The following is a 72,089-nucleotide window of genomic DNA, read 5'->3' as shown; positions in this document are numbered from 1 at the left end:
TTTTATTTTATTTTATTTTTTGAAACTGATCAGCAGAGCTGCCTTCCAAAATAAGAACTCAATTTGAAGGAAAACTACCAAGCTTGAAATCACATTTGAGCAAAACAACAGAAACTAAGGATAAAAGAACATCCACAGAAAAGCAGGGAAGGAGAACAGAGCCAGAAAATCTTAGAAATAAGCAGCCAAATGTTTTTGTAGTTTTGTGAACTGAAATTTTTATTGAGATCATTGTAAATGCACATGCAATTATAAGGAATAATACAGAGGAATCTTGTATGTAATTTGCCCAGTTTCCCCTGATGGTAACATTTTGCAAACCTGTAATATAATATCAGAACCAGCAGAGCCAAGATGTTAACATTGATACAATCCACCAATCTTATTTAGATTGTTTTCCAGTTCTACATGTATTCATTTATGTGTGTGCATACTTACTTGGTACAGGTGTATTACCTGTGTATATTTGTGTACTCACTACCACAGCCAGTGACACTGAACAATTCTTACTACAAGGATCTTTCTTGTTGCCTTTTTATAACCTTATCTATCTACACTATTCTTGTCTCCATCTCTATGATGGTAGCCTTTCAAAAATGGCATATAATTGAAATAAAATCATATAATAAGTAAACTTTCATGATTGGATTTTTTTTTTCACTCAGCCTAAATGCCCAAGATTCATCCAGGTTGTGTGCATCAATAATAGCCCATTACTTTATTTCCTTTTTTTCCTTTTTGAGATAGGCTCTCACTCTGTCACCCAAGCTGAAGAGCAGTGGGGTGATCATAGCTCACTGTAGCCGCCAACTCCAAGGCTCAAGCCATCCTCCGCCTCAGCCTCCTGAGTAGCTAGGACTACAAGTATGCTACCGCTCTCAATTAATTTTTAAATTTTTTTGTAGATATGAGGTCTCAATATATTTTGAAGGCTGTCTTGAACTTCTGGCCTCAAGTGGTCCTCCCACCTTGGCCTCTTAAAGTTCAGGCGTTACAGGTGTGAACCACCACAACCTGTTCAGTTGTATGTTCCTTTTTTGTAGCTAAGTCATATTTCATCATATGGATGTGCCATGGTTTGTTTAACCACTTATCTATTGAGAGATAGCTAGGCTGTTTCCAGTTTTTGGCTATTACAAATAAAGCTACTGTAAACATTCCTGTTCTAGTTTTTGTGTGAACCTGTCTTTATATCTCTGGACTACATGCCCTGGAGTGAAATTGCTTGGTTGTATTGTAGTTGTATGTTTAGTCTTATAAGAAACTGACAAATGTTTTCCAGAGTGGCTGTACCATTTGACACTCCCACCAGCAATGTGTCAGTGATGTAGTTTCTCCACATCCTTGGCAGTATTTGATGTTGTCTTTAATGCTTTTAAACTATGCAAACAACAGAAAAAGAAGTTCTGTGAACTTAGCTTCTTTTAAATGTTTTTTTCCCTCAAAAAGAGGAACATTAATTTCATGTAAAACGTAAAATGTAACCTCACATAAAAATGACCAAAAGAAAACCATCGAGGTTAAATTTCTCACAAAGTTGCTCTGAGAATAAAAGAGAATAAGAAACTGAGTAACAGTCCTACAAACAGCAAAAGCATACCAGAAAGTGCCCATAAAACAGATAGAAACTAAAGTTTTTAAAATTAATAATTAAAAAATTTTAAGAATATGATAAAACACAGGAAAGAGAAATATAAATGGGATTAGAATACTCAGAAATAATGTAACAGAATTCAAGGAAGAATTAGAAACACAAAAAAAAATTATGAAAAATAAATAACCTAGGCTGGGTGTTGTGGCTCACACTTGTAATCCCAACACTTTGGGAGGCCAAGGCAAAAGGATTGTTTGAGGCCAGGAGTTTGAGACCAGCCTGGGCAACATGGTAAAACCTTGTCTCTATAAAAAAAAAAGTAAAAGTGAATAAATAAACTAAAGGGAACACATGCTCTGTTCACTGAAAAGGCCTTATGGTATACTGCTGATGGCAGCAGCTGTTCCAGACAGCCTGCCACTGCCATCATGCTGGCTGCAGCAGGGAGGCATGGCCAGGGCTGCACACTGCATGGAGTCAGTGGGAGCCGGTGACAAGCGGGAGCCCCACCCCTCCTGAATTGGGTGGCAGGTCCCTGGGTGCAGCTGCAGCCATCAAAACTGCAGCTGAAGACTCAGGGTTTCCGCTCCACAGAGCAGGTGGGAATGCTGCTACCCCCGCCACTTGGCCCTGGGCATGGCTGCAGCCACCCAAATCACAGCTGCAGACTCAGGCATTCCTGTGCTCTTGGGGGACCAGGAAGGCCCCCATATGCCCTCGCAGGCTCAGAAATAACCTGCTCCCACTGCCTGGAGTCTCCCTGCTGTTGGCACCCACTCTGATTTGGGAGCAAAACTGAGGCTGAGCCCAGGTGCCATGAACAGCAGCAGAAGGCAGACAGATTACTGTGTTGAAGGGGGTCGGTCCCCAGTGAGGCCCCACCTTCAAGCCAGGGAGGGCCTGAAGGCCAGGGGCTTGGCTGCCAGTCCCACCCATTGGAGTGGGAACCTGTAGTGCCTTTTCTGGGCCCATCCATGGCCTCCCATGGACCAGTTGGCACACATTTCCTCCCCCCTGAGGCCCATAAAAGCCCTTGGTTCAGCCAGAGCTGAGCAGACCTTGGGAGGACAAGCTGCAGAGAGAGCTACCCTCTCTAGGGCTTCCTCTCTGCTGAGAGCTGAACAGTCATCAGGATGAGTGTTGTCAAAGAGGAGCCACCCACTTCAGGGCCTCCTCTCTGCTGAGTGCTGAACACTGATGGGACAACCTGGCTACAGAGAGGAGCTACCCACTGTGGGTCTCCTCTGAGCTGTTCTAACACTCAATGAAGCTCCATCTTGCTCACCCTCCACCTGTCTGTGTAGCTCATTCTTCCTGGGCTCAGAACAAGAACTCAAGCAAAGGCATCACTGGCCACAGACGTTTCTGGCCATAAGAGCGACACCCCAAAGATGCCTTGACTCTGTTACTTTGACAGTCTCCAATAAACCACACCTTCCTGCCTTTATGTAGTTCCTACCCACACTGACTCTGGACAGGACAATTTGGACAGACAAAGAGACATGAGGAATTGAGATGCAAGCAGAGGCTTCATAATGACTTTCATACTGAGGCTTGTCTCCCTGTAATGTTGGCTCTTAGGATACTCTCTGTTAGAATCAATCCCAGAGCCATTTTGTGGGAAGCCCTGCTTAGGCATGTGGACAGCCATGCAGTAAGAGATCGAAACCCTCAGGGACCAGCATCAGCTGAGCTTCCTAATGACATCACCAATGTGCCAGCCATGTGGGTGACCTTTCAGCCCTAGTGGAGCTGCCCCAGGTGACAACATGTGGAACAGCCATTCACAGTCTATATAAAATTTGGCCCAAATGGACAAATCACAAAAAAATTACTCACTAAATTTTGAGATAGTTTGGTATGTGGTAATCAATGAAACAAATCTGGAAACATTGACAAGCCAGTAATGAGCATCGCTGGCACGCAGATTATTGTCTTGAAACAGCATTTCCCTCTAAAAGAAATCATGGCTTCTTGGAGAAATGGATGATTCCAGGTCAGGGACATGAACTGTGCAATATGCACATGGGACATCTGAATATACTAGAGAGCAAAGAAGCTTCAAAGAGTAACAGGGTCACATCAAAAGGACAGGGGCCAACTTGCAGAGCTCCTTCCTGGCCAGAGATGAAACAGTTTCAGTTTTAGTAAAGATACAGCTTGGAACACATAAAATATATTTAAACTCAAGTGCTACATTTAAAAAGATAATTAGTCACATTAGAAGAATGGCAGAGTCAATTTATTATCTTGAAAACTGATAAATAAAGGGAAAGAATCAAACATAATTCTTGCCTCTCCTATATGAACTGTAGTAATGAGTCACCGAAGAGTAGATGAGGGAAGCATCTCGTGAGAATGAAATGTTTAGAGCATCACCATTTTACACTCCCAAGAAATTACTACGTCTGGATGATGATCGTCAAGGGTTAATATCTCAAGAGAAGAACACTGACGGACACTGCTTGCCTCCTGATGGAAAGACACATCAAAACTTACGGTCTTGCCCAAGGCTCAAGCCTGAGTCTCGTCAAGCCTCTGTCTCCAGCTGTCAATGTATAGGAAATACCAAAGACGTACTGAAGAGTACCAGGACCAAATTCCTGACCAAGAGAGCCTTCATGGAGAAAATGGGCCAGCTTTTCCAACTGCTAAACTCTAAGGAAAAAAAAAGAATGAAGGAAAAACCTATAGAAGAAAAACAACTAGAAGACATGGAAGAAAAATGGGGAAAATTAAGCTATGATGTTTCCATCTGTACAGTTGGATGATAAAGCCATTAAGAAATGTAAGGAATGATAACTATAAAATCAGGAGAATAATTATAGTTTGGAGGGAGGAAGGTGGTTATGATTGGTACATGGAACAAGGAGGAAGCTCTGGGGTAACTGACAGAGCTCTATTGGGGATTAAAAGGATAAGGTGTATATATGTTTGTGCAGTTTCCTGATTTGTAATTATTTTACAATAAAGAGATTAACACAGTTTATCTTTCAAATTAGTGCATCATTCAAATTTGTATATAGATAATCAGTAATAACATGAATTAGTGATACATGCAACAAAATGGATGGTTCTCAAAATCATGTTGAGCAAAAGAAGCCAACACAAACATAAAAGGGTGCATAATGTGTTTCCAATCATATGGAGAGCAAAAACAGTCAAAGTCCATTTATAGTGGTAGAAATCAAAATAGTGGTTAACTCTTGGTGAGAAAGGATACAGGTTTGACTAGAATGAAGCAGAAGAGAAATTCCTGGAATGTGAAAATGTTCTGTTCTGATTGGGGTGTTAGCTATATGGATGCATACCTTTATCAAAGATCATAAAACTATATATACATATAATATATGTGCATGTGATACGTATATGTATGCATATGTATAATATATGTATACACAAAACTGTATACCCATGTAATACAGGTATACATTACAGAATACACACACACACACACACACACACACACACACACACACGAAAAACAACACGACAGCATTTATCAAAATGACTGATTCCAGGTTTGGGTTAGGAAATGTACAAGATGAGCCAAGAGTATCTTGTCATGAAATGAAAGCAAGGATGCTATCTAAGACTACTAGGGTTTTTGTGAAGTGAACTGTGTCCCCCTAAAATTCCATGTTAAAGACCTAACCCCCAAGGTAACTGTCTTTGGAGATAAGGCCTTTTAGGAGACAATTTAGGTTAAATGAGGTAATAAGGGTAGGCCTTAACCTGATGGGACAGGTGTCCTTGTAAGTAGAGGAAAAGACACCAGAGATCACTTTCTCTCTCCATGCATACACAGAGGAAAGGCTAAATGAGGACAGCCCTTTGCAAGCCAAGAAGAGAGACCTCACAAAAACCAACACTGTTAACACCTTGATCTTGGACTTCCAGCCTCCAGAATTATGGGGAAATACATTTCTGTTTAAGCCACCTCATCTGTGATATCTTATTGTTGGAGCCCCAGCTGACTAACACCAGGATCAGCTAATAAAGACCCAGGAGTCATAGGAGGCTCTCATTGGCCAAAGATAATATATTTTGGATACTGATAAGGATAATAACTACAATTAATTGAAACACTACAAATAGGTTTTAGTCTGTGCATTTATATTTATTCTAAAAAGTATAGGTTAAAAACTCACTGGTCACCTTTGAAGTGTACTAAGGAATCAACTTATTATTTTGAAAATTTGCTAATTTAGGATAAGAATTAATTATTTGCTTGCTTTCCTATACCCCAGAGTAACTAAATAGTTGGTAAATTTTCTCTTTATAGGTATATTCCAGCTAATAAGTGATGAAAAGTGTTAGAATATGAATATCAGCATTTTGTAACTGCCAATGAATTAATGGGTCTATATAATGATCGTCAATAGCTGATAATGTCAGGGACAGACCTCACGACTCTCTGGTGAGAATATGCACAGTGCCAATGAAGTAGTGTTTCCAAAAACATCTAGCTTTAATCTGTTCAAGCCTTTAGATACACCTGCACATTTAGATGAAATATAAGAATCAGAGGAAAATATTAAATGCTATCATTACAAAAAAGTACAAGAAAAAAGAGAGGACAAACCTACATATCAGAAGAGACTTAAGAGATGTATCAGCCAATCAGAATGTATGAACCTTATTTGGGTTCCAGTTCAACTCAACAAATTGTAAAAATGTGAATATTCCTAAGACAATTGGGAAAATGGGGACACTAGATATTTGATGATTTTAACAAATACTTTCTTCCTAAAGCCAGGAATATGCATGAAAAGTAGATTCAGTCTCACCATTTCTATTTAACATTTCAGTGGAAATTCTTGCTCTGTGATAGAACAAGATAAGAGAATAAAAGACATTCCAATTGGAAAGAAAGAAGCAATATTGTCTATATATGTATTTGATGTGATCTTCTATGTAAAATCTACAAAAAAATCTATGGACTCTACAAAAAACTAAAACTAATAAGATTTAGCATGATTGCAGGGTTTGAGAGCAATATACAAAAATTAATTGTATTTTCATATGCTTGCAATGAACCAAGAGAAATTGAATTTTAAAATAGGATCATTTATAATAGCATCATAAATATGAAGTACTTGGCATACATCTCACAACAAATGTGCAAGACCTGTATACTTAAAACTATAAAATGATGACAGAAATTAAAGAAGACCCAAATAAATGAATATATATAGCATGTGCATAGATCAGAAGATTATATTATTGTATAGATGTCAGTTATCTCCACAATAATTTATAGATTCAAATTAATTCTAATAAAAATCCAAGCAGGACTTTTTTAAAAAAGAAATTGACAGGCTTATTTTAATATGTGTATGGAAATGCAAAGGGTGAAAATGGCCAAAACAAATTTGAAAGACAGGAATAAAATTGGGAGCCTTATACTGCCTGACTACAATAATCAAGGTAATGTAACATTAGCATCAAGACAGACAAATAGGTCAGTGGAACAAAAAGTAAATTTAAGAAAGATAGTACACATATGATTAATTAATTTTTAACAAAAGTACAAAAACAATTCAGTATAAAATGTCTAGTTTTTAACAAAAGGTGAAGTAACAATTCAATATCCATATGCAAAAATTTATTTTGACCCAGATTTCATGTAATGTACAAAAATTAACTCAAGTGGAATATAGAAATTCTGTATCTGGTAAAAACTTGGTATCCAGAGTATATTTTAAAACTCGGACAACTCAATAATGAGAAAATAAAAAACAATTTAAAAGAAAATGGGCAAATGATTTAACAGACAATCCTTCAAAGAAGAAATACAGATGGCAGTTAAGTTCATAAGAAGGTGATCAACATTGTTAGTCATTTGGGAATAATGCATGTGTTTGTTATATTGACTATGGAGATGATTTCTCAGATATATAGGCAATACTTAGGAGATTTATAGATTAAATGCTATTTTTGAAGAAAAAAAGTTGCTAATCAATGACCTTTATTTTCTGCCTTCAGAAGCTAGAAAAAAAGAGCAAATTATACTCAAAAATAAGTATTTGTGTTTCAACATAAATATCTATAGTTATCTATCTACTTAAAAATTGTATGCTTTAATCATGTGAAGCTTATTGTTTACCAATTATAACTGGATGGTATGGAAAAGGGAATAATTGTCACATACCGCAGCCTGTAACTTGTTTAGTAGTCACAAAAATCCTTTGAAGCCATTTGCTTTTCATTGTCATATTTTTATTTAAGAGAAAGTAGTTTTTTCTTTTTAACCTGTAGGGAAATATCTCAGCTTGTAGTCTAGTTTTATTCTATGAGCTGAATGGGTCCGAAGCAACTTCATTTACATTTTAATTAAATCACTGGTATTTCTTGAACACCTATAATTTATTATGAAGGAGATTCCCAAGACGTGTCAGACTTCTGTCTCTCTCTAAGCTTTAGTGTCTGAGCGAACAACATAATAAGCAAGTGCTTTGAAACAATGCAAAGCAGTGATGCTCAGGCCAAATGAGTGGTGGAAAACTAACATCTTTTTGAGCTTAGGAAAAGCAAGAATCTGGCCTTGGGCTGAAGCCTGAGGGAGAAGATGTGCCTTCAGTTATGCCTCACATACTGGGTAGAATCTGGTTGGCTGGAGAACATTCAGGTGAAAGGCAGGACGTTCATGGTAAGGGGATGTGGAGAATCTGGAATAGGCTAGTTGGCCGAAAAGAAGATTTCATGTTTGGGAATAATGCTTAAGCTGTCCAACTTAATGGATGCATTATGTTTTCCACACTATTGCCAACACAACACATACACATATATAGAGAGAGTGAGAGTGGGCTGCATGGGATGGCGGGGGTTAGTGGGAGAGAGAGAAAAATGCCATCTTCGTTTCAAGAAATTTAATCTGTTGATTAGTCATATTCTCACCAAACACATACTGTTAAAAGAAGTTACCACATTCATTTGCTCATCTACAAGTTCCTTCCAGTACTTTCTCGAAACCCAGTAACATGAAAAGAAACACATAAGTCAATTTTGCCCCAATTCAGTGCTGCCTCACCTTCAAAAAAAATAAAAATAAAAATACCATTCCCTATGGTGTGTTCCTCCTTTGTGCATAAGTTGAAAGATTCTAAGTTTTAGAAGAAACATAACATGTGTTTTTAACCTCTTTCACTTCACTTTCCATTCATGGCAACTAGTATAGCCTTTGCCAGGCCAGACAGTGCTGTTTTTCAAGTGGAGACAGTTAACCAGGCCATCAGCTTCTAAAGAAAATCAAGCTTGGATTTAAGTGTGCAGGGGCCACCTTGCCAGCAAGAGAAGTCAGACATAGAGTGAAAAGATCCATTTAGGGCAGTAGTATGTTTATTCTCAGGGGGTCTTCAGACTAATAAGCTGTCATGGAGTGACTTGTATGTAAGGTATAGATTGCCCAGAAGAAAGAATACAATCCAAAGTTGATTTGTTGCAGCTCTCTCTACTCTCCTTCCTTATCATCCTCTGTTCCTCCTGGGTTTTCAAGACCATGGGTTTGGGGAAAGATCACTTGCTGTTGGACATTTGTAAGACTATTTAGTAGCTTCCGTTGATCTTTGGATACAGTCTAAATGGAACACAAGCTCTTGCAGGGCTGTGCCCATGCCCTGAGTATCACCATTCTCTTGTGTCTCTGTCCCAGACTACATTTGGCTCCAGAAATGTTGGCCGTCTCTTTGTTCTTATTCTCCAGACAAGCTCCTTTCTGTCTCAAGCCTTTTGTATATGCTGTTCTGACTGTGTAGAATGCTCTCTCTCCCCTTCCTATCCCTGTTCTCTTGCCTGAATAACTCCTATTCATCTTTCAAGTCTCCATTTAAATCAATTTTCCTTGGGAAAATCTTTCCTGATTTCCAAAGGAGGTTTGGCATCTCTGTTACACTCTGTGAGGACACCCTGTACTCTTAATTCTTGGTATATTATCCAATATCATAATTAACTAAATGCCTGTCTCCCCGTTAGACCATCAGTTTCTTGAGAGACAAGGATCAAGTCTGTTTCATTCACAGTGATATGTCCAGCATCTAGCATAGAGCTTGGCTTATAGTAGACATTCAAATGCCTGTTAAATTAATGACTGAGTAAATAATTGAATGAATGAAACTTGAAATACATCTCAAGCAAAAACGTAAGTGGCTGCTTCATGTTCACTAAACTTTCAGAAGGTGCTGATAAAACATTGTTTTCTTAACCATGCTTTTAATTCTTCACTACTTAAAAGTGTCTTTCAGGCTTTTACAAAATAGTTTTAGTAGTCAGGGCCAGGGATAATATATAGTATTGCAAAGTTGAATAAGCAAATTAAGTTCTGGATCCTGGATTTTAGACCTTTCTAAGGGGAATTAAACCACTTTAGCTTCCTATTTCACAAGCACCTATTATGAACAGTAAGCATTGTTTCTGATTTGCTCTGATTCCAACTTCCTATGTGTGTCAGATGGAGAGACTGCGGTGCCATCTTGCCTTTGGGAAAAGTGCAGCTGCTCTAAACTACTCCTTTTTAGATCCATGCTTCCTCTCACCCCATGTCCTCTGGAGTAGCCACAGGCTGAGGCAGTTTCTCTGACAAGTCCAGAAGGAAGTCTAGAAAGAAGAAGCTATGCCAGGTGGTTATACAGTGCTTTGAGATCCTTTTCCTCTAGGGAACAAGTGGCTGCATCAATATTCAGAGATTTCAAGGTCAAAGAAAGCCAGCTTTGGGAATGGAAATGCCTGTCAGCCTTGCCTTGCTTTTTTTGCACTTTGAGACGTGATTTCTTCTCTTCATGAAGATGGTCTTCAAAGGTCATTTTGCCCGCGCTTCTCCTGGCTAAATCATTTATGAAGAAGCATATTGTTGTTTGCCATAGGAATCTAACTTCCAAATAACAGTTCTAGTCCCATAGACCTCAAGGGACAATTGATGTCATCACGTGTTTCTCTTCCACTTTTCTGCTCTTAAGATCCAACATTTTCCTATGAGCCCCTGCCATCCTATGCTCTCTGTTTTCCTTTGTGAGCGGCAAGGACACTTCCTCCAGTTTTCAGGGGCATCAATTATCTGTGCAGGATCCACCTTTCTCATGAGGAGCATGCACTTTTGGCTCTTTCCTGATCTCTTTGGAGTAGGTATGCATTGAGGATGCTCTGCAAGATGCCAAGCCCCTTTCAAACACTATCTGTGTGAGACACAGTATTGAACTATCTTAAGTGAGCCATCCATATACTATTTCATTTTTTACAATCATCTTAAAGGAATGGGTTTTTATTGCCCGAACAAATAATTTGTATGACGGTAGTGATGATGATAATTATATTTATTATTCATTGCTTGAGTGTATGCCATTATGGAAGACAATATCTTGTGCTTGACAGAGAAAAACAATTGATACATTCATTAATTAGGATCCTGCTTAACCTTCTGTTATAAAGGATGATAAATTGTTTTAGGCAGAATGTTGTGTTTTGATAGAAGCATAGTGGGACAATAAAAATATGACTGGATATTTGTGTTTATTTTTATTTTACATTTTTAAATTTGCTTTATGATTAGGTAATCTAGTAAGATAGTTCAAAAATGAAACAACATTGGGAAAACATATTGGAGGCTCACCATTATCCTGAATAATTCAGTTTTTTCACCCTTCCTGTCATGAGTAACCACATTTGTTAGTTTATTCTACACTCTTAGAGAGTCTCTTAATGCCTATGATTTTGTTTCCATTACATCCAGTGTGAATATTACAGGAGAGGCAGACTGAGCCCCGGCTTTCTAAACTAACCTTTATCATAGAAGCAGAAGACTTAACTTAAACTAATGAATGGTTATCCTTCCCAAGACATGTATAATGATAAGTGTTATGTGATATAATTTATTTGTTTCCTTCTCTTATTCTGAATGGAATTGGTATTTCATTCGTAGCTACAAAATAGATATCCATATGAATACACAAAGAGAAATACAGTGCCTTTTTAATTTTATTTATTTATTTGAAACGGAGTTTTGTTCTTGTTGCCCAGGCTAGAGTGCAATGGCATGATCTCGGTTCACTGCAACCTCTGGCTTCCTGGGTTCAAGCGATTCTTCTGCCTTAGCCTCCCAACTAGCTGGGATTAGAGGCATGTGCCACCATGCCCAGCGAATTTTGTATCTTTAGTAGAGACAGGGTTTCAACATGTTGGTCAGGCTGGTCTTGAACCCCTCACCTCAGGTGATCCACCTGCCTTGGCCTCCCAAAGTGCTGGGATTACAGGTGTGAGCCATTGCGCCTGGCCACCTTTTTAAATTGGCATATATTTTGTCACTTGAAGGCATAATGAAAGCCAATCAATGCAGTGACAGAATGATATGTTCTAAAGACATTCAACAAAGATGAAATAACTGACTAATAAGAGCCAGATCTGTGTGAATAAACATGAGTATGTATATTTTTGGCTTTAGATGAAATTTGATGTGGATGTTGTCATGTATATATGTGTGGGTGTGACAGGAAAGCAAATTACAGTAATATCCTTTCAAAAATGTTTCACTGGGAACCAAATGCATGTATATATATCAAGGTGTCTCTCCAGAAACTGAAACCATGGTTGTCAAGATAAAGTGTATGTATTCCCATAACTGTGTGTTATTCAATTTCACTATTCTTCAAGGCTCTGTCAGTTATTTTTATATTTTCTTTGAAATCAGTCTCTTCTCCTTCACTAATGCCCAAATATCTCTTCTATAAAAAAAAAGAATAAAAATCTTGCTTCTTACCTACTACCTCTTAGGTTACCATCTTCTCTCCCTTCTTGAGTTGCCTGCAAACTTCTCTAGAGGCCATTGACCCCCATCTGTGGAAGTCCCATTGATTCTTTGTTCCTTACAATGTGGCTTTTGTTCCTGTCACTCTGTAGAATTTGTATTCTAAGGAGTCATCTATAGTTCTACTGGCAGACCCAGGCACTTCCCTTGTCATTGTCAACTGGCTTCGTTTCCTTGTAGACACTTTCTGTCTCTGACATTGATAACTTCCATATATCCTACGGCTTCTTTGAGGTTTTTTCAGTGGATTTTCCTCTACCGTCTCTTTCCTAAATTTACCTATCCACAAAGGTCAATTTTGTGGCAAGTTTGAAGCAATTTTGTCCCACATTTCTCTCTCACCGTTATTTCTTCCTTGGTTATCTTATTTAATTAGCTGTCACCTCCATGGGACACAGCCCTAAAATCTACATTTGTGATCTCTGACCTCTCTCCAAAACTCCTATTATCTATCATCATGTAGATGTTCCTCTACACCTTTATGGTCAATTTATTGAAAATAAGCCCATCATCTTACATAACACGGAATCTCTTCCAGTATATTCTGGCTCATTAATATTTTTTAATATTTTGTTTTTAGAGATAGAGTCTCACTCTGTTGTTGAGGCTGGAGTGCAGTGGCACAGTCATAGCTCACTCCAACTCTTGGACTCAAGCATTCCTGCTGCCCCAGCCCCCCAAGTTGCTGAGACCACAGGCCTGCACCACCACGTCCAGCTAATTAATTTGTTTTTTTCATAGAGGCAGGGGTCTGCCTTTGGTGCCCAGGCTGGTCTCAAGCTCCTGACCTCAAGTGATTCCCTTGCATTGGCCTCCCAAAGCACTGGGATTTCAGGTTTGAGCTGCCACACCCGGTATATTTTCTGGTTTTATTTATGCAGCATTTTCCTTTCATGTAGGCTTGAAGTTGATTTACAGATGTTTCCTTCTCCTTTGTCCCTTCTTTGCATTAGTAACCTTGTTGAATCACTCATCGTCTCTTATCTGAATTATTGCTGTTTTCCCTCCCTGAAACACTTGCCTCTCCTTCCTGAATTACTGTAGGATTGACTGTTCTCTCAATACCAACCCTGTCATCATTCTAAACTATTTCTATCCAATTATTCCAGAGAAATCTTCTTAAACCTAGCCTCTTGAATCTTAATTTTTTTCTTAATGTTTCTCCAGTGTCTACCAAGTAAAGTCCAAGCTTCTTATCAGAGCTTTTGCTTTTATTCATTCATTCATTCATTGAGCAAACATTTGCTGAGCCCCTATTATTCGGTAGACATTACATGAGGCATTGGCTACAGATACATCATGTAGTTCAAGTTCTCGTAGGAGAAGGAGCAAAAGGAGCATTTCCAAGTTGGTAGGTAGTGTTGTGATGGAGGCATAGGATGCAGGATGAAGGATGCAAGCATACATGGCTCTCTTTCGGTAAGAAGTGGAGGCACCATCTACTGTAGGGGGAGATAGGATCTTGGCAACCACTTTAGATACACAGAGGGGGGCTGGAGAGAGTGGCGCCTTTGAGGACCACCATGAGAGACGCAGGATGCAGATGCAGGATGGACATATAAGGGGGGCCCTAACTCAGGGTCAGGGAGATTTCCTGCAGGAAATTACATCCACAGGGATAGGTAAATTCTATATGGACGGAAGGGGGAAAATGGGTTTCCAGGTAGAAGCAACAGGGTGGCTTTTGAAGGCTTGCTGGGATCTGGCCTTATTCTACTTTTTCAGCTGAATCTTTCATTGGGTCCTTGAAGTCACCCTACACCCCTCCCAAACCAGACAGCTCCAGGTGCTTTCCTGCCTCTGGGTGTTTGCTTCAGCCTTTCTGAATGCACTCTGTTATCTGCCTTTTCAGATCCTCCCCATCCTGTAAGACTCAGCTCAACTACATCTAACCATGAAGTGTTCTCATTTCTTAGGCTGGAAAAAAATATTTTCCTTCTCTGTGCTTTTGTAGCATTTTGTTTGTACATTTCTTATAGCATATATGCCTCATATTATATTATTGTCACATCAGTTTCCTATTTATTTATTTATTTATTTTGAGACAGACTCTCACTCTGTCACCCAGCCTGGAGTGCAATGGCGCGATCTTGGCTCACTGTAGCCTCCACCTCCCAGATACAAGCAATTCTCTTGCCTCAGCCTTCTGAGTAACTGGGACTACAGGCTTGCACCACCATGACTGGCTACATTTTGTATTTTTTGTAGAGATGGGATTTCACTGCCAGGGTAGTCTTGAACTCCTGGCCTTAAGTGATCCACCTGCCTCGGCCTCCCAAAGTTCTGGGATTACAGGTGTGAGCCACCACGCCGGGCCAGTTATCTATTCCTTTTTTTAAGCCTCTACAAGCCCCTTGAGGACAGGGGCCATCTTTTTTGTTTTGTTCACCTCTAGGTCTTAGACAGCATTGCGTATTACACCCCACTCCAGGGTGAGAACTTTAGGGTTTTTCAGGCATTGTAGCCACAAAATCTTCCAGGATTAGGGTGAAGTTGAAATCTTCAAAGAGCAGGGTGGGGCAACCTGAAAGCTGAGACTGGGTCTGATTGAGGAGCAGGGAAAGGATATAGTTGGGAGGTGAGTGTCGGGAATAGACTTTTTTTCAGGCAAACATTACATACCTCACTTAATCTGCACAACTGACTTTAGTGGGGAAGAATTGTTATCCTCATTTTATAGATGTGGTCAGGGAGATACAGAAACTTATGTATGGTCATACAAGCATTAAATGGGAGAGCCAACATTTCAGCTCATTGTCACTTCTAATGATTCCACACTCGGCTCTTTCTCTATGCCTTCCTCATCCTGAGGGTTGGGATGCCATGGAGGCTCTGAAAGGAACTAGGAAATACACGGCAGAAATTCAGAATACACCGAGGTCAGAAGGAGGAATGTAGAGCCTCACACCTCTCAGTGATGTCAGCAGCAGATGCAGAGAGGAGAGAGGAGTGTCTGGGGTTGAGGTCAGTACTTCTCTGCAGGAAATACGGTGAGGCAAGAGGGGACCAGGGCCCAATATTTAAAGAAGCACTTTCAGGAACAGGTGCATGCACTAGCACCCAGCCCAGCACAAACCTAGATGCATAGCAGATGCTCAATAAATGCTTTTCTAGTTAAACTGATTTGGCACCTGGACAGTGTTCCATATTGTCTCTGCTTGACTTCTGTAGATCATACATTTATCAAGTATGGGTGACACTTGCACTTGCAAATTAGCTAAGAAGTAAACTTTTTTAAAACTATATTGAGTCAAGTTATCATTTAATTAATACAATTAATATATGTCAATTATATAATATATATCAACATTATATATAATACCATGTATAATAGCTATAGTAATATAAAGGTGAATCAGCACTTTTTGACAGAGGATAGGTAGAAGAAATGGGCTGGTGCTGTGGGCATATTAGAGTCTCTTGGGAGACCCTTTCATGTTCAATGTGCTTGTCTTCTCTGTCCATCCATGCCAAGGTTATAAAATGCCCCTTTAAGCATACATGGCTCTCTTTGGTAAGAACTGGAGGTACCACGTACTGTAGAGGGTGATGGGAGCTTGGCAACAGCTTTAGATATACAGAGCTGGAACTGGAGAGGGTGCTGCCGTTCATGACCGCCATGGGAGAGAAAGCAGAAGATGATGAGGGAAGGGCTTTACACAAATCTATGGAGCTGAATCTTATAGGGCATGTAGGATTTCCTCAGCCAAGGCGAGAGTTTATGGAAGTACCATTAATAGAAGGCTCTATCCTTTGTCCAGTTGGTTGCCAATAATTAAATCCAGAATACTGTTATTCAAAAAAAGAATTTTTCTGGCTCTGCTATAGGCCAAGTTGTTTTCCAGCCTTCTATTATTATACCAGGTGGCTTATTACTGTTAATGTATTAATAATTATTACAATAAGAATGTTACCACTTCAGCAAATGAGCTAGGCTCTTTGCTAGGTAATTTAATTGCATTATCTCAAACCCTTGTAGTAATTGGATGAGGCAATTAGCATTATATCTCTTTAAATGGCTTACAATTCCCAGATCACTGGCAGCCATACACATTGTTCTCTCTATATTTTTGAACTTGGCTTGTTGACATTCTGCCCACCTGTTCATGTTCACTGTAGCCATAAACAGTGTCCAGGCTGGGTTGATAACATCCATCCTTGACATATGTGCTGTCCACAGAAGCCAGATGGAGACAACATGGAACATGGTCCATGTTGACCAGGTGCCAGATCACTTTAATTCATCAGGTATTTATGAAGCTCCTCATGGGTGAACTTCTAGATCTGTGCTCAGTTAAGTACTAGCAGAAACACAGAAATGAATGAGGCTCAGTGCTGAGCCTCTGGGGCTCACAAGATGGTAGGGTGGAGACACACAACTTAGCACAATGTAAGAAAGGTAGTGATAGATGCTAACAGGGAAATAATTTAAATGCACTGTGAGATATGCCTTAAATACTTTTAAAATCGTCATTCTCGAAGCCAATTAGAGACACCATATTTATAGAGTATTTGGCTGCTGTTTGTTTTGTGCCTTTGAAAACACATACATACTGCACATGTACCCTAAAACTTAAAGTATAATAAATAAATAAAAAATAAAATAAAATAGTGTCAATTCACAGTTAACTCTCAAGATTCACAAAAGCACAGTTCATTAGTTCTAAGATCATTCTATAGGCAAAATCACTTTTAGCAAATATTTCTTAAAACAGATCAAAGGGAGAACCAAATGCCATCCAGTAATGGCGTGCCTGACACAGAGTAGAGAATGTCAGTCTAGACAGTTAGTGGTCCCCGGAAGACTTGGAAAAAGTAAGTGGAATCAAAGCCACCAAGCCAAGTAGAAGGTTGTAGTGCTGTGTTTGGTCTGCCTTACTTTAAGATTCTTTTTGTTCCTGGCCTGGGTCCTAACTCTGTCCCAGCTGTGTGCTTTGACATCCCAGAAGGTCTTCATGCCCAGCCATGACTCCTCCACCCCCATTTCTCTCTATCACTGAGAAAACCCAGCCAGGATGACTCCACTTGTTCAAGAAGTTCAGAAATAGCATTTTGTTGATCTGTATTTATAAGCCAAATCACCCAGAAGGTCAAGGACTTGCAGTGCTTTGACCTCTGGTGTTCTCACCTACCCTCCATAGCAAGGCCAGGCAGCCTCCATGTCCTGCTTTAGCTGAGGCTCTTTGGAATGAGTGTAACTTTTCCTGAAGGAGTCTGTAGGCCAAGAAGCCAACAAAAGCACCCTCACTCGCTGGGACCCTGCAGACATTCCTAAGTCTATAGCCATCTCTTACTTAAAATTACAGTTCCTGGCCAGGTGCGGTGGCTCACGCCTATAATCTCAGCACTTTGGGAGGCCGAGGCAGGCAGATCACCTGAGGTCAGGAGTTCGAGACCAGCCTGGCCAACGTGGCGAAACCCCGTCTGCACTAAAAATACAAAATTAGCCAGGCATGGTGGCATGCACCTGTAATCCCAGCTACTCAGGAAGCTGAGGCAGGAGAATCACTTGAACCTAGGAGGCAGAGGTTGCAGTGAGCCGAGATCGTGCCACTGTACTCCAGCCTGGGTGACAGAGTAAGACTTTGTCTCAAAAAAAAAAAAAAAAAAAAAAAAAAAGCTAGTAACGTACTTGTTTGATTAAGCCACTACTGTTCCAGTTTTCTTTATCTTTTGCTGAATAGCAAAATTTCTTTGAACTTAGTGATGTAAAACAACAGCCATTTTATCATACCTAAAAATTCTGTGGGCCAAGAATTCAGACAGGCCTTGCTGGGCAATTCTCCTGTGTCTTATGGAGTCAACAGAGGACATTTAGACAGATAGGCTGATCTGGAGGGTTCAGGCAATAAGCAACAACCAAATATCCTTCAGAAACCATCATTTCTGTTTTTATATCTTTTGATATAAAGAATCCTTCCCAGTAGTGCTGCTCCAGGCATTACTTTATTGGTCAGAGTAGGATGGGTTTGGGCTGAGTCATCACTTCTCATCTGGTCTTCTTGTCACTGGAGTTCTTGTCAGTGCTGAGGGCAAAAACAATACGGATAATTTTAGAACTGGTTTTTATGGGTTTGTTGTTGGTGGTGGCAGTTTTCTTTTGAGACGGAGCCTCGCTCTGTTGCCCAGGCTGGAGTGCAGTGGCACGATCTTGGCTCACTGGCTCCTGAGTTCAAGTGAACTCCTGAGTTCAAGTTTCTCAGCCTCCCAAGTAGATGGGATTACAGGTGAGCACCACCATGCCTGGCTAATTAGAACTGCGCTGTATGTATGTTAAAGATAGTCTAGTTCAATGCTTTTCTATGGAGAACTAGTGATGTTCTGGAAGCATCTGAGAGACATCAAGGCAAACTCCCTCTTCTCCTCTTTCCCTCATATTCCAAGCAATAATTTTTTTTCTTATACTATTTCTAAATGTATGATTTCATTTGAAGAAAAGTTCTGCAAACTAAAATAATTTGAAAAATACTTACACCTATCTTCCCATTTTACAGATGAGAAAAGTGAGACCGAGTCAATTTAAATGATTTGTTCAAGACCACATGGTCAGTGAAGTAACTAGATGGGAATCTGTGTCTTCTTGGTTTTGGCATCTACTGTGTGGGCTCCCCTATCTGATTTTTATAACCTAAGAAGTAGGTCCTACATCTATTAGATGTGAAAAATGGGATCCAGAGAAGTTAGGTAAGTAGCCCAAACTCTTAGAGATAATAAATGGTGAAGCTGGATTTTGCAATGCCAGGCAGATGCATTATCTGTTATATCAGTGAGTTGTAAATTCTTTGTTAATCATACTCTTTGAGGATCTGATAAGTGCTATGAACCACTTTCCAGAAAAGTAAATTTTATGCCGAGTGTTAGATGTAATTTAATAGACATTCTATAAATCATCCATGAACAAAGACCTCCTAGGAAGGGGCTCGCAGGCCCTAGATTAGGACCAGTGTTGTGCTGGTAAATACAGTCTACTCTCCTTGTGTAATTCTGCCATGAATATTGGTTGATATTTTCATTTACTTTAACAAGTAAGATGAAACTGAAATCATGAAGATGAATGTCAGAATTTCACTTGTTTCTCAAATGACATGAGTGATATTTTTTGCCAAATCAGATAACAGTTTTTAAATATTGAAAGAACATTTCTCAATTCTTAAGATATTTACAAGGTAATGTCAGCATTCACAGATTGCTTTTACGTTTAATCTGCATTACTAACACTTCTCTGTCACATTCTTAAGTCTAGACAATCCACAAAACAATAAATCAAGCCCGGATTTGTAATGTTTGTTGATTTCTTTGGTGCTAATACTCCCATGATGGCGGATTTCCAGCCACCAACATGATGTTGTTGAATACAGAGTTGGGAAGAGATACACAGTAGCACACTCCTGTAGAGAATTTAGATGTAAAAACATAGATATAAATCATAATAATTAGGAATTGAGAAGTTCTGTGTATTTATTACTTTTGTTTTCAATACAATTTATTTAATTTTAAGTTAATATAATTTGATTTTTAGATGGCTATGTAGGGAAGTTCAAACTTTCCCTCCAAAGGTTCGAGTCTAAGTCTGTTGAAATGAATTGACAATAGACAAATTAACAGGAAAAAAAGGTATACAAATTCATTTAACATACATAAACACAGAAGCCACTCACAAAGTATGAGAGTTAAAGAAAGACCAAATGGTTGATGCTTAAATACACTCTTTATAGGGGAGAAGGAAGTAGGGGGCTGTAAGCAATTTTAGAAGGGTAGTAAATGATTTTAGGAGAGATTAATGAACCCAAGAGACAGAAATTAGATTGTAAATGATTCTGTTTATAAACCAAATGGGACCTGAGAAGTAGGTCCCATTTGTAGGTGGATATGGGAACTTCAGAGAATGGTGTCATCTTGTACTTTTGGAGAGACAGAGGATTGAGAGACAATTTTCTCTGGTCCCATTTAGTTTAGAGGGGGAGATCAGGGACCTTGAGATTGCTTCTTTAGTTCAGCATGTCAAAGTGCTATATTTTGGGGTATCATTTTCTGAGCCCCAAGAGTTGCATTTAACAATTGGCTTACAAGATTTCTTTCTTTTTTTTTTTTTTGAGATGGAGTCTCACTCTGTCACCCAGGCTGGAGTGCAGTGGTGCTATCTCGGCTCACTGCAAGCTCCACCTCCCGGGTTCATGCCATTCTCCTGCCTCAGCCTCCCGAGTAGAGTAGGTGGGACTACAGGCACCCACCACCACGCCCGACTAACTTTTTGAATTTTTTTAGTAGAGACGGGGTTTCACTGTGTTAGCCAGGATGGTCTCGATCTCCTGACCTCGTGATCCACCCGCCTCGGCCTCCCAAAGTGCTGAGATTAGAGGCGTGAGCCACCGCGCCCGGCCTGGCTTACAAGATTTCTAAAAATTTAACAACGGGCCTTTTCAAGCCTGGTATAAGCCAGCTCCAGCACACAACTGGTGAGGAGCCACCAGGCTGTCCCACCTTGCCTCCCTATGCACAATCCTCCTTGTGACCCGCTCAGCTTCCCCACGTATCAGAAGCCTTCTGCAATTCTCAAGCCAACTTTCTTCTGTTTCTTCACGAAGTTCATGTGATGGAAAAGAGGGGCAAGATTGCTGAGTCACCTTTTTCTACCTGTGATGCCAAGGGATGCCTTGATTCTGTCCTTTCCCTGCTTCCTTCTGGGTTGCACTCTCACTTTGATCATTATTTGCTCCACTGAGTTTTCAGCAAGTGTAACTCATGCTTCCTCCATAGCCCTGCTTCCCAGGGGGCGGATAGAGAATGCTGCCTCTGGGTATTTGAACTTGATATAATTCAGGGATATATTTTTAAAAGAATATGAAATACAAATGCAGAATGAGATACAGGGCTTTGGAAATGCCTGTGCCTAAAATTTCATTGGTTTCATGGCAAATCTGCCTCTGCAGCTCTCAGATTTTTCTGAAAATGGATGGATAGTTGGGAGAGGGGTGTGTGTGTGTGTGTGTGTGTGTGTGTGTGTGTGTGTGTGTGTGTGTGTATGTACACATGTACATTCATACCAGAATAAAGAGAAGTAGAAATGGGGCATGTGGGAACCAGGGTGCATTTTGGTAGGGCAGGGGCCAGGGTAATTTCACATTCATCTAGAATCCCCTGGTTAATTTACTGTATGGCCCTGAGCAAGTTATTTTACATCTGGAAGCCTCATTTTTCTCATCTATAAAGTGAAGGGAATGTACTGGGGCCTTGTTGATTTTAAATATGATTTTTTTCATTTTGAGACCCTCTGTCGCCCAGGCTGGAGTGCAGTGGCATGGTCTCCACTCACTGCAACCTCTGCCTCCCAGGCTCAAGCGATTCTCTCACCTCAGCCTCTTGAGTAGCTGGAACCACAGGTACATGCCACCACGCCTGGCTAATTTTTTGTACTTTTGGTAGAGATGGTGTTTCACCATGTTGCCCACGCTGATCTTGAGCTCCTGAGCTCAGGTGATCCACCTGCCTCAGCTTCCCAAAGGTGTAAGCCACTGCACCAGGCTGAAACATGATTTTTAGAGATTATTTATTTTAAATTGTTAAGGTTTCTGTGTGTGTCAGTGAGGGGGGATGTAAACATTTCAATATAAATATTTGTAGAATGAATGAGTGTAGAATCCACTTAAGCTGATCACAATCAAGGGAAGTACACAGGTAAGCAAACCCCTGCCTCCTATTTCACTTGTTACTGGAGAGACTGAGGGATATGGAGGGAGAATTTTGTAAGAATGATTGAGACTCATGTGCAATTTATATAATATTTAAATGCAAGGGATGCTCCCCCATTTGTCCTCTGGCAACGGCCCTCCTTGAGCTAAAGAGATTCCTCCACTAATACCTCAGCAGCAGCAGCCTAATTAAGATCCCTGATTTTTCTCCAGCAAAGGAGGTGCATCCTTCCAATGGTAATTCCCTAAACTTGTGTTCTGCCTCCCTTTACTAGGCCTTTCTCTCCAAGGTCAAATAAGCTTCCCCCCACCGCCCCCACTCTCTTTACTAAGTTAAAGAAGGGTTCACAGATTTCCCCACCTTATTTTCCTTGGCTGCTATGTCTCCCCGCCCTCCTGATCTTACTTTGACAAGTTTCTCTAAGGTCTTTCAATTGCTGTCAAATTGCCCAGCCTGCTCCTTCCTTACCTGGACCTGCACCCTCAGCCATGACCCCACTGGCTTCACCCACAGCCTGTCCCTGCTAAGGAGGCCCAAGAGTGAGTCTAGATTCCGCACGTCACCTCGGGCTCATTACTTAACTTTTCTGTGTCTTGATTTCCTAATTGTTCAAATAATGACTATAAGGGGCCTAATTCACAGGTGTGCTGTGAAGATTTTAAAAATTAATGTGCACAAGTTCATGCACATAAAGTTAATTTGCATAAAGTGCTCAGCACAACACCAGCAGACAGTAAACGCTCTGTACATATGAGATATTATTATACGATTCTGTGCAAACCCCAAAGGCAGGGTTTGCAGGCAATGTAATCACCTCTATTCCAACTGCACAGGTGACAAAATTTACAAAGGTTGAAATTTTAGGTAAAATCAATTATTTTGCATTGTATACAAACCCTATCTCTCTTCCAAAATATACATTGTTTGAATTTATATGTATTTTTATAACACTTTGTGATCACGCTCATCTTTGCTTCTCACTAAACATTAAATGTGATATAACCTAACTGAGGAAAGTAAGGATGAAATTTACTTGTTCTGAAGACTCTATCCACCTTACCTATCTGGAGACAGACTAGCTTATTTTAAGATGTAAAATTCATGCAACTGATTGTTTTCTGAAATAATCGGTAGAATTCAGTTGAATCCAGTCAACTACAAACATGTATTTTACAAAGCAATTATTATTATATTTTTAAACAAAGCATCCTTTGGGCTGATTTTGAACTTCAGCAAAAGGCTTGTGTGCCATTCTACAAATTGTCTTTTTCAGAAGAGTGGATGCTAAAGGGCCTACATGGGTCTGTTAGCTCCGCTCTGATTTTCAATAAAGACCAGCGATAATGATAGTGACAAGAATGATAATAGCCACCAGATACTGAGCACTTAGCATGCTAAGAATTTTACCAGGAAATTCCTATTTAATTCTGACAACTGCCCTGAATATTAGATATTATTAGCTTTATTTTATGAAGGCAGAACTAGGGCACAGGGAATTACTTAATTAGGAAGTAGCAGAGCCAGGACCTGCTACTGTACCTGTTTGTCCCCAAGTCTGAGTTGTTAATGACTGTACCATAAAGCCCTCTCAAACTCATGCTTTAAGGGAAAGAAAGACCACCGTATAGTGCTTTATGCTATTAATTTTCACTCACATTATGATTTTCTTAGGAGTAGGAACTCAGTAAGGATTAATGTGGAGTATGGTAGGGAAAGTACCAAACCAAGAAGCAGGAGATCTCAGATATGTGCACTTGGGCAAGTCACCTGATCTCTTCAGATGATAGTATTCTGTCTATAACATGAGCAGTGTTAAAGAAGAATATTCCTGACACTGGTTAAAATGGTAAGGCACACTTTATTCAGGACCATCACCATTGGTATAAGGTGTACTAAATGGAGTTTTGCAGTAATCAGGAGAAATTGGGCTCAACTTCAAAAACAACAAGAACAATTGGGAATTTATAGCCAATTTTTAGCAGCAGAAGGAAAATTACTAAGAGGAAACATCAGAGTTGGAGGAGATTCTGGCTAAATCCAACTAATAGGATTCTTATTGAAGGCAGGCCAGGCGAATCGGATGTCACCTGAGGGATGGTGGAGGATGAGGAACTCAATCACATATCAAAGGTGACATATCGAGGGTCCTGCCTAAACTAACTTAGCAGAATTCTTGCTAAAGTCGGACTCTTGAGAACACATCCAAGGACATGGAATGAATGAAAAAGAGCTCAGAGGAGCCTGTCTAGAGTTTGGTCAAAGAGAGAATCTTTGTCAGGAGGTCAGTGACTCTAAGATGCACACCAGCCTTACCATTCACTTCTCACATGTGTCAGGCATGTTGGTGTGAGAAGATTATGTAAGGGAGTGGTGTTGAGGTGTCTCAGATTTTGTGTCCACTGTGTGGAATGTATCATAATTTGTTTATCCATTCATCAGGTAACAGGCCATCTTCATTTTTTCCAGTTTTAGCAATTTTAAGTAAAGCTACTGTAGTAGTCAGAATAATACCTGCTCCATCCCATTTTTGTTGTTTTTTGTTTTTGAGAGTTTTTTGTTTTGTTTTGTTTCTGTTTTTGTTTCTGTTGGTCAGGCTTTAATGCAATGGCGCGATTTCAGCACACTGCAACCTCCGCTTCCCGGGCTTAAGCAATTCTCCTGCCTCAGCTTCCCAAGTAGCCAGGATTACAGGTGCCCACCACCAGGCCCGGCTAATTTTTGTATTTTCGTAGAGACTGGATTTCATCATGTTGGTCAGGCTGGTCTCGAACTCCCAACCTCAGGTGCTTCCTCCTGCCTCGGCCTCCCAAAGTGCTGGGATTACAGGTGTGAGCCACCACGCCTGGCTCTACCCCTTTGTCTTCTACACACAATGCATCTGAATCATAATCTCCAGAAACTGTGAATATGTTAATGTCAAAAGGGATGTTGTGGGTATGATTAAATTAAAAATTTTGAGATAAAGAAATTATCTTGGTTTATCCAGGTTGGCCCAGTATAATCACAAAGGTTCTTATAAGGGAAGCAGGGAGGTAGGAGAAGCAGAGCCGTGTGTGTGTGTGTGTGTGTGTGTGTGTGTGTGTGTGTGTGTGTGTCTGAGAGACAGACAGATTTGAAGATGCTACATGGCTGGCTTTGAAAATGAAGGAGGCTACAATCCAGGAATGAAGTCAGAATCAGCAAGAAAGTGAATTCTCCCCTAGAGCCTCCAGAATAGACAAAACCCAACATACTTTGATTTAGCCTAAGAGTTATTTTGAACTTGTAACCTCAGAATTGTAAGATAATACATTTGTCTTGCTTTAAACCACGAAGGTTGTGGTAATTTGTCACAGTAGTAATAGGAAGCTAATACAGCTGCTCTAAATATTTACTGTAGGTTTTGCGTCGATATTTTGCATTTCTCTTGGGTAAAATTCCTAAGAGTGAAAATCTGGGTCCTAGATACATGTAAGTTTAACTTTACTAGAATCTGCAGAACTGTTTTACAAAGTGGCTGTACCATCTGGCATCCCCACCAACGATGTCTGGGAGTTCTAGTTGCTCTAAATCTTTGCTAACAATAAAGTTGGTCTTTTTATTTTAACCTATATAATATTACAAATTATGTTGAGCATCTTTTCATATGTTTCTTTCCCAACAACATTTTTTCTTTGGTGAATTGTCAAAATATTTGTTCATTTTTAAACAGTTTCCCATCCCCACTACCATCACCTGCCTTCAGCAACCACTAATCTATTTTCTGTTTCTGTCGGTTTCTCTATTCTGGACTTCCATACAAATGGAATGATAATATGTAGTCTTTGGTGGCTGGTTTCCTTCCCTTAGCATAATATTTTCTAGGTCTATGTGGGATGTGGTAAGTAATAGCATGTATCAGTACTTGGTTACTTTTAATGGCTGAATAGTGTTCCGTGGCATGATTATGTCCCATTTTGTTTATTCATTCGTAGGTTGATGAATATTTGGGTTGTTTCACCTTTTGTGCCTTATAAATAAATGTGCTATAAATGTCTATGTACACATTTTTTGTGGAAATATGTTTTAATTTCTTCTAGTTATGTACCCATAGTGGAATTACTGGGTCTTATGGTAACTGTATATTTAATTGTTTGACCAACTGTCAGACTTCTTTGAAAGCGGCTGAAGCATTTTACTTTTCTGTCAGCAATGTTTGAGGATTCTGATATATACTTAGAAACACTTATAATTATCTGACTTTATTATTGTAGTCATTCTAGTGACTGTGAAGTGTTATTTTCTTGTGGTTTTGATTTACATTTCTCTGATGACTAATAACATCAACTATCTCTTCATATGTTGGCCATTTATACATCTTCTTTGAAGAAATGTATATTCAGATCTTTTGCCCATTTTTAAGTTGGGTTATTTGTCTTTTTATTATTGACTTGTAAGAATGAAGTTGAGCCTTACCTTACATTATATGTAAAAATTAGCTAATAGATAAATTGAACTTCATTCAGTACAATTGGGTTGTCTTTCCCCTTTCTTAATGGCATCTTTGAGCACAAAAGTTTTTAATTTTTATGAAATACAATTTATCTACTTTTTTCTTTCATTTCTGTGCTTTGAAAAAGTTTATGTCTTGGAATCCTTTGCTAAATCCAAAGGTGTATCAATTTACCCTTAAGTTTTCTGCTGATAATTTTATAGTTTTAGTACTTTGAGTTAATTTTTGGATATGTAAGGAAAGGTAAGGAAAGGTTCCACTTTGATTCTTTTGCACGTAGGAAAGTTTCCAACTTCATTCTTTTGCGTGTAGCTATTCAACTGTCTCAGCTCCATGAGTTGAAAAACGATTCTTCCCCTCCTACCCTCACCTCCGCTGCCACCGAATGGTTTTGTAACCCTCATTGAATCAGTTGACCATAGGTGTATTAGTTCATTTGTGGACTTTTAACTCTATTCCATTAATCTATACATTTTTATCCTCATCTCAACACGACACTTTCTGGATTACCATTGCCTTGTAGTAAATTTTGAAATCAGGAGATGTGAGCCCTCCTACTTTGTTCCTCTTTTCCAAGACTGTTTTGGTTATCCTGGGACCCTTGCATATGAATTTTAGGATCAGCTTGTCAGTATCTACAAAGAAGACACCAGGATTCTGATAGGGATTGCACTGTACGTCAATCTGAGGAGTACTGCTATCTAAACACTGTTAAGTTTTCTAATCCATAAATATGAGATGCTATTCTGTTTATTCACAGCTTCTTTAATATCTTTCAACAACATTTTGTAGTTTTCAATGTATAACTTTTGCATTTATTTTGTTAAATTTATTATTAACTATTTTATTGTTTTGATGTGATTGCAAATATTTGTTTGATTTTATTTTCAGATTGTCTATTACAGATTATTCTTTGTGTAGAAATATAACCAGTTTTGTGCTTTGATTTTAATGCATCTTCAAGCACAAAAGTCTTTAATTTTGATGAAATCCAGTTTAGCTAATTTTTAAAATAATTACTAATCTCTTTACTTGTTTCAGGTCTATTCAGATTGTCTATTTCTTCCTGAGTAAGTTTCAGTAGTTTGTGTCTTTCTAGGAATTTGTCCATCTCATCTAAGTTATCTAAATTGTTGATATACAATTATCATCATATTCTTTGTAATTCCTTTTATTTCTGTAGCATTGGTAGTAATGTCCCCTCTTTCATTTCTGGTTCTAATAATCTGAGTCTTTTTTTTTTTTTTTTCTTGGTCGGTCTAACTAATGCTTTGTCAGTTATGTTGATCTTTTAAAAAAACAGCTTTTGGTTTCATCGATTTTCTCTATTGTTTTTCTATTCTCTGTTTCATTAATTGCTGCTGTAATTTTTTATTATTTCTGTCCTTTTGCTAGCTATAGATTTAGTGTGCTCTTCTTTTTCCAGAGTCTTGTGTGTGTGTGTGTGTGTGTGTGTGTGTTTCTTTGGCAGTGGCTTTTCTTTTTTTTTTTTTTATTTTATTAACCTAAAATATTGTTACTAATTTGAGATCTTTCTTCTTACTTAATATAGGAATTTACAACTAGGAATTTTCCTTGAAGAATTGCTTTAGCTGCATCTCATAAATTTGAGTATGTTGTGTCTTCATTTTCATTCATCTCAAATTATTTTCTGATTTCCCTTTTGATTTCTTCTTTGATCCATTGGTTATTTAGGAATATGCTGTTTAATTTCTTCATATTTATGAGTTTCCCTAATTTTTTGCTGCTATTGATTTTTAATTGTATTCCATTGTGGTTGGAGAACATATTTTATATTATTTCTATCCTTTAAATTTATGAAGCATTTTATAGTCTAGCATATGACCTACCCTGGACAATGGTCCATGTGAACTCGAGAAAATTGTGTATTGTGTTGTTACTGGGTGAAGTGTACTATAGATATCTGTTAGATATACTTGGTTTATTCTTCACGGCTTCTGTTACCTTGTTGCTGTCTTGTCTAGTTTTTCCATACATTGTTCAAAATGCGATATTGAGATCTCTTACAATTATTGTTGAATTGTTTTCATTTCTGTCCATTTTTGCTTCATGTATTTGGTGCTTTGTTATTAGTTGCATATAAATTTATAATTATTATATTTTCGTGGCAGATTGACAATCTTATTAGAAAATGTTTCTCTTTGTCTCCAGTAACATTTTCTTTTGCTTTAAAGTCTATTTTGTCTGATATTAGAATAATACATCAGCTTTCTTGTGGTATTTGTTTGCATGATATGTGTTTTTCTATTATTTGCAATCTATTTGTATGCTTACTTGTCCATTTTAATTTTAGTTTAAATTTTGAAATCTTTTAAGGATTGGGTTGTTTAATATTGAGTTTTAAGGGTTCTTTAATAGTTTTGAATATAAGACCTTGATCAGATTTTTTTTTTTTTTTGCAAATATTTTACTCAGTCTGACTTGACCTTTTATCTTCTTAACACTATCTTTGGAAGAGCAAATGTTTTAAATTTTGATTAAGTCTTTGTTATCAGTATTTTCTTTTATGGTTTGTGCCTTTGATATCTCAAGAAGGCTATGATTAACCCAATGTCACAAAGATTTTCTTCTGTTTTCTTTTAGAGGTTTTATAGTTTTAGGTTTTATATTTAGGCTCAGCTCTAGTAATTTTGTATATATGGTGCAAGCTATAAATAGAGGTGGTTGGGTTTTGTTGTTGTTTTTGTTTGTTTTTACATAGAGATATCCAGTTATTCTAGCACCATTTGTTGAAAAGGCTATCAATTGTTCATTACATCCCATGGGCAACTTTGTAGATCATTTTTATTTATTTCATCAGATTGTTTACATAGATGATCATGTATGGAAACAAAGACAGTTATACCTCTTCCTTTCCAATATGGATGCCTTTTATTTTTTTATCTTGTCTTGTTGCACCGAATGGAACCTCCAGTATAGTATTGAATAGGTCTGGTAAGGCAACTATCTTAGCTTTTTTCCTGATCTTAGGAAAATAATTTAATCTTTTACCATTAAATATAGTTTTATATGTAGGTTTTTTGTGGATGGCCTTCATCAGGTTGAGGACATATCCTTCTATTCCTAATTTTCTGAGAGTTTTTTTTATCATGAATAAATATCAAATTTTGACAAATCCATCTTTATCTTCATTTTTTATGGTTGCAAAATAATCATAACTGACATATATGTGTTGTTCACTAATTTGCTATTACAAGCAAAATTGTAATGACTGAGACTATGGTAATATCCTTTTGCAGATGTGTATCTTCAAGGTAAATTCCCAAGAGCAGAACCATTAGAAAAGGATATGTATTTATAATTTTGAAAGGTATTACCAATTGTCTTCTACAAGGATTGCACCAATATACATTACTATCTGCAATGTAAGACTTATTTTCCTTTAGAGTTGCAAACAAGGTGTATTTTTAAACTTTGAGATTTTCTGAATCTAAATTGGTAAAAAGTGGCATTTTCATGTATTATTAAATTCTATCTCTTATTATGCATGACAATGACTACCTTTCATATGTTTAAGGACCACTTTATGTTTAGATTTGTGTTCCATCTTTTGCTCTTTTTTCCTTTGTGTGTGTGTGTGTGTGTGTGTGTGTGATTTTATTGATTTTTAGAAACTCACAATTACTATTTTTTGAGACAGAGTTTTTGCTCCTGTTGCGTAGGCTGGAGTGCAATGGCGTGATCTTGACTCACCACAACCTCCGCCTCCTGGGTTCAAGGGATTCTCTTCCCTCAGCCTCCCGAGTAGCTAGGATTACAGGCATTCACCACCACGCCCAGCTAATTTTGTATTTTTAGTAGAGATGGGGTTTCTTCACATTGGTCAGGCTGGTCTCGAACTCTCGACTTCAGGTGATCTGCCCGCCTCGGCCTCCCAAAGTGCTGGGATTACAGGCGTGAGCTACCGCGTTCAGCCAAAACTTACTTTTTACTTTTTATATATCAATTTTGGGGGGATCAATTTGTTATCTTTTGACTTTGCTTATATTTCAGCTTATCTTAAATGGGTTACATTTTCTTCCATTAATTTTTCTGCTGAGCTTTTAGGCATGTGACTTAGGAGAAAATGTGAGAAACACTATAGTTACGTCAATTATTTTGACAAATCACTTTTTGGAAAGATATTCACACGTGGTGAGCCTTCTAAAAATGGTGTGCTGATTTCTGTTACTTTTTTTCATAGAAATTATACAATATAACTTGAGCATTTCTTCTTTTACTGGTGTGAATAAAATGTACCACCCTCACTTCCTCACACCCTACATCCTACCCTTTAATGAACCAGTAAACATCAAGGAGCAGCGTGATGCTGTTTGTTGTACATGAAGTTAAAATGTGCCCTTGGACTTGAGGTCACCTTGAAATAATGAGTGACCTGGTCTCAGAAGGCTCCATACCTCTGAAGGGACACTTATCATTGTCATCTTAGTCAAATCACATGTGGCGGCAGAGGAATCTTACGGCCTCATTTAACAACCCAGGCTCACCTCTGACCTGGGGACATCTAAAAGCCTAATTTTCTAGCCCTTACATCGTTATCAAAATGCTGAGTTCACAGTGTTACTCAGGCACATCAACGAGCTCTTTATTTAACTAGCACTGTCATTGCCCTCAATGTGTGACACAAACTCACATGATTTTGGCCCATACAATGGAAAAATAAGGTTGGTTTTTACTTTAAAATCAATATTAAGTTATTAAAATGATAGCATATCAAGACATGAGTATCTTCCTACCTTCTTTCTAACTTCTGTTTTCTGTTGCTTTTTTTAAAAAAACCTGACTCAAAATCACCCGCTCTTTCCTAATGATCTATTTTGGTCAATATCTCAGTTCCTTTTTGTCTCCTGGTTGTTTTCTCCTTCTTAGGACATATAGGAAAATCTCTTTCTAGAACAAATTGTGTTCCTTTTCGTTACATCCTTGAGAAACTCAGTTTAATGAATCAAAGAAGGTATTTTTAGAGCATCCTACATGTTCTGTTCCCAGGAAGAATGAGTGTACTGGTCAATTTTGATTACACCCTCTGCTTGTAGAAACCTACAGAAGTGGAGACATGGAGAGAAAAATGAGAAGTTTCATTCATTTATGCTGCTTGTTGGAGTTTAAAAGTACTTATTCATGACAGTCTTTATTCATTTATGTATGCATTTGTTCAACAAATTATTAAATACACTTATTTTTATACTTTGAATTTTTAAAAGAAAAGTAGATGGATAATATAATCGTTATTGCCAAAGGAACTGAGAAGGCAAGACAAACAGTGATGCAAATCAATTTCTGGGCAACAGAATGCTGGGGGAAATGTAGGGCCAAAATAATATTGCAACAGCATTTTTCTAGCTTCTTCGTCCCCCTTCTTTATATCCAGGTATCTTCAGCATCTTTAAATCATTCATAACAAACTTGGGTGAGAAACAGAGCAGTGAGTAAAGTCAGGGTTAGCATGTACAGTATAGTGCCTGTGCATGAATTACCAAAATTTGCCCACTCTGGGCAGATGAATTACAAAAAGACAAGTGTATGAAGACCTTTGTCACTCCTAGCTTTTTTTTTTTTTTTTTTTTTTTTTTTTTTTTGAGACGGAGTTTCGCTCTGTCGCCCAGGCTGGAGTGCAGTGGCGCGATCTCGACTCACTGCAAGCTCCGCCTCCCGGGTTCACGCCATTCTCCTGCCTCAGCCTCCCGTGTAGCTGGGACTACAGGCGCGCGCCACCATGCCCGGCTAATTTTTGTATTTTTAGTAGAGACGGGGTTTCACCGTGTTAGCCAGGATGGTCTCGATCTCCTGACCTCGTGATCCGCCCGTCTCGGCCTCCCAAAGTGCTGGGATTACAGGCGTGAGCCACCGCGCCCGGCCCACTCCTAGCTTTTCTATATACTCCCATAAGTCTGCTCAAATATGCCACAGGCTGCATGACACTAGCACCTTGCAAAATTGCCCGCACATCGTAGGTACTTGATAAAAATTTGCATTGACCTTACATTTTCCTTCCTTTTTCCATCCGGCTGTTACTAATATCACTTGTCACAACCCACCACAAACGAGTTGCCGAAGCACAGGGGGTGTCAAGGTTCCCTGACCTGTGGAGTCCGCACTGAAGTCAGTGCAGCTCACAAAAGCCACCATAGACCCCAGCACATTAGAAGCTTGCTGGGAAAATGTTGGACCACCATGCCCCACACCATGGATGCCAAATCTAGCAATTCACAGATTATCATAGTTGCTTCTCCCTAAACCTCAGGCAACTCCCATAGGCTGGGCTGCCAGACAATAGAAACAGACACATGGTGGAAGTCAAAGTTGCCTCTCCTCTCTGTCTTGGGCCTCCATCCTTGAGTCACTTTTATGTGTTTTGCTTCTCTTTTCTCTTGGGAAAAATTTTTTCTGCCAATGTATTTCTGGTGCACCATCTCCAAGTGCCCCAGATATGTTCAAACAGGCTTAAAACTCAAAGGGGGGAAAAATCAACAACTCCAACTTTGAAGTCACACATTGGTTTAAAAGCCAACTCACCCACTTACTAGCTTTGATTTCTAAATTAATTCATTTCCCTGCATCTCGTTATATTCATCAATAAAGAGAAGATAAAAATACCTATTTCAGGAGGCTATTGTGAGAATGAAACAAATGTTAACCAAGCACTTCACACAGTGCCTGGCACATAGTTGATGCAGAAAAACTGGTAGTAATTATTTTTAGTAACACAACATCGGAGCAAGTACATGCAACACTTGTGCTGACAGGTAGATCGTAGTGGTAACATAGCAATGGAAGAAAAAAAGATTTCAGAAGGGAGCTCAGAAGAGTGAAAGTAGTCATTAAAGGTACTTAGAAAATAGGGTGGTCATTATAGGCAGAGAGGGACATTTGAGCAAAAATATAGAGACTACAGAAAAAAACTTTGTTTAGGGAAAGAGTAAGAGGCCAGGTTGTCCGGCGAAGAGCTTTATGTTAAATGCATGAAGAATAACTGGGATTAGTTGGAGAAGTCTGGGGAGTACAGTGATTTATTGTCTTTACCGACCTACTCTCCTTAACTTGCAACTTGGACCATTTGATCACCATTAAGGGACTTTAGGAATCCAAATTTTGGCCTAGCACAGCATGACTCAGGAAATGGTGTTGGGATTGCATCCTCAGGCTATCCCATTGTGGTGATGTGAGCTTGGACTTTGCACATAACCTCTCCCCATTTGTAATGGGGCAATGGTGCCAACCTCATAGAATTATTATGAGGATTAGAAAAGATGTATTTGAGGGCCTGGATCACATAGTCTTTGGATCTAAGGTGCAGATCTTGTGCCAATTCTTAGCGTCTCATCCATGATGTGATTTCTGCTGCCACACCAGTGCCATCTGGAAACATAAAGATTAAGGGAAATATCATCATCCTCAGCTTATGCTGCCAAATTTTATAAATCTTATTATTGATTCTTATCTCCTTTAGAGCTTTCTCCAGTTGTGTGCTAAGAAGGAATTTCATTTTGATTATGAAACCTTTGTGTTTCACATTTGGCTGAGGAGGCATTGTCTTTGACTTAGCAATCTCTTGATTAAAAGACCCTGGAGTTGTTGGAGCCCTGTCAGCGGAATGGGTGGAGTCGGAGAAGTGCCTTCATTCCAGATACCTTCTCTTAATCTCATGTCAGCAGATTTCCATTGTAGGTCCAGAGCCTGTTACAAGAGGATGAAGGATCTGAGCCCTGATAAAGGAATGAGGTCCCTATGCTGGAACTCTAGCACAGGCTTTCTGAGTGAAGTCTGTTCAAAGCCCACATTTCCTGAAAAATCAGTCATCATGAGGAACTGATCTGTGAGGACCAGAGAACAGAGTTGCCAATGTAATTCGATGGAGAGAGGATATTTTTTTCAACAAATTGCTGGAATAATTTGACTATGTAAAAAAGAAATTATTGCCACAACTACCACAACAAAAACAAAAAACACCTCTAACCACAGATAGTACCATATACAAAAATTAGCTAGAAATGGGCTAAATGTAAAACAGGGTGAATAACAACAGTATGCGTACAAACACACACATGCATATGCAAACAATAATTTATAGTTTTTTTGTTGTTAGGCAGGATGAAAAATACAGAGAGTTGAAGTACTGGGTAGAGGAATGGGATGCTACGATCTACTCTAGAAAGTTCACCTGATTCATTATTAATAGACTAATGAGAAGCAAGAGCAGTAGCAGAGAAACCAGGAGAGACTATTGAAATAATCCAGTGAAACCTGATGGCATAACATTAAAAATGGTAAAATGCAGTCAGATTCTGGATATATTTTTAAGTGAAGCTGATAGAATTTTTTTTTTTTTTTTTTTTTGAGACAGGGTCTTTCTCTGTCACCCAGGCTAGAGTGCTTTTTCGCTAATAAAAGCTCGCTGCAGCCTCAACCTCCTGGGCTCAAGCTATGCTCAAACCTCAGTCTCCTGAAAATACAAGTATGCATCACTATGCCCAGCTAAGTGTTTTTTTTTTTTTTTTTTTTTTTAGTAGAGATGGCGTCTTGCCATGTTGCCTGGGCTGGTCTCAAATTCCTGGGCTCAAGTGACCCTCCTGCCCAGGCCTCCCAAAGTGCTGGGATTACAGGCATGAGCCATGACACCAAGCCAGTTTTTTTGACTGATTGATTATGTATTGCGGAAGAAAGAACTCAAGTATGGATTCCAAGATTTCCTCCTGAGCAACTGGAAGGAAGAAATTCTTTTAACTGGGAGGAGAAAACTGGTGGATAACAATGTTTTATAACATGATAGGTTCCCAAAACCTATTAGAAAGCCAAGTGGAGATATTTGATAGACAAGTGGATATATTAAAAAGTCTGAAATTTAGAAGCGAGGTACAAGATGGAGATGTAAATTTTGGATTCATCAGCAGCTGTGTGGTGTTTAAAGCCAACTGAGTATCACCTTGTGAATAGATATAAATGAAGTTGAGACACTGAAGATTCAGCACTGGAGCACTCAACACGTTAAGGGTTAGGAAGATGAGCAGGAATCAACAAAGAGTGAGAAGGAATAGCTAATGGGAGAAAGAGGGTAGCAAACAGTGGAGTCCTAAGAGACCAGTGAAAAATCGTTTCAAGGGAAAAGCAACCTGGCTCAAATTACACAGGGAAGTCAAGTAAGAAGACAAAGGAGAATCGACCATTGGGTTTACTGCCATGGTATTCATCAGTAAGCTTAGAAACAATAAGTCTGGTAGATTGAAAGTGGCTTGATCAGACTTTGTTCGAGGATTGCGAGGGGAAGTAGAAACCATTAGTAGAGATTAAGCAATTGCTATAAAGAGGAGCATAAGGCCGGGTGTGGTGGCTCACACCTATAATCGCAGCACTTTGGGAAGCCAAGATGGATGGATCACTTGAGGTCAGGAGTTCGAGCCCGGCCTGGCCAACATGGCAAAACCCCATCTCTACTTAAAATACGAAAAAAATTAGCCGGGTGTGGTGGCAACATGCCTGCAATCCCACCTTCTCAGGAGGCTGAGGCAGGAGAATTGCTTGAATCAGGGAGGTAGAGGTTGCAGTGAGCTGAGATCGTGCTACTGCACTCCAGCCTGGGCAAAAGAGTAAGACTCTATCACAAAAAAAAAAAAAGGAAGGTGGAGATGGAAGTGGGTTCAAGCAAGTTTTAATTTGTTTTTAAGTGGGAAGTATACATTTTTGTTTGCTGTTAGAATGATCCAGTAGGAGGTGAAAACTGAGGAGCAGGAGAGAACAGGAACAACTCCAGAGCAATGTCTTTGAGTAGGAGAAAAGGACTTCCTTCTCCTTCAAGATCTTTTTATGCAAGAATTGGTCAGAGGTAGAAAGAGGGAAAACGTCTCTTATATCAGAAGGGAAAACAGAGTGTATGGACACAGGAGCAGGGAGATGGATAGATTTAAGAGTGAAGCACATAGAGCTTTATGATTGCCCCTGTATTCTCAGTAAATAAGGCAATCAGGTGAGTGTAGAGAGAGGTGAGAAGTTATTAGAGGTCTGAGATTAAATCATCATCTTGGAGAGTGAGGCCTGTTTGGACCAGGGAAATGTAGGAGGACTGCTGGGCAGCTGTAAGGGAGCCATGGAGTGAGGCGGTAAAGTGAGGGGCAGCAGGGCTGTGTGTGCATGGGTGTGTTACCTATCACATTCTGCTGCTCAGATGCAGTTATGGAGTTGAGTGGCAATTTGGATATATTCAGGGTTTATGTTTTGCCCTGAAGAGCTCAGTTGAGGGTGAGAGAAGCACAGCTCTTTAGAGTTTTGGCACTGGAGTAATAATAACCTTGGGCCTTGAAATCTAAGCTGAGTACGGATCAAAGTGAGGCTAAGAAAGGAAATGAGGGATGAATAGATCAATGTATTGGAGGTCCTGGGGCAGTTGAGGAGCTGTTGAACTGAGAGCACTAGACTGATTAAAGTAAAAAGATAGCATGTGGTAGTCAAAGAAGGGAGAAGTTGAAATTGAGTTTATGAGTTATTAGTAATGGCATGATATAGTATAGCACGTGACTGAATGTTTCTATGTAAAGGTAGATTTAGAAGACAAGGCCATGGGAGAGAGGAGGTAAAGGCAGTGAGAAGCCAGAATACTGGATGCATCATCCAGATGTTTCAACTATCTATCGTTGCAAAGCAAACTCCTAAAAACTTAGGGAGGGGGGAGGGATAGCATTTGGAGATATACCTAATGTTAAATGACGAGTTACTGGGTGCAGCACACCAACATGGCCCAGGTATACATATGTAACTAACCTGCACGTTGTGCACGTGTATGCTAAAACTTAAAGTTTAATAATAAAAACAACAACAACAACAACAACAACAAGTTATTAGTATCTCTCATAGTACTGTGAGTTGGCTGGGCTTGGCTGGGCAGAGCGTCTCTCATGTGGTTGCATCCAGATGCCAGCTCGAGCTGCAGTCTTCTGAACACTCAACTGGCCGGAGGTCCAAGATGCCTCACTCACATGGCTGACAGTCGAGACTGGTTGTTGGCTGGGAGCTGAGAGAACCACCATATGCTCTTTTCATGTGGCTTCAACTTCCCGCATCATGAATGCTGAGTTCCAAAGGGAAGTTTCCCAAGAGTGAGTGCCCCAAGGAACCAAAAGCAGAAGCTGCCAGGCCAGTTAAGGGCTGCACCCCACACTGGTCCAGGGTCATTTTAGTTCTATTCTACTAGTAGAAGCAATCTTAGGGCCCACACAAGTTCAAAGGAGTGGGGAGACTAGAAAAGCGGGGTGACTAGATTCCAACTCTTAATAGGGATGTCAAGGCAACATTGCAGGGGAACATATAGAATGGGAGGTAGTGTTGTGGCTGCCATTGGAAAATAAAATCTATCACCTCAGAGGTACTGAAATCAGTAATAATAATGACAGAACTAGTGTAGAAGGGAGAGAGAGTGAACCAGGTTCTAAAATAATGATTAGGCAAAAAACTCAGAGCTCCACAGATGTCTGTAACTAGGAAGAATAGATGGCAATAAGCTTGCTGACATGAGCAAGACAAGGGCTTAAGGGAGGAGAACGGGACAATGGTGGGCATGTCTTACGAAAAGGTGCTTTCACCCCCATCCCTGTTTTAGCTAGTCCTCAATTTGGTACAGTGTGTGAGGCCCACCTCCAGAGTTGAGTCCCACCTCCTGCTTCAGCTTGAGAACACCTCTTTCCTTTAGCCCTCGCATATGTGGATATTTTCTTTCCTCCTGTGTTACTTGGCCTGGGAGCGAGGCAGGTAGCCTTTTTGTTCCTCTCTGCAACTTTTACACCATTGTGCCGTTCTCCTCCCCTAAGCCCATGGTTCCATTTTGCATCTGGTTTCTTTCATATGGCTAAACGTTTTCAAGGCTCATCGTGTTGTATCATATATCTGCTGCTTGTTCTTTTTACTTCTGAATAATATTTTATTATGTGAATTTGTCACATTTTGCTTATCTCTTTCACAAGTTCATGGACATTTGGGTTGTCCACTTTGGGACTAATCTGATTAATGCTGCTATGAACCTGTGTGTGCAAATCTTTGTGGATCTGTGTTTTCATTTCTCTTGGGTATATATCTAGGAGTGGAATTGCTGGGTCATATGGGTTAAACTCTATGCTTAACTTTGGAAATACTACCAAATTGTTCTCCATAGTGGCTGTGCCATTTTACATTCCCATCAGCCACTTACACAGGTTCACACTTCTCCACATCCTCAGCAACATTTGCAATTGTCTATCTTGTTGATCATATCAACAGGAATTGATGGGCAGTGGCCAAGTGTGAACTGGGGAGCCCCCTCCTGTCAGGGGAGACCCAAACTCCAGAAGCCCCAATAGCTAACTGACAATAAAAGTTTGGGTCAAGGCTGGACATGGTGGCTCATGCCTGTAATTCCAGCACTTTGGGAGGCCAAGGGGGGCAGACACTTGAGGCCAGGAATTTAAGACCAGCCTGGGCAACATGGTGAAACCCCCATCTCTACAAAAAATACAAAAATTAGCTGGGTGCAGTGGCGTGTGCTTGTAGTACCATCTACTTGGGAGGCTGAGGCAGGAGAATCACTTGAGCCTGGGAGGTGGAGGTGCAGTGAGCCATGATCACGCCATTGCTCTTCAGCCTGGAAGTTTGGGTCAGTGGCCATTGAAATAATTGTTTTCTGGGCTAAATTCTTCCTGACTGTACTAAGAAGCAATCCCTACTTAGCTGCATAAATGGACTATATGCTATTAATTATCAAGGCAACCCAAAGCAAAGTTCTAAAAAATGTACCCTCCCATCCCAAATAGTTCATTTTATTGCACAAATGCTACTTGCGTTACAGCTAACAATGAGGCCTCAGAAATAGAGATGATGTACACTATAAAATGGCCAAAGATGCCTTATATTAGTCTAACATTTTGCTTGTGAAAAAGCATATTGTAGGCAAGAATAGTCCTGTGTACTTTATGCAGGCAAAATTCTGTATCATTTTCTTCTATAGTCAGTTTAAAGGATATGTAAGGCTTTCTTTAGCTTTATACAAATATAAATGTTAAAAATATCTATAAGGTACACTATAATTCTCAGAAGCTCTTCGGTTTACTAAGTACAGTGGTTACTTAGTCAAAATATGCTGAGTGAATCTGACCTAAGAATAAATTTACTTTAAAAATGATACAAAATAATGACTTAGTGTGGTAATAAAATGTTGTCAATTTTATTAAAAGCTGATTCCATTTCTTCACACAGTTAAGTACGTTTCTTTCTTGTTTTGTTAAAGCCCATTTCATAAGAGTGAGTTGGCTCTGTGAGACCATCACTGATAAAGACACATACAGTTAGCACCACACATTTATAAATGCAGATAGCCACAATGACCTTTCCAATATGTACAAGCTCCATTTACACATCCACACATGTATTTACAGCTAATAAATAAAATGTAAAGCCAGAACATCCTTGATATATATAACAAAGTTTTTCGGAGCCAGAGTTCCCAGTGCTATGTGCTGCTTTAGTGAATCTTTTAAGTTAATGCACCCTGGGTCACAACCCAAATCCAGAAATTTAATGAATTAATAAAGGGGATGCCAACAACAAATCATACATCATTTTATTTTTAGAGAGAATTCATTCCAAGCCTGATGATGTTAATCACAACATTGGTCCTACTATTTATAGGCACGATCATCTCTCTCAGAGAAAGGGTCGAAGTTCTGGCACATCAGGAACAATTTCTACTCCGACATGTTCCAATACATCCCTTGATCGACTGTTTTCCCTTCCGAATTATGCTGAAGGACAACACACATGCAGAGCTTTCTAGTATGTGTTCAGATATCACATACTTTCACAGTCGGGTTCCCAGCTATAGCCTCTGAGATATTTGACATCTTTATCATTTCATATTTATACGTAGAAGAGCATTCTGAAAAATAGGAGATCTAGTTTATAAATAGTTGTTCACTCACTCTTGATTAGTTGTTAAAAACAACAAATAGCAACCCTCATGGTACTCCATCTGGCTCATTGCACGCGATGGTTTACAAGCACTGCTTAGGAATCCACCCCAGGAACCTCTCCACCCTTTTACTTAGTAAAAACGGTCCTTGTCTAAAATCTGTAGAAGCTCACACAATGCAAAATTTGAACTCAAACCTATCTTTTCATGTCAAAGCCAGGAACAAAAGAGACGCACTGGAAGTACAACTGAAGCATGACCAAGGTAAGCCTAAAACTGAAGAGTAACTGTCAGATATTGAATGATTTTAAATTGATGAAAATCATTTGGAGAATCTAATAATAAAATTACGGTTTCTTTTTTTTTTTCTGCACCATTCAAATTATGTGTCAGCTGAGGATTACAGGCTCATTTTCAACACCTACCCAGAGAACATTATTATAATATAATCTTGAGACAAAAAAGAAGGGGGAGAGAGGGATTAAGCAATAAACGATAAAGCCTATTAAGAATTAATTGATCTAGATTTTATATCTCCTTGAATTTGTAACTTTGTCATGATGCAGGCCAATGGTAGGGACTGTTTAAAACCTCTGTGTTTATCAGACCCTTTCTTCGTCCCTCTCCAAGTTACATGTTCCTGGTTGACGTCTGGACCACATTCCAATAGCAAGAGGGAATCATTCTAAAACATCATTCATACTGCTGTGTAGATGAGTCTGATTCGTGCCGCGGAAAAGCATTTTCTGTATTCTTGGAGACTTAGAGTAAAGTTTGAGAAGGCCTCAGTCCGAAAGATCCAGAATTCCAATTAAAATAGGAGGTTCTAACCAATTATAGGCTATGGCCCAATACGCCACATGAAGGAGCCTTATTTTACTCTGCGCTCAAACAATTATTTCTTTCTCAAAGGACAAAACAGCACTTTTCATGATCCACTGTCTTTTAACGTTGGAGGATGTGCTATTTGGCCACTATACCCCATAAATTGAATTAGCCACTTTTTAGTGCTTGAGACTGTCTCCTAAAATAACTAACAAGGGTAGGGCTGGGATTAATATTCAGGAAAATCCACTTTTGAAACACCCCAAACACTGGGTATGTTTTGTAAAAGTTACTTCCTCCACTTCATTCTTCACAGAATTCACATGCCGTTCTTTGTTCTGTAGATTCGCCCAGTTTCTGAGAAAAAGCACAGGAAAAAGGGCAATTTATTATCTTCTGAGTGTTTTACAATTCCCGCCTGTCCCCCACTGGTTTTAGGATGGAAAAAGCCTTCAAATGGAATTTCAGAACAAAGGTTGTGAGAATAAACCCAGGGGAGATGTGTATAATGGATCAGAGAATGGCAGGTTTGTAGGAATGGAAGACACTGGAGCAACTATTTAGCCCCGTCCCAATAAGGTGCATCATTTTTGGAGGACTGGGCCAAATGACTTCTAAATTTAGAGGATTTCTTATTCTAAAATGTATCAAACGAAAGGCCTGTTCCATTTCATTTCTTGTGATATGAGGTTTCTGAGGAGTTAGCAGAAGGTGTGAGAAAGAGAATCTTTGATTTGATTGATTTTAATCACAGAAGAAAGAAACTGTAGAAGATTATTAGTCTAATTTATAATTACCTCCTAGATAAAGTTCAGGTACGTTTTTAAAAATGCATCTGGCTGGGTGCTGTGGCTCATGCCTGTAATCCCAGCACATTGGGAGGCTGAGACAGGCACATCACCTGAGGTTAGGAGTTCAATGACCAGCCTGGCCAATATGGTGAAACTCCGTCTCTACTAAAAACAGAAAAATTAGCTGGGCATGGTAACGGGCACCTATAATCCCAGCTACTTGTCAGGCTGAGGCACAAGAATCACTTGAACCCGGGAGGCAGAGTTGCATTGAGCCGAGATCACGCCACCACATTCTAGCCTGGGCAACAGAACGAGACTGTCTCAAAAATAAATAAAAGTAAAAAATAAAAATAAAACGCATCTGAACATTCTCTGTCTAAATAACTGTTCTGTCAGTAATCCTATAATCAGACAAGGAATGCTTCATTAGGCTTTCTCAGATAAAGTCTTGTAACATATAAAAAATACGACTGGACGTGCTTTACAAGCAGCTAGAGTTATTTACTAATTTAATGAGGTTTTATTTTCACATTCACATGTAGATTTAAAGTTGTAGATGCTCTGGCAGAATATGCATGCTATTTATGTGTAATACAAATGCATGTATAAAACTGCATCTAGGGCCGGGTGTGGTGACTCACACCTATAATCCCAGCACTTTGGGAGGCCGAGGCAGGTGGATAACCTGAGGTTAGGAGTTCAAGACCAGCCTGACCAACATGGTGAAACCCTTTCTCTACTAAAAATACGAAATTAGCCAGGTGTGGTGGCGGACACGTGTAATCCCAGCTACTTGGGAGGCTGAGGCAGGAGAATTGCTTGAACCCAGGAGGTGGAGGTTGCAGTGAGCTGAGATCGAGCCACTACACTCCAGCCTGGGCAGCAAGAGCAAAACTCCATCTCAAGAAAAAAAAAACCAAAACAAACAAAAAAAACTTCATCTAAAAGTCTCTTTCTAAGAACTGAAGAAAGTATGATATTGCCTCAGATTTGTGATGAGGAAAAACAACGTAATAACCTCTTAGAAGAAAAGTCTCCAGTTAGATAAGAATTGCGTTATTTTGCCTGGCTCAATACCACTAACTATTCTCCATTTTGAGTTTATCCTGAATGCTCTTACATTAATGCTTTTGATCCAGATGTTCTCATCTAGTCATTCAGAGTATATACACCATAATTCTATTTTTGTAAAGGACGAAAAACATATAAATATTATGTATATATAAAGTCCGAAAGAATATAAATAAAAACGTTAATTGGGGTTGTCTCTGAGTGATATGGTCACAGTGATTTTATTTTATTTTTGCTTATTTTTCCTAATCTATTTATAGTAAACATGTATAAAATCTATTATAAAGTAGAATTTAAAAACATTAAAGATGTTACACATAGGGTCTTTAATATACTTTTCCTAATAGGCATGTTTTTTTTTTTTTTGAGATGGAGTCTTTCTCTGTTGCCCAGGCTGGAATATAATGGCGCGATCTCATCTCACTGCAACCTCTGCCTCCCCGGTTCAAGCAATTCTCCCGCCTCAGCCTGCCGAGTAGCTGGGATTACAGGCATGTGCCGCCACACCCAGCTAATTTTTATATTTTTAGTAGAGAGGTGGTTTCGCCACGTTGGCCAGGCTGGTCTCAAACTCCTGACCTCAGGTGATCCACCTGCCTCAGCCTCCCAAAGTGCTGGGATTGCAGGCATGAAGGCAATTCTTATTCTATACATTTGTCCCAAATGCAAACTAGGAAAAGAACAAACCAAAAGCAATTGCTTTTCCTGTTTCCAGATGACACTGTGTCTAGCCTTTCCCTTCATTTCTTGTGTCACTGGCTTGTATGACATGATCTAATATTTCTCCCCTTTGTTCCTGTAACCCATTAGCACTTGCTGTCTGGCAGGGGATGTGTGGAGGGTTGAAAAGGGCATATTCCTGGAATTCAGAACAGGAGTAGTGAAGGTCACATGCTTAGTGTCCTCTCAGTACTGACGCTCTGGAAAGATGCAGCTAACAGCTGCCACATGGATTAGCCCTAAAGGTCAGGTAGGAAAGAGGCACAGAGTTGTTTGGAGATAGAAGAGAGAACAGTTTCCTATAACTCTCATTCTGTTTGCTTGGCAGCTTTGAGGGTTTTGAGATGGGTGCTTGGGGCAGCCCTGTTGGCTGTGTGTCCCGGAGTATGCTGGCACTTGGAGAATCAAGAACTATGTGGCTGCAGGTGATGCAGTGAGATCTTTTTACTTCCCTGAATACATCCTGGGAAGAGCTGCACCCACAGCCAGAACGGCAACTACTAAACTTGTGTTACATGCTCTGCAGATGGCATCTGCAAAGTCAGCAGAGACGCAGTAGAGAAAAAAGGAGAAGTGAAGATTCAGGGGTAGTTCAAGGAGTAAAATAAAACCTAAAATGTGTGCCTGGGTTGAAGGTCCGGGCTGGGAGAAACAAGAGGAGAAAGAAAAAAAGAGGAAGTATTGCATAAAGCAACAGACCCATTTGATACATATGCAGAAGGACTAAGAAAGACTGATTGAATGCTTTGATCACATGAGTCAGGGCAAGCTGCTGGTGATGGGGTGAAGAGGAATGCATGAAGCTGCCTCCCTTAGGGTGCAAGCTCAGGATGCCCAGTCAGCTTTAGCCCAGAATGCTCACCAGCCTGACTTCTTATTCAGAGACTTGTCATGGCATTTCACAAATACCGCAGGTGCCTTTCCTTTCTGCAAATGAGACACTTTCTCCCTAGAACAGAAGATCACCCTGTGGAAGAAAATGGATGTGAATATGCCATGTAGAACAATCAAAAGCACTGTTCACAAAGGTACAGTTCTGTCAGGACTGTTTAAATAATACATGATCATGCTGGGTAATTGTTTTGATATTCCCAATAATTAACTGTCACACTCAGGCCACATCAGAATCAGAGGGTAATTTGAGAGCCTAACCTGGTGTTCAGCAACCAAGCTAGTTAATTTAGATAGACAGGCATGCAGACAGCCTAGAGCAGTCTTATGTTACTGGGCTTTCACCAAGAGATGATAAAAGATCAACTCTGCCATCTCTTAGCATCTGCATTAAGGAATTAGGGCATCTGCCTTCAGCTAGACATTGCTAGTGTAAAAAAGATTCTTTATAACATTTCCATCCCCAAGATCTTTTTCTTTTTTTTTTTGTTTGTTTGTTTGCTTCTTTGGTGATACAAGCAAATGACTAAAGAGAAATAATTTGTCAATCCTAACTTAGAGTTTTTTTAAATTAACAATAACAGCACACTATAGTTTGCAAAATCCCAGCACATTTAGTATAAAAGCTTTAAATCCTATAGCGATCTCTGTGTAATTCATTTTATGGGTACACATGGGTGGGGCTGCGGAGACAGGTTGAGATTATCTTGGAATCTCACCCTTCTTGAAGAGGTTGGTTTGAATCTTTGATTATCCAGGTAGCATCTCGGAGGTTTGTTCCCTAACTATTTTGTACTTACAAGAAACAGTGCCAAATGAGAAGCTGAGATTCCTGACTTCTAATCCCAGCTCTCACTGAATAACTGTGAGCGATTCAGGGCTTATGTTTTCCTTACATGAAATACAAAAATACTGTCACTTCCCCCCCCCTGCCCCCCAAAAATAAGAAAATAAAAGAAGACTCCTAAAGAAAATCTACATCATACAGTAATAAATACAAGGTTTCCTAAAGCTCTCCCTGAATTGTGAAGGCCCCTGAAATACAGCCCCTAGGTCCTGACATCAGGTGGGGGTCTAAAGTGAAGGAAGAAAAATACATTTAATTACTTTTTCTGAGTCTCTCCTGCTTTTACTCTGATCTTCTGAATGGCGAAGCCGGGACTGCTCCACCAGTCTGACCAGCTAAAGTATGAATCACTCTTCCATTTGAGCTTCAACATGAGTAGTTCTCCAATATCTACCTCTGTGTAAATTAGGAAGGAGTAGGTCTTATTTGTGGAAACTTCAGGCCTAAACAAAAAAGCAATAAATTTGGTTAGTTATAGAGATCAGCTCTCCCTGCCCCCCACTTTTTTTTCTCCTCTCCAAATATAAATAGCTTTATTATTTAGGGGATATTTTAAAAATGCACAAAAATGTCCAACAAAGAACTCAAAATGAAGGTCGATGGCATTTAGTATATTTTAAATTATATCCACATTCCAGCATTTATCCTAATGACATGAACTATTTAATACAATTCTAAAAGAAAATCCTGAAGTCAATCATTCAGAAATATAATTTTCATTTTCATGTATTCCTTTTCAATTTGTGTTGATACTTGAACATTATTTAGCTACAATCATAGCACACATACGATTCTCTATTCTTTATTCTCTTCAGATTTTATATTCCATTTTTTACTATGTTTTCCTGGGTTTCCTACAATTATAGTTTTTAAAGGCTAGATTGATTTTAATGACTTGATAAACCACGATTCATTTACCCACTGCCTCAATGTTGGATACTGGGTTTCTAATTTATGCTAGTATAGGTACGACTGTAATTGATGTTTTTAAAAATGTTTGTTGACTATTTCTTTAGGATAAATATTAGAAAAAAATCACTCCCTTCTATGTAATAATATTTTGTAGCTATGGAAAGTTATTAAAATACTACCTTCCGCACCTGGAGGGTTCTAGCCGTGAATGATGCATGGTAGGTTCGCATGTTCTGCTTCACCACCTTGTCTGCACTGGCTATTTTTAAAGATTTGTTCATCTAGTAATTGTAAAAGTATCAAGTTGCCTTACTTTTATTTCTTTGATTAGTAGTAAAGGGTAGGCTGGGCATGGTGGCTCACACCTGTAATCCCAGCACTTTGGGAGGCCGAGGCGGGTGGATCACCTGAGATCAGGAATTCAAGACCAGCTTGGCCAACATGGTGAGACCCTGTCGCTACTAAAAATACAAAAATTAGCTGGGCATGGTGGTGGGCACCTGCAGCCCCAGCTACTCGGGAGGCTGAGACAGAAGAATTGTTTGAACTCGGGAGGTAGAGGTTGCAGTGAGCTGAGATCGAATCACTGCACTCCAGCCTGGGCAATAGAGAGAGACTCCATCTCAAAAAAAAAAAAAAAAAAAAAAAAAAAAAGAGCTAACACTTTGTCATGGACTTCTTACTACTTATATTTTCTGTACATATTATATGTACATCTATAGAGTGGTTTCCTGTTACCATTGCTCATTTTCTTTAATGTCAAACCTTTTGAGATAGTTTAATTATATTGTTTAACAGCAGCTTTATAAAAGAAATAAACAGATATAAGATGATAAATAAAAAAATATAACTAGTAAGTGAAAATAAAATGGCCAATTTGAAGCATTTTTTTCTCAATATCAAATAGAGGAAAGACCTCAATTTTGAAATTCTGATTTTTTTAACTAAAGACTTGTTTTCTAGGCATCGCTCTCTGCTTCTGCTGCTCAGACCAAGGGTTATGGCAGGAGAGGGACTGGTGCCATGATGACCGCCCCCCTGTGCTACTCACAGAGTGAATGGGATGTTCTCACTCTCGGCCACGGTGCCATACAGAGAAATCTCAAAGGCCTGATTGGTATGGGTTTCACTCTCAGTCCCAGAAAAATGAATCTTTACTTGGTAATGGAAGACTGTTGGGGAGGAAATTCGAACATGTTGATCAATCTTTATGAAAATATCACAACCCCAAATAGTCAGGCAATTCAGAACCACAGAAGTATCTCACTAGCACTCAAACCGGAAGTGCACACACATGGAACCACTGGTGTGGCTTGGAAAGACTTCATCATGCACAGTGTTCATACCTAGAAAATGCAGACCTTGAATTCTACTCCCTTTCAGAAAAGTGTGGTTATATGCATAGGAAAAACCCAAATGTGTCTGAATTGCCAAGCAGCATTAGGAAGTAGCCATCTTTGAGGGGTGCTAGGGAGATCAAATCAGAAGGCCAAAACACTCATGATGCTTTCTCCATGAACTCCGCCATCCTTGGCCATCTTGTGCCTTAGCATCTGGAGCAAGCATATTTGACATTTGCTTCTGTGTCACTATATGTCACTGTGTTTGTTTCATGAGTAGGTCTGTCCTCCACCCTGACTGTAAGCGGGCTTCCGGTCACAGGATCATGCCCATGCTCTTAATTCCCCCACCATCTAGCGCAGATTAGGTGTCTAGTAGGTGCATCATAGAACTTATTTCGTTGATTTTTCCATTCCGTAATGGGCACACCAAAATCTCACAAATCACTACTAAAGAACTTACTCATGTAACCAAACACCACCTGTTCCCCCAATAACCTATGGAAATAAATAAAATTTTTTTTAAAAAAGAACTTATTTCATTGAGCCATCAGTGAGGCCACAAGGACTGCCTTGTAAAGCCAGCCCCTAAAGTATTCTATACTAGGGACAGCCTCTGGAAGCAGGTAGTTGAACTTCTATATCTCCTCCCTGCCCCTCCTCTGGTCTCTACCAAAAACCCTGAGCAAATGGGCCTGGGGAGAGGTTAAAAGGAAAGGCAGCAGGACTAAAATAGAACCATGATGATGGAGGAAAAAAGAGTTCTTGGAGGCCAGGCATGGTGGCTCATGCCTGTAATCCCAGCACTTTGGGAGGCCTTGGTGGGTGAATCACCTGAGGTCAGGAGTTTGAGACTAGCTTGGCCAACATGGTGAAACCCTGTTTCTACTAAGAAAAATACAGAAATTAGTTGGGCGTGGTGGCGGGTGCCTGTAATCCCAGTTACTCAGGAGGCTGAGGCAGGAGAATCGCTTGAACCGGAAAGCAGAGGTTGCAGTGAGCTAAGATTGCGCCGCTGCACTCCAGCCTGGGTAACTGAGCGAGACTGTGTCTCAAAAATAAATAAATAAATAAATAAATAAATAAATAAATAAATAAATAAAATAATTCTTGGAATGTTTTTTCTTCTATATCCCACTATCCTTGGTCAGATTTTTTTCTTATTTGTGTTACTGTCTATTAAATGTATTTTCTCTTAAGCTGAGACACAGATCTCTTAAGACTGATGGTTTAGAATATAGCAGACCATATTTTTATGCTGCTTTAGACTCTTGTCCAGGTGAAAAAATTTTTAATAAATGTTGTGAACTTCTGATAACAATCTCTATTTTGTTTAGATACATCTCTTTTTATAATTAAAAAGTAGTCAGATACTAAGCAAAAACAGAAGAACAACAACAAAACCCCACAGCTGCTAAAAGATGAAGAGACATTGAATTGAGAATTAAGCAAAACCCTTGCAGGCAGCAGGACAGGCCAGAGCTGAAGAAGCTGGGAGTGGTGAGGTGCCCCTAGGGGACACTGACAGAGCCTTGAACCCACTGGTGCAGGAGGCAGGGATGAGTGAAGCCTGTCTGTGTCTTCAAGATTATGGTCCCACAGTCCTCTCTTTACCTCATACGCATTGCCTGATTTTGAAGAGTTAAGGTTTCCTTGAAGCACAGGTGCCTCAACCTCTATACCACGAAAGACACCTCTACAGATTCTAAGAATCACCTTACACATGGGTGCCATATGTTTTACCTGGGGCCACTGTTCTTTAATATCATCCCTTCCCTCAGGTTTCCATCTGGATTCCACAAAAGCCACCCTTCCTGAAGTTGGTCCCTCTCACCGGATTTATCCGAAGACCTCCTCTCTCATTTTCCGACCATTCCTTTAGGTCTGCCTCTAAACAAGAGGCCAAGCTTGAAATTCAAGTGTGAAACAAACTCCTGGCAAAATGGCAGTATCTTAGAAGGTGTGAGATATTCTTGCCTTCCAGGAATAGTTGCATTTAAAAAGACAGATGAGGCCAAGGAGGGCAGATCACCTGAGGTCAGCAGTTCGAGACCAGCCTGGTCAACACGGTGAAACCCCCTCTCTACTAAAAATACAAAAATTAGCTGGGCATGATGGTGCATGCCTGTTATCCCAGCTACTCCGGAGGCTGAGGCAGGGGAATCATTTGAACCCGGGAGGCAGAGGTTGTGGTGAGCCAAGATCATGCCCCTCTCCTCCAGCCTAGGAGAAAGCTAGACTTCATCTCAAATTAAATAAATAAATAAATAAGACAGATGGTCCTTGCCTTTATGTAAGTTGTGAACATTCTGTAAAGGGCCAGGGAGTAAATATTTTAGGCTCTGTGGGCTATCAACTCTGTTATGGTGGCATGAAACCAGCCTTTGACAATATGGTAATGAATGTGTGTGGCTGTGTCCTAATAAAACTTTGCATGAGCACATAGAGGGGAACAACAGACACTGGGGCCTCCCAGAGGGTGGGAGGAGGGAGAGCTTCAGGAAAAGTAACTAATGGGTACTAAGCTTAATACCTGGGTGATGGAATATTCTGGACAACAAACTCCCATGTCACAAGTTTACCTTTTTAGCAAACCTACATACGTACCCCTGAACTTAAAAGTTTTAAAAAAACTATTTACAAAAGCAGGAAGTAGGCTGGATTTGGCACAAGGGTTATAGTTTGTTGACCCGAGGTGGATGGTTCCAAATGAGCTCTGAGCTCTGTGCTGATAGCCTAGCCCATGCTAATGGCCACATTTACAGGGGAGGGCAGCGAGCAAGGCTGCAAATCCCACACTGAGCACTGGGACCTTGCTGACAATGGGAATTAGAAGCCTCAGACAAATGGATCAATGCAACCCCCTATCAACAGAAACACCAGGGCTCAGGGTTTAGTAACACCAGTCATCATCTCTGTTCCAATGGACAGAATCAGTACATGTGATGCAGTGAGCATGATGAAATAGGACTCCTTGGTTTCCTTATTTACAACAGTCTCCAGCCTACCTTTGTAGGGCATCTGAGAACGAGTCTTCAGGTACATTTTGCTGCTTCTTTTGGCTCTGACTTTATTGATCTCATAGCCCAGATTGTTGCAGCGGTTCTTTCTACAACTCAAGCAGAGCCCTTTCTCAAAGGCTTCCTTGGAACTGCACCTGTAGGCCTTACTTGGATTTTCTTCATTCAACAGAGAGTCGATGAAGAGATGAATGGAGCGCTCGTGGGAGCACTTCACTAGCTGGTCCACATCTGGGTAAAAAAGAGACACCAAGATTGTATCTCGGCAGAAATTCACAAAGAGTGTTTCATTTGGCATGTCTAAAATAGGTGAGATGTGGTGTTAGAGTAGAATCACCCAAGGATATAGTCCTGTGCATTTATGATTGTAGGCCCTATTTCAGGAGATATTCTTGGTGGTAGCGGCCCACCCACCTTCAAGAGAGTGAAAGTTGCAAGTTCACAGGGAATTTTTGACTTTTGTGCTTCTTATATTTATGAGTATGTTTATGAAGCTGTAATAAGCCTCCAAGGTGGAGGTTGATTTCCTTGTTTATCTCATCCTTCTCTTACATTGAAAGTGTCTAACACTTCTAGGTGCTTCTAGAAACATATACCTGCCCCTTGCCTTACAATAAATTCTTCATAAGTCAAAAATACTGTAAGTCAAAATGCACTTAATACCCCCAAAACCCATCATAATGTCAAAAAGTTTTAAGTCAAACCATCACGTGCTTCTCAACTTAAAATGGTGTTACAGCCCAATTGTAAAGTTGGAAAACTGTAAGTTAGGGACAATTTGTATTTCTAGAAACCACATCTTAAGAGGGTAATTGTTAAATGAATTGTATTTTATCATTGATATTATGTACAATTGAGGGTTCTGCCCCTACTAACACTCTTTTATATCAAATGAACATAGAAATAATCAGCAATGCCATAAGAATGAATTCCTTGTAAGTTTTTAGGACAATCGAAAATAGTAACAATATGCTCTAAGTTCTATTACGTGCACAAAAATAACGAGAATATCCTAGGTAGGTCCCAATGTCTATAAAGTATGCAAGGGGCTCTTAAAAATAAATCGTAAACTGGGCGTGGTGGCTCACAGCTGCAATCCCAGAACTTTGGGAGGCTGAGGCAGGAGGATCACTTGAGGCCAGGAGTTTGAGACCAGCCTGGGCAACATTGCAAGTCCCTGTGATTGTGTGACTGCACCCCAGCTTGGGCAATAGAATAAGACTCTATCTCAAAAAACAAACAAACAAAAATCATAAATTTAACACAAGCTAACATTATTAAAGTAAAACATTAAGCTAACATTATGTTCTGAACATTTTGGAAGATTTATCCTAATTAACATCTTCTGTTCCAGTAACATCTAAAATCTTTCCATTGGCTTTGCAGCTACATTCAAGGTATGACAACATGTGGCCAGATAGCATTTTATGATGCCATTATTGAGGTCAGTGGAGTCTTCCTGTCTAAAATCCCACCTTTTTCTCTTGCTACTGTAAGTGCACTGCTCAGTGTAGCCTACAGTATAGTAAATAAAAGATAAAATGGCTGTCTGCCTGGCTCTAAGGTGGTCATGCTGAACATTGCAGAATTCTTCAGAAACATAATTTGGCCAAATGTGTATATGAAAACTACATACTTTGAAGCTACTGAGTAGGACATTGGGTCAATAAGGGTTAAGGATAAGAGTCACATTTAATTCGCTTCTAAATAATATTTACCTCCAAGTCCTCTCTCTGCAATCACGCGGATAGCTTCTCCAATGTTACATCCTGGCTGAAAAGTACCTCCATTCGGGTAAATGTCAACATGCCCAACTGGTTTCTGGATTCCAATGCTTCGACCAGGGGACCCTCTGGTGAATGTGTGTAAGACGTCTACAAAATCTGCATCATCAGGAGAAAGACGACTCGGGGCTTCTGCATACTCAAAGTTAGGTCCAGCTGGATCGAGGCCTTAAAAGGGAAAAAAGCAGGAACACAGATTTGTAAATTTCCATTCGTATGACATTCGCATGTCACTGCTCATCATTTGAATGCACTGGCAGCTATTTAGATTCTTATTAGCTCCTATTCTACAGTCATGGTATCTTTACTTAGAGAGACATAAAAGGAGGCTTGGCTCCTTCTAAAATGAATTTGAGTCTCTTAAACTAGCCTTATGCAGCAGTTTCCACTCAGGATGGCTGGATTTCCTTTTGTAGATTATTTCTGAATATGTCGAGAAGATGTATAAACAGTGGTGGGTTCTTTCTCTCTGTGTGTATGCCACACCTTTGCCTAGATGACGGTCTTCTTTCGAAGTGGCCTCTGGAATTGGTCCTTCTTCTTTTCTCCTAGTACTGATGTGCATTTACACTACTAAAACACAGAGCTGAGAGTGGGAGGAAACAGGCTTCCCAGAGAAATCTGCAGGCATTGTGTGTAATTATGCTTTATTTCTGTGCTATTGCCAGTGGATAGTAAGCCAGTGAGAGCGTCTGTGTTTTTTCTTATCCCTAATAAAGAGCCCTACAATGAGATAATCAAGTGCTGGTCATGTCTCCGGGAAGAACACCACACATGTGGGTATTTAACAAAATTTGTTCTGATTCTCTCTCAGAATGACAGTCTTTTCACCTCTTATGATAAGACCAACGAAATTGCTTTCTTACCAGTAATTCTGTTGACTTTCTTATTGGTCAGACTTCCTGCAATGCCAGCAGCATGGGCTCCAAGGCTGTATCCCAAGAGATGGACATTGTCCAGAGGGTAGTTAAACTCCTCCTTTGGAAGAAAAAGAAAATGAAGGTGCTTACAGTTCTGCCAAAAATAAAACTAAAAGAAACAAAATGAATATAAATATTGTTTTCCAAATATAGGAAATACTGAAAACTAATTCTACTTATTTTAATTTTGTGTTACAGGTAAGAGAGAGAAAATATTCTCTAGTGTTAAAATTGTCTTTTTCTTTTGTTTCACTTTTCCGTAAACAAATCCAGAATTGATTTTCTCTTTCTTTAATAGCAGATTTAAATTACAAAGTTTTTCCATGCATCTGAAATAGTATTATTTATGTATATAATATATGCATATGTTTGTATATGTATATGTATTTGCATATATAACCATATACTATACGTACAAACATATACACATATACATATGCGTATACATTTATATGCATGCATATATGTATATGTGTGTATGTTTGAATGTATAGTATATGGGTATATATTTTCCCATTATTCCTTACTCTAAATATCTGTATCACTTTATCATTGAAGGTTAGCCAAGCAATGACAGACTCAGGAAACATTCAGTGGAAGGGACCAGAGGTACATGGTCCAGCCCCTCATTTAACAGGTGAGAAGCCTGAGCCCCAGGGAGGTGATCCCGTTTGCCCATGTTCATTTGCCTGGTCAGCAAAAAAGACAAGAAAAGAACTTTTGTCTTTTATGATCAGTCTAATAAACACAGCTTATTTTTTACTTCCAATTACCTGGTTAAAATAATTTGCCTTGGTCAGAGTATCAGCTTCTTTCCAACCCCAAGATACTTTTCAGAGGTACTTCTCAAGGGATCGTGTGAAAAAGTGGGTCTCTTGCAGCTAAGTCAGAACTCCAGACCTCAGTTCCCTTCTATCCTATGCACCTTCCCTTCCAACATCTTCCTAGCTCAATTCCATCACTCTCCCAATGCTCAACAAAAACGTTCATCCTATTTCACACTAAAGAATAAGTACTATTAATATTTTCATGAAAGAGATTGGTATGTCAAGGTGAGGATAAGATGTCCACAGGCCAGCCAACTGGTAGGGAAGGGTCTGGCTGAACATGCCATCTTTCCTCTGTCCGAAAATCACAAGCTTTTTTCTGTTGGGCCCACTTAGTTATTGGTCTCAGCAGATCTATTCACTGTGAAAATATCAAACGATAGAGCAGGGCAGGACTATTTATTGGCCTTATAGTCTATTCTTATCAAAATGTTGCTTTTGGATATAAAATAATATCCACGCTGATTCTGAAGATTTGAATGCCCCCAGAAAATATTTAAATCTAAGAGAAAAGGAAGAAAGAACAGCCGGTTTTCTGGCTCCAGTCAAAAACACTGTTTTGGACACATAAGTCTCCTTCTCCCAGTCTTACCTCCATCCAGTTGATAAACCGGGCCACATCCTGTCCCACCAGTTTGGTGTAGCCCGCGGACACTGGGTAATGCTCCTGAGCCCGTGACAGCCAGTCCACCACAATGACATTGGAGTCTGGTTCTCTCTTGTACAGGGCGGCCACAAGTTTTGGCACCCAACTCTCATACATTCCTGTTACCTGAAGATGATGACACAAGCTTTCTTAAAATACCCACCTACCACTTGTCATAGATACATCAGCCCAATACACCTGCATGAAATGGAAAAAACAAACTTGATTGGAAACCCATTGGCACAGATAGAAAAATCAAATAACAGAACAGTGTTCAGAGACAGGTCTGTCCCTTCCAAGGCAGATCTAAGTAAGCCAGGAAGGCATTGAGTTGAGTTGAGGAACGGCAGATTGGGGTTCACCATGCTTCCCATTTAAAAAGTATATTTTAGACATTCAATAAAATTTTGATCATTTATACTATTAAAAGGAAAGATTGGTCTGAATGCAAAGTGGGTCTTTGAGGAAACTAGCAGGAGCACCTGGCTAGGAGCAGAACCCTGTTGAATTGGTCCAGTCCCACTCACCTTCGCCTCCCTTCAAGGTTGGGGTGTTGGGCACCCTTTGTAGTTGGCTTTCAAGATCAGGAGAGGTTGATGTCATTTCTTCAGAATGTAATGTTAATGTCTCCCTGTTTCAGCCAGGATCCCCTACTTCACAATGGGAACCCTGTACTTAAAGCCAGTGACATCCAAGCAAGTGGCAAAGCTCCAAGATAGCTGTGTCTAAGCAACCTGCTGGGATGTATCACATGCATGCTACATGCTAAGCATTCCTTTGGGTGTCTCATGACACAGCTGGAGAGCCTCCTCATTTCCCTTCGTCTGTGCCTGTGAGTCCCCAGGCAGCTTATTTCAGATAAGGCAAGAAAATCGGGTTTACTCTAGGCCTCTATCAGAAGTTTTTCTGTACTACCAGTGTTTCTCTTTTCTTTGTTCTTCCTTCCTTTCTTCCTCCCTCCCTTCCTTCCTTCCTTCATTCCTTCCTTCCTTCCTTCATTCCTTCCTTCCTTCCTCCCTCCCTCCTTCCCTTCCTCCTTCCCTTCCTTCCTTTCATTCCTTCCTTTCTTTCCCTCCTTTCTTTCCTTTCTTTTGGCAGAGTCTTACTGTCTCGCCCAGGCTGGAGTGCAGTGGCATGATCTCAGCTCAGTGCAACCTCCGCCTCCTTGGTTCAAGCGATTCTCCTGCCTCAGCCTCCTGAGTAGCTGGGACTACAAGCACATACCACCACACCTGGCTAATTTTTTTGTATTTTTTTAGTAGAGATTGGGTTTCCCCATGTTGGCCAGGTTGGTCTCAAACTCCTGACCTCCAGTGATCTGCCTGCCTTGGCCTCCCAGAGTGCTGGGATCACAGGCATGAGCCACCGCTCCCAGCCCAGTGTTTCCAAGTTAAGCAATCTAAAAAGGCTGGACATCCAACTTACTCCTACAGTGGCTGACATTTTTATTAACCGAACAATAGCTAATTGAATCCTTTCTTTCTGATCAACATAAAATACTGATGTAAGTAATCCCAAACAAAGCAAATGAAAAATCTAAGTACTCACCTTTCTCAACTCAAAAAGGGTCTTATTCTAAGTTCTTTCAATCTGAGTTTTTCTTCTGAGGTTCAATAATTACTATGTTTTAAATCTTTGGTTTTCAGACACGCAGCTGAACTGAAGCCCTCCCTGCTGCCTATACCAGGTGGGCCACCTGACCCTGCCAGTGAGTTCACTGAGATAATCAAGATCAGTGTGGCTGGCTTAGTTCTTGCACAGACCCAACTCAGTCCCACAGCCAGACAGCAGTCTCTGTGCTCAAGCACTCAAAATGTCAGGACACATGATGTGAAAGATACAGGTGGGCTTAGTGAGGCAGTAGGACCAATGATAGGAAGTGGCACCGTCTGTTGATATTGGGTTGGTCATGTCATCTTAGTATGAAAAAGAACCATTTTTTTCCCACAACTTCCCAAAGTATAAAATTCTCTCAGGGATAAGATTGAGATGACTGAGATACTCAATTTATTTCTGTTGTATAAATGCGTTTATTAAGCTCAGATTTTTTGAAAAATTTTAAAATCCAAGTTCTGTATATAACCAAAGGGCCTCTAAAGATTCCTTTTTCTGGGCCAGATGCAGTGGCTCTCGCCTGTCATCCCAACACTTTGGGAGGCCAAGGTGGGTAGATCACTTGAGGTCAGGAGTTCGAGACCAGCCTGGCCAACAGGGTGAAACCCTGCCTGTGCTGAAAATATAAAAATTGGCCGGGTGTGGTGGTGGGCGCCTGTAGTCCCAGCTACTCGGGAGGCTGAGGCAGGAGAATCTCTTATGCCCAGGTGGCGGAGGTTGCAGTGAGCCGAGATCGCGCCACTGCACTCCAGCCTGGGCAATAGAGTGAGCCTCCATCTCAAAAAAGAAAAAGATTCCTTTTTCCTACTTACACCTATTAAAATATTAAAGGATTTATGTTTAGGAATTTGAGATTTTATCACAAAATATTGAATTTACTATGTTAACATAGTAAATGGCTATATTTTGTTAAACATCTGTGTGAATTCTGTTAGTAGTAGTCTCATCTCTATAAAAATTGTAGCGATTGTCCTCTTCAGTCAATAACAAAGCCACTTAAATTATGTAGGAAAAGAAATGTGGACTAGATGAATGTTATTTTTAGTTAGTTCTCACTAGAAATTAGTATTATAATATTCACAAGCTCTGACATAATGGATAGATAATATATCTTTAACAAGCCATTTTACACAAATCCTTTTAAATAAATTACACAGTCTACTCACTTGGGATTGAAACATTTTAAAACAAACTAAGCAAGAACTACATAATCTAAAGTGACTGTGTGACATATTAGAGAGGGGACTTTTAACAATTTTTTAAAGTAAATTTAATCACAGTTTCACTTTTTCTAATCATCTGGCATGTCAGCATGTCAGTTCCCTGCCCAGCCCTTTTTTTTTTTAATTTCCAGAAAGGCTCCCTAAAGTTTACAACTGGAAAATTTTGGAAGTAGAGTGTTTTTAGGGACATCTAGTGCAACCTCTGCTTTACAGATCAGTAAATGGAGGCCCAGAGATGACAAGTGACTTGATCCACAGCACAGAGCTGGAGAATGGCAAAGCCAGCATGGACGCCACACTTCCTCACTCCACTCCAGCCCTCTCCTCACTCTTCCATGCTGTCTTCTTTAGAAAGGTTCTCCTGGCAATGTGCTGGGTGATGCGGGATCATGCCAGGGTTCCACCGGTTCCCCACAGCAATCACCTATCTTCTGCTCAGTAGCTGGGCAGAGCATCCTTTACCAACCTCGCAGGAAGCTCTGGCTCAAGGGCACCAACCAGGTACAGTGTTAAAATGAAGGCTGGCACTGCCTAGGGGGAGTTCTCATGAACCTGTGGCTTCAGATCCCACCTGAGCCAGAACTGTCTTTATTCAAGTGTAAGGAGATCCACGTGAGATGTGGGGTGCGGACCCATCACTGGGTCCCCAACAATTGGGCAGGCCAGTCAGGATACCTCACCACCCCAATCCACTCTTCCCCAAAGAGCCTCCCTTACCGTCCAGCCATGGATCACCATGAAGGTTTTGCTGCTGTGATTGAAATGACAGGTAGCCACGGACTCTGCTACTCCGGGAATGAGGTGGCAAGTGTCCTCAGCTGTGTCTTCAGGGGTCCTTAGGGCAAATTTACTTTCGATGTCGATAAAATCTCTTCTTTCTGGAAAGGAAAAATTGGATATGAGGTTAACTGGAGGGTTGCTTGATTTTATTCATTGGAATGATATGTTTTAGGTTCACAGGCAACCACCGCTGATGCTATTTTTGTTTCTGAAGTGTTTTCGAAAACGAATGTGGATTGCAAGAGAACAACAGATGCTCCAACGTTGAGCAAAGTTGACAGAGAGACAACCTTAACTCTGAATTAAGATTGTCACCATTGACCTCTCCTAAGTCTTCCAGCCTTTCTTGAAGCTCTCCTTAGTCAGGGTATGTGTGTGTACGTTTGTGATTTCAACTAAGGGAACTGCTGTTTGGGGATTCCTTAGTTAATTCTGTCTTCTCTCAAGACATGAATTTAAGTGACTTGGCTGAGGCTACCCTGGTATTAGTGGGAGGGTGAGGATCAGAGCCCGGTCTCTCAGTTCCACTTTGAAGCTTGCTTTCGTGGAGAACACTGACTCATGCATGGCTCTTGTGTGCTATAGTTCCACTATTTGTGTGTGTGTGGGGCGGGGGGGGGGTTGTTTTGTTTTGTTTTGTTTTTTGAGACAGGGTCTTGTTCTGTGTCCCAGGCCAAAGGAGTGCAGTGGTGCGATCTTGGTTCACTGCACCCTCGAACTCAAGTGATCCTCCCACCTCAGCTTCCTGAGTAGCTGGGACCACAGGTGCGTGCCACCACGCCAGGCTAACTTGTATTTCTTGTAGAGATGAAGTTTGGCCATGTTGCCCAGGGTGGTCGCTATCTCCTGGGCTCAAGTGATCCACCCGCCTCAGCCTCTTAAAATGCTGGGATTACAGGCATGAGCCACCGGGCCTGGTTAATTTTTGGATTTTTAGTAGAGATGAGGTTTCACCATGTTGGCCAGGCTGTTCTCAAACTCCTGGCCTCAAGTGATTTGCCCACCTCAGCCTCCTAAAGTGCTGGGATTACCAGTGTGAGCCATCGGGCCGGGCCTCTATTTTTAATAAAATAATTTAAAAAAAATTTTTTAAAGAAAAGTTGGAAGCATGAGGAGGCTTTTGTATGAAACTGTTCCCACTCCTATGGCAAGATATACTTCAAAATGTTCTAAGAAATAATTTAGTAGGTTGTTCAGAAATACCCGTGCTATGTATCAGCCATGGTTAATTCTCTCCCCAAATATTTCTTTTCCCACTATGTCATTACAATGTTCCACACAAAGGCAAAACTTGAAAACCACAGCAAACCTTGTTGTTGAAAGGGTTCACTTTGGTTCTTCATAGTTAATCCCAAACTTGGTGAGAAGAGAAAGACAACCTAGTTTTTGAAACTATGGACAATAGTTATAAATGCTGCTGAATCTTCATGGGGTACAGTGAATAGTTGAAGTAAATTATATTGCAAATAAAATCAGACTTCATGAAGCAGAGCACAATCAAAGGGAAGTTATGTTAAAGGGAAATCATTTAATTCCTTTTCAAGTAAAGAAGTTAAAGAAAACGACCCATAACACCCACCTATTTACTGTAAGAAGGTAATAACTTGTAGATTTTAGATTTTGCCGTTCGAAATTTCAGGAGATTCATGAGGCTGCGAGGACTACTTCTCATTCCTTAATCTAAATTTGCTCTTTTTTTTCAACTCAAAATTTAAAAATCTGTAACTTCAAAATAACTGCGGAAGTCAGGCCAATAATAAAAATAAGAGTGTCATAGTGAGAACAGTGAAAGAATAGGCATTTGAATCAGCCTTATCTAAATATCTGAGGATTGGCCAACATTTTCCTATTGAGTAATTATTTTCTAAAATTCCTTAAACAATATTGTGGTTTAAGAAATATGCAATGAGTTGATCACACACACATACACACACACGTGCACACACACCTCCGTCATCTAAAATGTAGGAGAAATTTCTTAATGATTCTAATTATGAGAAAAGGAGTTTTGTTACAATGGGTAAACACTCCAAGATCACTTATTCAAATAAGAGTCTTGCTAAACTATTGATCTTTAAAGCTCTTTTCATTTGCATATAGTAAAAGTACACGTGAATCCATTCATCCACCAAGAATATGCTCTACTTCTCATCTTTATTTGAAGATGTTGGTAGCCTTCTTCCTTCCCAACCAGAAAGCACTCTAGTAGCTTTACTATTTCTCTGATAATGGAAGAGTATTGAATACTTTTAATCTAATTCTGCCTTCAGTGCCCAAGAACTTCTTTTCCTGTTAAAAAGTGCTTTAGAAAATTTAAAACTAATTTCACCCTCTCCCACACCTTTCCACCTTAAATAGCTCATACCTCCTCTCCACAGGTCTTATTTTAACATATTCTATGATCAATCTTTTTAAAGCAGAGATGATGTGAACAATCTGGCAGACAGATCTCGCTTACCACCTATTTGCCAAATTGACATTTTAAGAATAATGCTCAGTATAACTCCAGAGGCTGCCATTCACTTTTAGTCCACTTTCCCCTAGAATTATGCAACTTGGTGTCCCTGGAATTGCTGGTGGTTTTGAAATGACCACAAATTTTCTTTGAAATGACTAAGACTGGCTTTGTGTAGTTCCATGAAAAAAAGTCTATTCAATCCATAGATCCTGTACCAGATTGCATGTATGGCTCACTGACAGCTCCAATTTCCCTCTGTTGGGTCCAGAGTATGTAATGAAAAGTAGGAAATTTACACATCCTCTAGTAAATTTGTATTTAGAGACTTTCATTTCACTTTTAAAGAAAATGATTTTCATTTGACAGGAAAATATACCACTCTATGTGCTCTGTGATGGTTTCAATTCTATGTCAGACATGACATCATAAATCTTATCGGCACTTAGTCAAACTTTCCTTTTCTTGGATGTTCTGATAATTTTCACACTACCTGTGTTTGCAACCCCCCGAGGATGTCTCAGTGTCGTAAGATGAATATGCTTCCCAAACTTCAGTCAGCTCTCCAGTAACTGACTTAGACCATGTGGCTGTGGGGCAGTCAGTATATTTATTTGTCCCAATGCATCCTGTGATTGCTATTGGGCAGCAGGTGAACTGATTTGATGCAATTGTTACTAAGGAAACAGTTATTTTCCATACATGGAAATAATATTAGTGACTGCACTCATCCAACTAGACTGTCTTTTGCCATGTCCCTTAGAAATTAAGGCCACCTTAGAATTGAGAAAGAAGAGGAGTACAGGAGGGAGGGATGGAGGGAAGGAAGGAAGGAAGGAAGAAGGGGAAGGGGAAGGAAGGAGGGAAGGAAAGGCAGGCCTTCATTCTGAATTTAACTTAGCATCACCGTACCACCTGCCCATCAGGCCTCGTCAGAAATGTCCATATTAAGCCCTTAGGGGAGAGTTTTGGGTAACACGCAAGTTATAAATTGTGCCTTTCCTGACTATGGAATCTTTATTCCTAAATTCCTAAATAAATAACTACAAATCTGAGTGTGTAAACAAAGACAAAGAATTTATTCTAACATAGATAATAACTCACAGAGACGAAATTAGGCTGAGAAGTTAAAGCACGTAGAGAAAGATAAATGTATAGAGGGGAAGAGTGGTAATTCTTGTTGCTAGAAAGAGGGAAGTGTTGAGCATCCCAGGAAAGCAGCAGATGGTGCTTTAAAGGCAGATCAAAGTCATCACGTGAGTAAGATGAACATTTATGCAATGACATGAGGTACAAGAACTCAATGAGAATGCAATTCTCTTTGGAATTTCTGTTCTCCTGTTATCCCCCCACCCCTTTCTCTCTCTCTCCCCCCTTTTCTCTCACTCCTACAGGGCTTCCTCAGTAATTCATTTGCTCTCTGAGACTGATAGTCATAGTTATCGACTCAGGCAGTGTCTGTAGGATATCGAAGAACAAAGTGAATTACTGATGTGGTCGATTTGGTGAAGAAAAACATCAATATCATGATCAGACTGAATTGATTGGTCTGTTCAGATATTCTAACGTAAGTAATGCTCTTGACTTCTCTAACATGCAGCTTTACTTTATTTCATTTTATTTTATTATTATTTTTTGAAACGGAGTCTTGCTCTGTCACCCAGGCTGGAGTGCAGTGGCACGATCGTGACTCACTGCAACCTATGCCTCCTGGGTTCAAGCCATTCTCTGCCTCAGCCTCCCGAGTAGCCGGGATTACAGGTGCCTGCCACCACGCCTGGCTAATTTTTGTATTTTTAGTAGAGATGGGGTTTCACCATCCTGGCCACGCTGGTCTTGAACTCCCGACCTCATGATCCACCCGCCTCGGCCTCCCAAAATGCTGGGATTACAGGAGTGAGCCACTGTGCCAGCCTACTTTTTATTTTTATAAAAGTTGTTTTATTAATGGAATAGGAAAAATAAATCCTGTATGAATCATCTGAATTTTACCCTGAATTTTCTCCAATATTAGGGCTAACCTTCCACACTACTGAAAAAGAGGGGTTAAAAAATAGGTTCAGAGATGTGTATTAAAATTGCCCCACTGAATGAGACCATCAAGTGTGAATAAGCCATCATTATTTAAGGAGATCTTGTGGACTGGTTAATGAAATAATTTGGTTGAGTGTCATCACATAGGCATATTTCAGTCAAGATTTTTTAAGTGAAATACAAAATACTTACCTGGTTAATCTGAGACTACTTTCTTCTTGTTGCTGAGGATGGCAAATGGAAACATCCAGTTGTCTCAAACTAACACAATGAAAGTCCATGATTACTTTGCCAACAATTGTTTTATTGGAGGGAGGGCTGAATAAACATGGGGACGCTATTCTTTTTAGTTAAAATGTAAGTGCTAACTCCTATACTGTTTTTCACCGTAATTAATTCTGCAGCCAATTTTTTTTCAAAGGTACATTATTGATGTCATGATAGCTGTATCTTGAATGAAGGGCTGTTGAGGATCTCTAAGTGCAGATCCATTTACCTACATTCACCACCATCCCTCCGAAAGCATCTGACTTTTCATGCTACTTAAAAGCTTCTCTAAACTTTGTACTACACTCAAATTAATCCAAGCCAGAATGGTATTACCCCTACCTGACTGCATAGAAAGAGACTTCAACATTTACGAAAATACAGATGAGCGCACACACCAAAGTGGGTTGAGTGCTGTGAGCAAGGTGGCTGGATTAGACACAGTGTGGCCACGCCAACTGGGTCATCTTTGTTCTATTCTACTGTCAAATAATGGTGGGAGACGTTTTCGTTTATTCATTCAAACAGTCAAAATCACCACACTACTTAGATAGCATTTGATCATTCTGAGAGCACAGACTGGGAAGAGCAAAAGGAATGAATTGGCACAAGTTTAATAGGCTCACTTCCGGCAGAACTTACATATATATATAGCACCTAAGATAATCCATTCCTTCCTTCCTAGTAGATACCTGTTGTTGAGTACGCAAATGGTGTCAGTGCACACAGACAATCTTAAAATGGCCACAAGACAGCAAACTGCAGTCACGCAGTCTAGTGAACAGACATCGTTCAGAGTAAATTTCAAACTCTTAGCCTCTGAGTAAGTTGGAACCCTATCCTATTAGTCCTTCAGAAACTATTGGAGCCTTCAACTTTTGCAAAGACAGAATGTGACAAAAGCACTGTGACAAGAATTTTACTCCCAGGTTAGAAAGTCTCTGTTGATAAAAGGTATTTAGTTCACTGTGGTGACAAACTCATTTAATGGATAGATGATCCCAAAGCTTTACACTGATAAGTGTTTTTGTTGTTTTTATTGCCATAAAAGTTGGAATTTACCTTATTAGTAAATCCAAATGGTCTCTTCATCCAGACCTTAAAAAATCATGATACTCATGTCTTGAATACTTTCCTTACACTTTGTGATCCAAAATCATCACCAACCATCATTTTGATGGCTGGAACATCTTCATATTTAAGTCAATGCAGTCTTTGTGGTGGTCACGGAAGAAACTAGCTGCAAAATATTGTAAGTTGCAAGGCATTTTCTTGAACAATCTGGCATAAGGCAGTAAACTCTATGGCCCAATTTTTCCTCCATAATAAAGCAAGAACAGAAAGCTGAGTTAAAAATAAGCTGCTGAAAGAAAGCGAAAATTTTCCATCGCCGCTCTTCCCCCGTACCTGACTCCCACCTTTCAATACAGCTATTAATCAATCACTCCCTCGCTGAGCTCTCCTTCAGTGACATCTGCTATTTTGCTCTCCTTTGCCATCATGTTCAACTCAGAAGACAGCCTGGAAATTCACGATGGCCAGGCAAGTGGAACTTCAGCTGCTAAGCACTGACCATACTCTCCCTCTCCTAGCTCTTCACGTTTCCTAATTGGGGCCATGCAGAGATGGTGGTGGCTCCCAGGACGAAGTGCCTGAGGACAGTGCCTCTTGTCCTCATATTCTTGTTAGAAAGAATCCAGAATGAATAAGTAAACTCAAGAGCCCAGAGGAGGTGATCCCTGTCTTTCTACCACGGTGACATCTTTCTCTCCCTGAAATTCTTACCTTCCTAGATGAATGCATCTGGAGGAGAAAGAGGGAGAAAGTTGCTGTGATGGGAGAGGCATGATATATTGGGTGAGTAGAGTGAAAGTGGAGGGGATGGGAGGGCATCGTTTCCAGTCTACTTGGAAATAATCCTTCCTTAATATATTTACAGCTAGGAAAAGCATGTGTTGGCTACAACTCAATTAAACTAATTAATCACATAAGTGTCCACTTAAAGAGGCAAGAGTTACACCAGGCTCAGAGAACATTGGCCTCATCCAAACTCATTGCAGAGTTGAGGAACCTAAACCCAGAGAGGTGACACTGACTCCCAAGAATTTAGGATCTTGAACCTGTAAGGGAGCCTAGGAAAAACTTGAATGTGATGACATATTTCGGTGCTTGTTTTGCAATGAAAATGACGTTATTCTATGGTGTGCTTTCTGAAATAAGAATTTGGAGTTGGCTCCTACCATCTTCTTGTCAGCATTAAGCAGTACGAAGGGAAACATACGAAACATACCCCACCTAAGATGTTGAAGACTTTCTCATCAACTCTCCAGTGTTTTCAAACTGATCCAATAGAAAAGATACTTTTTTTCTTATCCAATTTTGCTTTGATGGAATCTATACTTAGTGTTTGTTTTGTTTTGTTTTAATTTTATGAGACAGGGTCTCACTGTCACCCAGGATGAAGTGCAGTGGGGCAATCACAGCTCACTGCAGTCTACTGAAACTCCCTGGCTCAAGTGATCTCTCAGCCTGCTGACTATCTGGGACCACAGGCACAGGCCACCACGCCCGGCTAATTTTTGTATTTTTTTTTTATAGAGACGGTGTCTCCCTATGTTGCCCAGGCTGATTTCGAACTTCTGGGCTCAAGCTGTCTTCCGGCCTCGGCCTCCCGAAGTGCTGGGACTACATGGGTGAGCCACTGCTCCCTGCCAACTTTTTGTTTTTTAACCTAACAAAAATGTTTCACAAATTAATGCCAAAATAAAACAAACGTTTAGCGGCCATCAAAGCTATGGAGAGACTCTATTATAACTTGAACCGCTGGGGACGTGCCGCCTGAGAGCACATCCAAGCGACACCGCCCTAATTGCAATTCCAGCATGGAAGAAAAAAGGAAATGTTGTCCCGTGTTATGAATGGCTTCAGCTGCTCTCTATGCTGCTGTTGCATGTTTACTGAATCGAGGTTCGAATTAAGCAGGCTGCCTCCATTGCGGACAGGTCTGAGACATTCTCATTTGGCCCCGAACGCCTGGACCCCAGCGAGCGGGCGGTTCCCTGGCGGCGGTGACCACCGTTGTGCTCGCTGCCTCCACGCGGCGCCCGTCAACCCCACGTGCTCGCAGCCGCGCGGCGGGGCCGGGCGCCCGGAGCTGACCTCAGCCCCCAGGACAGAAAGGGTGGCCAAACGCAGACCTGGCAACCCCCCGAGTCGGCGACCACAGATTGCTGGTGGCTGCGCCACGGTTTCGGGAGGGTCAGCCCCTCGCTGGGTTCTCAGGGCACTAAGAAAAGAGGGGCATGCGAGCCTGGAAGCTGGAGAGAGTCCGGGGCTCCCCAGAGCGGGTGGGACGCCGCGTCCCCAGGACTCCGCGCCACGCGTACTTTCTCCACCCCGACACCCACTGCCACTCCCACAGCGGAGCGAGGGGCCCCGCCGAGGGCGAGCGTACCCCGTGCGGCTGAGATGCCCGGAACGCCTCCCCGCGCCCCGGCTTCCCCAGAAGGGGCCACAGTCGGCCCGCGAGTCCCCGGGCGGGGGCTGAGCCGCAGTGCCAACCAAGGCGAGGTCACCTTGGCCCGCGCGCCTTTCATTCCAGGGCCCCTCCGGCAGAGAGGTGACTGCAGGTCACCGCCAGCCGGGCCCTTACTCCCCGCCTCCGCCGTCCCGGCCCCCACACCCCGGAACCTCCCCGGCGGAGCCTGCGAGCCCGGGAACGCGGTCCCAGCCAGAGTGGAAGGGATAGCGCGGGAACCCGGCAGAGAGAAAAAGCGGGAACTGGGCGCCGCCGCTTCACGATCGGGAGGAGATTCCCTCCCGGCCCCTCCTGGATCCCACTCCGGGGACCGTTTCGGGGCTAGAGCCCAGGCTGGGAGAGTCCCTGGGCGCATCCACCGCCCCTTCCAACTTCCTTCTTCTCATCCTCAGTTCGGGTGGCAGTGGCCACCCGCCGGGTCTGCAGGTGGAGGGGAGTTTGCGCGCAAAACTTACGGTCGGCGGCGGCCACCCCTCCGCGGGAGGCGGTCAGACTCTGGAGCCACACGGCCAGAGTCAGCACGAGCAGGGCTTTGCTCTCCATCTCGGGGCGCGTCCCTCTGGAGGAGCTGCAAGGCGCGGACCGACTGATGAGCCGGCTGAGCCGGAGGCTGGAGAGGGCTGGAGCCGCGGTTTGGCGCTGAGCAAGTCGCCCTTTAAAGGGGATGGCAGGGCAGCTAGAAGTGGGCAGCTTTCCCTTGAGGAGGAGGAAGAGGGGGAATCGAGTCTGACACTGTTTTCACGCCAAGGCTGCTTATGTGACTGGAAATATGCAAATAAACCTCATCACCTATTGGCTATAAAATCATAAGTTGGGGGGAGGGACCTAAATTCACTTCTAAACGTTTGAGCAAACAGTAATGAGGATCAACCCTGCCAACGAGAAGAGGGGGAAAGGGCAGACGGAAAAATTTGCTTTGTTAGGCTCCTGTTCGCTTAGCTTAAGGGGTTCCACTCTACCCGGGGGCCCCCTGTCTAAGCACCAAACACAGGTTTACATCGATTCACGTTAAATACTCAACAATCACCTGTTTTCCAAGGAGGGAAAGTTTAGCTGTTAAATTACATTTGATCGGCACTTTAATACACCTCTCTTTTGACGAATCCTGTTTGTCACTTGCAGTCCTCCCTCACTCACCCCGCACCCCATCCCCACCCCCGCAAAGTCAATGTAGGGATAGAGGGACACACATTGCGTCCCAGCTTGTGCTTGTACAATCTGGTGTTTTAACATTGGCAAGATGGATCAGCTTATGTGATGGAGAAAAGCCTACTTGCTCTAACTAGTTTCTAATTTTTGTCTCATGCAAATTATTCTCAATCCTCAAACTCATCAAGGAATGCAAGGATAATATTTTATGTTCAGAGGCAGAACATCGAGGTCAAATAATCTAAAGCCGTATTGAGTTATGATAAGTGAAAGAAGATAGTCGCAAAAGACACATATTGTATGATTCCATTTAAAGTGTCCACAAATAGACAAATCCATAGAGACCAAAAGTAGATCAGTGCTTGCCTGGGGCTGGGTAATTAATAGGGGAAGGGAAGAATAGAGATTTGGGGGTAGTTGATGACAATGTTCTAGATTACATTATGCTGATGCTGCACAACTCTGTAAATATACTAAAAGCAACAGAATTATGCACTTTCAATGGGAGAATTATATAGTGTGTAAATTATAGGTCAGTAAAGCTATTTTTAAATGGATAAGAGGCATGCACATAAAATAAGAAAAAAATAACATTAGATACTATGCTTTTCTGCCAAAATGCTTGGAATACTTTTAAATATCTTTTTAAATATAAGGGATTTACATTAGCCAGGAAGGACAATGAAGTGTATCCCCAACCCCCTCTCAGTTTATGGCTGAGAAACTGGCTCATCAAATCAGAACCTCCAATCTACTATATTTATGGTCTGAATATTTTTAATGTCCCCTTTTATTCATCCCACCCTCCGTCACACACACACAAACATACAATGCACAATTGTAGGTTAGAACAATGAAATGCTTTTTAAAAAACTGGGCTCACTTTTTAAGTTTTTCTCAAAAAATGAAATAAAAGTTGATAATACCCAAATATTTCAAAGGTCTCTATTCTGCATAACAATTCTATCTTTAAGTTGATGCATTCCGTGCCACAACACAACACACCGTCTTGTATTGCAATTATTACACAATATACTGTGCACGTTCACTCTAACCTACAAAGTATGTAGAGAATCTTGAAACCTGCCAAAAATTAAACTTCGCAGAACTTTAGAAGTGGCAGAACAGACCATGCAAGGGATGAATAACTATGATATGGCCGTCCTCCAAAAATCATGTAGTAAACTCTAATTTTAAAAAATGACAGAAGATGAATACAATTGCATTGGATGTGTTCATGGTGTGAATGGCATATAAACAGACGTGCAGAACTGCCTGCTATCTTATATAGAATACTCCTGCAGCCTATTTTCATGCATAAATGTCCTTTGATAAGACAACCAAATCAAACTGCACTTCTGTGCCTTTCAGAAAACTGCAAGGAGATTTTATATAATTGCTAAGGGAAAGTCTGATACTTATAGCGTATTTTTAAAATGATTTCCCAGGCTAACCAGATAACAAAATTAAAGCACTCAAGAGTTGGAGGATATGTAATATTTAAATATGAATCCAGTTTGGAGTGAACTGTGCCATTAGCACGTCCAATAGAGTTGCTGAGATTTCCAGGAAGACTTAATTTACAGCAGCTTAGCCTGGTTAAAAAAAAAAAAAAAGCAAGACAGGTTGGCTCCTCTCCCAGGGCCAGCGCGGAGCAGGTGGGTGTGGCGGCAACGTTCTCTCCTGATTGGCTGCACTGGGAGCCATCAGGTGCCCGCCTTCTAACGCAGAAACTCACATGATCTCTAGGTCAGGATTGCATGTGCATTAGTGAAGCGACTCATCCAAACTTTGGCGAGGTTACTCGGCCTTCAGTAGCTCAAGGCTTGACTTTTTCCATAATTGGCATTTCCTTTGTAACAAACTAAGTTTTAGGTGAGAAGAAGCTAACAGTACCCCTTTAGCAGGACACTTGCCACTGGGACACATTTAAAATTACCTAAGTAAAAACTTGAATGTGCATATCTAATGAAACAACTGGAAATTCTGGATGTAGGGAAGCATTATTTAGCTGGCCAGCCAGCTAGCTAGCTAGCTTGCTTATTTTGATTGAAGGCCTGCTAATTGCACTGGGCACTTTTCATCTTCTACTGTGTTTAATCATTACAAAAGCACTCCAAACTCAATAATATTCCCCTTCTACAGATGAGGGAAGATGAAGCTCAGGGAAGATTAAATAACAGCAACCACAAATCATAAGATGTTTTTTCTTTGGCGATCCTAGCCGAGAAGCAAATATGTATTTGATGTGCTATATTTTAATGTTGCAGCAATTGCAAACAGGAATAGGCTGGGAATCAGATTTTTTTTGTACACACATATTTTAATGTAGATTTTTATTTTGTGGCTTTCTTACTAAAGTAAAATACAATGAAATGTGTAAGTAGGCTCTAAAGAACATCAGTACTGAGTCGGATCTTGTCCTTATAAAAAGTATAATTAATGTAAGAAAACATACTAATACAAATAAAATGTATAAATACAAAGTCATAATTATTTAAAAATATTGTAAAATCTATTGAATTTTTAAAACATTTTATTATTATTATAGTTTGAGTTTTAGGGTAAATGTGCACAACGTGCAGGTTTGTTACATATGTATACCTGTGCCATGTTGGTGTGCTGCACCTATTAACTTGTCATTTACATTAGGTATATCTCCTAATGCTATCCCTCCCCCTCCCCCCACCCCACAACAGTCCCCAGTGTGTGATGTTCCCCTTCCTGTGTCCATGTGTTTGCATTGTTCAATTCCCACCTATGAGTGAGAACATGTGGTGTTTGGTTTTTTGTCCTTGTGATAGTTTGCTGAGAATGATGTTTTCCAGTTTCATCCATGTCCCTACAAAGGACATGAACTCATCATTTTTTATGGCTGCATAGTATTCCATGGTGTATATGTGCCACATTTTCTTAATCCAGTCTATCGTTGTTGGACATTTGGGTTGGTTCCAAGTCTTTGCTATTGTGAATAGTGCCACAATAAACATACATGTGCATGTGTCTTTATAGCAGCATGATTTATAATCCTTCGGGTATATACCCAGTAATGGGACGGCTGGGTCAAATGGTATTTCTAGTTCTAGATCCCTGAGGAATCACCACACTGACTTCCACAATGGTTGAACTAGTTTACAGTCCCACCAACAGTGTAAAAGTGTTCCTATCTCTCCACATCCTCTCCAGCACCTGTTGTTTCCTGAGTTTTTAATGATCGCCATTCTAACTGGTGTGAGATGGTATCTCATTGTGGTTTTGATTTGCATTTCTCTGATGGCCAGTGAGCATTTTTTCATGTGTCTTTTGGCTGCATAAATGTCTTCTTTTGATAAGTGTCTGTTCATATCCTTCGCCCACTTTTTGATGGGTTTGTTTGTTTTTTTCTTGTAAATTTGTTTGAGTTCATTGTAGATTCTGGATATTAGCCCTTTGTCAGATGAGTAGGTTGCGAAAATTTTCTCCCATTCTGTAGGTTGCCTGTTCACTCTGATGGTAGTTTCTTTTGCTGTGCAGAAGCTCTTTAGTTTAATTAGATACCATTTGTCAATTTTGGCTTCTGTTGCCATTGCTTTTGGTGTTTTAGTCATGAAGTCCTTGACCATGCCTATGTCCTGAATGGTATTGCCTAGGTTTTCTTCTAGGGTTTTTATGCAGTTAGATCTAACATTTAAGTCTTTAATCCATCTTAAATTAATTTTTGTATAAGGTGTAAGGAAGGGATCCAGTTTCAGCTTTTTACATATGGCTAGCCAGTTTTCCCAGCACCATTTATTAAATAGGGAATACTTTCCCCATTTCTTGTTTTTGTCAGGTTTGTCAAAGATCAGATAGTTGTAGATATAGGACATTATTTCTGAGGCCTCTGTTCTGTTCCATTGATCTATATCTCTGTTTTGGTACCACTACCATGCTGTTTTGGTGACTGTAGCCTTGTAGT

At 40.3% G+C, this 72,089-nt stretch overlaps 1 protein-coding gene across 1 annotated transcript, besides 1 other annotated feature; it reads right to left on the bottom strand.

Moving 5' to 3' along the window:
* Positions 30,942-31,142: a silencer, noted in NCBI's record as "peak6935 fragment used in MPRA reporter construct". NCBI's record gives its function as "represses an SCP1 promoter by STARR-seq MPRAs in K562 erythroleukemia cells {active_cell/tissue: K562}" and the evidence as "EXISTENCE:reporter gene assay evidence [ECO:0000049][PMID:32103011]".
* Positions 39,728-67,734, bottom strand: LPL (lipoprotein lipase). Its single transcript, NM_000237.3, has 10 exons — positions 67,459-67,734; positions 58,647-58,807; positions 55,039-55,218; positions 53,566-53,677; positions 52,634-52,867; positions 50,904-51,146; positions 47,607-47,727; positions 45,904-46,086; positions 44,768-44,872; positions 39,728-41,677 (listed from the first exon to the last, which is right to left on the bottom strand). Coding segments are annotated over exons 1-10 (1,428 nt in total). The 5' UTR covers positions 67,547-67,734; the 3' UTR covers positions 39,728-41,676.

Source organism: Homo sapiens, chromosome 8 (assembly GCF_000001405.40).
Source record: "Homo sapiens chromosome 8, GRCh38.p14 Primary Assembly".
NCBI lineage: Eukaryota > Metazoa > Chordata > Mammalia > Primates > Hominidae > Homo > Homo sapiens.
This window is presented reverse-complemented; position numbering and strand designations above follow the sequence as displayed.

Coding starts and splice junctions, on each gene's coding strand:
- LPL (NM_000237.3), bottom strand. CDS start 67,546: ATGGAGAGCAAAGCCCTGCTCGTGCTGACTCTGGCCGTGTGGCTCCAG. Junction 55,219..58,646: donor TGGTGATCCATGGCTGGACG/GTAAGGGAGGCT, acceptor CATCATCTTCAG/GTAACAGGAATGTATGAGAG. Junction 53,678..55,038: donor GGTTTATCAACTGGATGGAG/GTAAGACTGGGA, acceptor TTTCTTCCAAAG/GAGGAGTTTAACTACCCTCT.